A 72,089-nucleotide genomic window follows, 5' to 3' on the forward strand; every position below is an offset into this window, starting at 1 on the left:
GTGCGGTGCCCTCCTCCACAGTTACACACCTCGATTATACCATCTTAGTGCTTAGGCGAACCCCTGCGCCGGTAGCATCATCATCACCATCGCCACGCTGTCGTGCTGACGGAAAGCACCCTCGTCCTCAACTGGATCAAGAGCACGAGGGACGGCATCGATATGAATGCGTGCTGAACGTGGAGGTGTCGTGCGTTTGGTACTTGATCGGTTGGATCGCGAAGAAGTTCGACTACATCAACCGCGTTATGGAAACGCTTCCGCTTTCGGTCTATGAGGGTACGTGGACACACTCTCCCCTCTCGTTGCTATGCATCACCTAGATAGATCTTGCGTGATCGTACGATATTTTTTGAAACTACCGCGTTCCCCAACACATATTCCTCCAACTAGGAGATTATGCAACTCCTGGACACCGGAGGAATACCTTGTGTGCTATCAAATGTCACAACGTAACTGGGCGATTATAAAGATGCTCTACAGGTATCTCTGAAGGTGTTTGTTGGGTTGGCATAGATCGAGATTAGGATTTGTCACTCTAAGTATCGGAGAGGTATCTCTGGGCCCTCTCGGTAATGCACATCATATGAAGCCTTACAAGCAATGTGACTAATGAGTTAGTTGTGGGATAATGCATTACAGAATGAGTAAAGAGACTTGCCGGTAACGAGATTGAACTAGGTATGAAGTTACCAACGATCGAATCTCGGGCAAGTAACATACCGATGACAAAGGGAATAACATGTGTTGACATTGCGGTTCGACCGATAAAGATCTTCGTAGAATATGTGGGAACCAATATGAGCATCCAGGTTCCGCTGTTGGTTATTGATCTGAGCTGTGTCTCGGTCATGTCTACATAGTTCTCGAACCCGTAGGGTCCGCACGCTTATGTTCGATAACGATATTTATTGTATGAGTTATGTGTTTTGGTGACCGAAGGTTGTTCGGAGTCCCGGATGAGATCACAGACATGACAAGGAGTCTCGAAATGGCCGAGAGGTAAAGATTGATATATTGGAAGGTAGTATTCGGACACCGGATGGGTTCCGGAGTGTATCGGGTACATACAGGAGTACCGGAGGGTTACTAGAACCCCCCGGGGAAAGATATGGGTCATATGGGCCATAGGAGGGAGGCTAATGAGCCCACAAGGGGCTGGTGCACCCCCCACAAGGGAGTAGGTCCAATTGGAGTAGGGAAGGGGGCGCCACCCCCGAATCCAACTAGGAGTCTGTCGGGGATATACCCCGCGTTATGACCCGGCCTGAAGTATGAACCGGCCGGACTTGGCGCTTCACCGATGACCCGCCGGAGGACTGGCGACTCAAGGGTCTAGCGGCTCACTGGTCAGACGACTCACAGATGACCCCGACGGCGGATCACATGGAAGGCTAGGCCCAAGGCCCAGTAGGCCGGCTCATATTACGGTGGGCCGGCTTAAGACAAAAGGCATGAGGAATATTTCCTTTACGAGGAAGCAAAACCCGTACTTGTATCCGACTTGTAATAGAGAATAAGTTAGTTCTAATCCTAATAGGACTCTACATGTAAGCCGCCCCTTCAAGTTATATAAAGAGGGGCAGGGCTCCCCAAAGAGGGACAGGCAATAAGAACAATCTCTAGGGCTAGACACAAAGAGCCGGCTTACCGGCGACTCTCTCATGATCATAATGAGACCTAGCCACAAACAGCATGTAGGGTTGTTACCGGATGATGTTTCCCGGGGCCCGAAGCTGTATAAACCCTCGTCTTGTGTGTTGCGTTTCTTGATTCCGCTCAACCCCTTCAAGCTACCACATATATGCGTTGGCCTCGCGACTAAGTCCTGACGCTAAGGACATCTGACATGACAATTCCACGACAGTTGGCGCCCACCGTGGGGCCCGCGCACGGTGGTGTTGAGTTCTTGGATGGATCTATCTCGGGGATTGAAAAGCTCGCGATTGATCGGAGGAAGAAGAGCCGGCACGGAACGATAGCGTGAGCCGTCGGACAACCACTAGAGAGCCGAGAAATTTGTCGTTTGAGAATAAGAATTATGGTTAACTTTGGCGATGACAGATGCGATATTCATGAGAGACGGACAGATTTTTAGGGTTTCAGTTCGCCACCCCACGTGTTGCTCGGTGACCCGTCGAATCCGAGGGTGGATCGTTTTTTCTGTAGTTGAGACCGGACAGGAGTCTACCACAAGTCATCACACCGCAATCACCGAAGCCGTCATATTCCATTGCAGAGCTGTTGTACGAGGGGGCAGCCGTTATCGCTGCTACAGCTCGTTCAAGTCTCGAGTACACCGCGATTTGGTGCTGGTGCTCTCCACGTCTACATGCAGTATGAAGTCCCGAGTAGACTACACATCGCTGCTGCTACTACTTTTTACAGGAACAGAGCCAAGAACTACGGCTATATCCACAAACAACTGCTACTACTAGTACATCAGTCTTTGTGCACGTTTACTACATCCACGCGGGCGTCCTATCAGACCGAAGAAAGGCCAATATTTACTGCAGCTGGGCAGGGCCCCTGCCTTGCTCATCGAGTCCTTGTCCTAGAAGAAAAAGGAGGAATCATCAAAACCAACAACGACCAGGGGAAGGAGATGGATATGGACTTGTCAACCCGACTAAGATCCGCCTCCGAGTGGTGCAATCATTGAGTCGTTGTACCGCCGTCGCTAGTCGCTCCCAAACCGCCTCTGCACGGCTTCACCATCCGCACCGACCAAGTCGCCCCTGGCCCTGCGCCAGCTTCGCTCCGCCTTCGAGGTTTGCCTCCGCGGTGCTCGACCTGACCGAGCCACCCGCTGCTGTCGCCGCGTCTCACTCCGGCTTTGAGCTGCCCGTTTTCTACTGTGAGCCGCCGTTGCTGCGCTTTGCTCCGGCCTTGAGTCGTCTCGCTGCGGGTTTCCTCAGCCGTGACCGCTCCAAGCCGCCGCAACCTCGAGCCACCACTGCTTGGAGTCCGCAGGCGCCTCTCCTCTGTCGCTGAGGCCTCGTTGGCCCGCTTTCATGGCGTCGCCCCGCTGCCTCGCTTCTGCCGAAGTTTTCAAGCTGCCCGGCCGTTTCTACAAACTTCGCCAAGTCAATGTGTCGCTGGTGAGACCGGCCTCGCTTCACCTGCTGCTGGTGCGCCTCCTACTCCGGGCGGTTGCCGAGCTGCTCCCAGCAGGCCCGACACCGTGAGCCGCTGAAGTGCCCTTCGTTTCTGACATGCGTGGCTGTGGCCTCGAGCCGCCGAGTCCCTGCCGTCCGCCTCTCCCTCTGCGGTGAGAGTCGCCTTCGCTCTGCTTCCGAGCGCCCCGAGCTGCGTCGCCTCCTTGCTCCGACGAGCCGTCCGGTGGCTCCGTCACGCCCCTGCTTTGAGTGTCGCCCGCTCCGTACTGCGCCGAGTTACCGACGTCTATGCGGTGTTGTTCGATGCCATGCTCGGGGGCATGATTCGCATAAAAACTGGATGGATGCGTGGTTATTTGTTTGAACATGAAGGCCATCATTTGATCGAATTGCGGTGCACTCACTTCGCCTGAGCCGCCCAGTCGAGTCCCCTGCGCCGTGAGTCGCCACGGCCTTGTGCTGTTTCCTCAAATTGCCGCGCCGGCTCACTCCGCTGCCACGCCCCGCAACATGTTGCTTTACTTCTGTTTAAAAAAAAATGGTCAGCATGACCCGGAGGATCCGTTTGAAGCTGCCCGGTTCCAACGCTTTAAAGCCTTCACCTTCGCTACGGTCCCGTCAGTGCCGCCTTGCCTCTAATGGAGAGAGTGGCTGAAACACCGTTGAAGTTACCAAAGGATATTCACAGACGCGGATCCTTCATCGTCTAAATAAATCAGGTGATATCCATTCAAGTTTATTCTATTTAACGCATATTGTTTTCATCAAGGAACAATTACTCTGGTCTTGTGGTATTTTTTCGCAGGACTATTGTTTATTACAAAGGTGTCGCACATGGGGCGCGCACGAGTATTATTTTTGCACAAAGTGCTTGTCCATGTTATGTTGCTCGACGACTTACCGTGCCCGCGATTAACTCGCCCGTCGGCGCAGGCTTACAATGCCACGACCGGCTTACAACGCCGTGGCCGACTTATCTGTCTGCTCCTGTGGCTGACTCGACCGTGGTTGATTTCAGCTTCACCATGGTGATCATCAACTCCGCCGTGGATAATTTCTAGCCTGACATATCAGGTGAAACCAATCTAGTAAAAGAGCAATTACTCTGGCTTGCGATATTTCTGATACAGGACAATTGTTCACTACATCAACACGTGATTGACTCGCCAATCCACGTGGTTTATCGTGCCTGCGATTGACTCGCCCGTCCACACCGGTTTACAACGCCATGGCCGTCTCTCGAATCGTGCCGGCTTACAATGCCGTGGCCGTCTCTCGCGACCACGCCGGCTTATAACAAGGAGACAACTTGCCCGTCCGCACCGACTTACAACGCCACGGCCGGTTTATCTGTTTGTGCCGTCTCAGATGTTGCGGTCGTCTACCGTCCGTCTCTCGTGGAGTGGTCTACATCAACACACTGGGCCGGACCTGTCTACATGAGCTGTTTATTGAGTATGAGCAAGTCACTGCTTGGGAAGCCCGGTTTTCTTCCAACAAATTGGAGGCAAATTATCATATATTATCAACCGCCGTCTGCACTGGATGGTTCAATGGGCAGGCGCACAAGTCGCCGCCACTACGGTTTGGTTAATTTCAAACAGACAGTTGGAAGGAACTATTGGCCGAGTTGCTGACACGGGTCATACGGGATCATTTATAACCCGCCACAGTCACGTCAACCTTCTATGGATTCACATCGTGCTATCAACGCCAATGATATACACCTTCTGCTATGGTCAAATATGGAGAATCTCAAGCCAACTCCTTCAAGTCGTCTTGAGACTCGGGGGCTACAATGGTATAACTCGGCAAAAGTTAGCCGGTTTCAATAAATTTAAGAACTCTGGGTTATTTAAGGGAAAAGTAACCCGGCCCCGGAGATTACTGCTAGATCGATGAAAATTTAAAGGTTGTCAGAAGATTTCCGGCACAAAATAAGGATTCCGGTTTAAAAGCCGGTTCAAGGGAAATTTATTTATCGCAAGGCTTTGAAGCTCTCAAATCCGGATCAAATCCGGCTCAAGGTAAATTTATCTCTCTCAAAGTTTTGAAGGTTTCAAATCCGGTTTAAACTTCCGGTTCAAAAAGAATTAATCTCCCGCAAGTTCGAGTTCTCAGAAAGATTAAAGGGTGCCAAAAAGAACTTGTTGCCGTGATGCGCGGTTCAAACATAGGTATCATGCCTTATGGCTTATCTTATTATGGTCACTTGGGGGCTTCCTGCTCATCGGGCATAGCTATCAGTACCCTCTTGATCGGTGCAATGCCAAAATTTATATGGTCACTTGGGGGCTTCCTATTCAAACATAGGTCGTATTCGAACCAAAAAGAACATAGCTATCGATACCCTTTTGATTAGCAAACTGCTGAACCCACTTGGGGGCTTCTTGATCGTATCCGAATCATAGCTCAACCCCTTTGGGAATCGACGTGGATCGTATTCGAATCAGCGTCGCTAAACAACTCTTAAGGTCATTTGGGGGCTTCCTGTTCAAACATATGTCGTATTCGAACCAAAGAGAACATAACTGTCGATACCCACTTTGATCGGCAACGCCAACACCATTGGGGGCTATATGATCGTATTCGAATCTTAGCTTAACCCCTTTGGAACGGTTTACTGATCGTATTCAAATCAGAAGCCTAATAAATTTTATCTGTTTTTTATACAAATCGTAAGTATTTGAGTTGTCACAAATATCATATGTGCAGGCTCTTACAGAGTTGAGTTTTCAACTTCACTGTCCGGGTCACATGAACCGGCGGTATCATTGAAAGGATCATACGGATCTTGTAATCTACTTGTGTGCAAGATAAGACTACATTTGGGTGGTTACCCGCCCTGGCTCTTGATGTTAAGTCACCAGGACGTATGTTGTTTAAACTCTGTGCAGGATTTGCAGCACTACGACTTATATAAATGCTTCAGTCCAAGCTCATCACTAAAATTGATGTCTCAAAAGGGTTATCAATTATTGATTTTCTCAAGGGCTATAAACCACTAGGGTACAAAAATTCCGGCTTACAATGAATGCGCATTAAGTCGTCATCGGCCAAGAGCCGCCAGGTATGTAAACTCCGGGTTTATTTGTCAATCGATGAGGTATTCAAATCTTTAATAGCCAAAACTGACTGGATTTTTCATGATGATATTGAATGATTGAGGTTTTTATACCGGATTATATTATTCAAATCTTAAATAGCCAACATGGCTGGATTTCTATTATGATTAGCAATAACCAGTATTATGATTGAGGTTTTCAAAGTCGCTTTAGCGCAACGGCTATTATCTTTATCAATGGGCATGATTTATTTTACAATGGAGGAAATAGTCCCGAGTTGCTGCAGGCTTACTACCCGGCACTTGGGGGCTACATTGTTCAAAATGAGGTTACATCAAATATGCAAGTCTCATGTCGCTGCAAGCATGCACCATGACACTTGGGGGCTAATGCAAAGTCATTTTTGCTCTCCTTATTGAAGAACCGACTCATCACATCGTAATGAGCCGGCCCTCGAGGACTACCAATTGCTCCTGTCAAAAATTCAAGGTACACAAGCATTAATCCATTATATTGAACGGTCCACTATTCAGTTGGTGGAATACAAAGCTCTTAACCTTGTGGACGTGGGTTCAAGCCCCATGGTGGAGACTATATGATATGATGTTATTATCAATTATATACAAAGTCCCAGCTCAGTATTATCTTACTAAGCCGGCCCTTGGGGGCTACACATTGCTGTTCAAATTTACACGGTTATATCTACAAAGTCCCTGCTCATTATTGCATAATGACCCGGCCCTTGGGGGCTACACTTGTTGAAATTTTCATGAGCATAAAGCAATTACAAGTCCCAGGTTGCTGCAAGCATGACAACCCGTCACTTGGGGGCTACATGTGTGGAATTCAGTTATATGATTGAGATGAATAAACCGCATTTCTTCAAGGTTGCAACATTTATTGGAGCAAGTCTTAAACCATCACTTTGTTCTGCTCAAGACTTGGGGGCTATAGGTAATATGGATATAAGGGAGAAAAATCTTCTAATTATCAGTTTTGAGCAAATCAGGAGGATCAATTACTTAAACCGGTCTCAACAACAATTATGACCCGGCATCCTTTGTTTTATAATCCGGCAGTTTTTGGCAATGATAAACCGGCAAGTTTTACATCTTCAAGCCGGCTGAATATCAGATGAATATTTGAAGACCAAAATTATTTAACCCAACGCCTTGAAAGCCGACTCAAGTGGATTATTCTTCTCAATACTTTTCTGTGAGAAACCAACATCAGTAAATTGAGTATGAAGCTAGCTTATTTAACTCGGATTTTCTAGATGAAGGAAATGACAATTGGACTGAAGGATATTCAGGTCCCGTCTCAGGAGAATATTTAACCCAGAGCACAAGGAATTAAGGATGATCAGGTGCCGGCATACAAGAATTTTTAACCGGGAACACAATCTGTCAAAGTTGTTCTTGTGTTTGTTGTACAGGATCAGTTTAACATGGATAATTCCTTGTGCTCTTTGGAACGGTATGGCGGGAATATACCTCGCGGTATGACCCGGCCGGAAGTATGACCCGGCCGGACTTGGCGCTTCACCGATGACCCGCCGGAGGACTGGCGACTCAAGGGTCTGGCGGCTCACTGGTCAGACGACTCACAGATGACCCCGACGGCGGATCACATGGAAGGCTAGGCCCAAGGCCCAGTAGGCCGGCTCATATTACGGTGGGCTGGCTTAAGACAGAAGGCATGAGGAATATTTCCTTTACGAGGAAGCAAGACCCGTACTTGTATCCGACTTGTAATAGAGAATAAGTTAGTTTTAATCCTAATAGGACTCTACATGTAAGCCGCCCCTTCAACTTATATAAAGAGGGGCAGGGCTCCCCAAATATGGACAGGCAACAAGAACAATCTCTAGGGCTAGACACAAAGAGCCGGCTTACCGGCGACTCTCTCATGATCATAATGAGACCTAGCCACAAACAGCATGTAGGGTTGTTACCGGATAATGTTTCCCGGGGCCCGAAGCTGTATAAACCCTCGTCTTGTGTGTTGCGTTTCTCGATTCCACTCAACCCCTTCAAGCTACCACATAGATGCGTTGGCCTCGCGACTAAGTCCTGACGCTAAGGACATCTGACGTGACAATTCCACGACAGAGTCCAAGTGGGACTCCTTCCCACGTGGGGCACGCCTAGGCCGGCCTCCTCTCCCTCCCTCCTTTATATGGGGGGCGCCCCTAGAGACACACCAATTACTCCAAGCCGTGTGCAGCACCCTCCCTCCACAGTTTACGCCTCCGGTCATATTCTCGCAGTCCTTCCCTGCATGGATCACATCACCATCACCTTCGCCACGCCGTCGTGCTGACGGAACTCATCTACTCCTTCAACCCTCTGTTGGATCAAGAGCTCAAGGGACTTCATTGCGCTGAACGTGTGCAGAAGTCAGAGGTGCCGTATGTTCTGTACTCGATTGGTCCGAACGAGAAGATGTTCGACTACATCAACCGCGTTAAGTAAACGCTTCCGCTTTTGGTCTAGGAGGGTACGTGGACACACTCTTCCCCTCTCGTGGCTATGCTTCCCCTAGATAGATCTTGTGTGAGCACAGGAATTTTTTTGAAATTGCCTGCTACGTTTCCCAACTGTGACATCCGAGCCAGGTCTATGCGTAGATGATATGCACGAGTAGAACACAAAGAGTTGTGGGCGGTGATCGTCATAAACCTTACCACCAATGTATTATTTTGATTCGGCGGTATTGTTGGATGAAGCGGCCCGGACCAACCTTACATGAGCGCGTTCATGAGACCGGTTCCACCGATAGACATGCAACTAGTTTTGCATAAAGGTGGCTGGCGGGTGTCTGTTTCTCCAAATTTGGTTGAATCGAATTTGACCGCGGCCGGTCTTTGTGAAGGTGAAAACAACAAACTTGATAAATCACCGTTGTGGTTTTGTGTCGTAGGTAAGAACGGTTTTTGCTAGAAGCCTGTAGCAGCCACGTAAAACTTGAAACAACAAAGTAGAGGACGTCTAACTTGTTTTTGTAGGGCATGTTGTGATGTGATATGGTCAAGACATGATTTGATATACATTGTTGTATGAGATGATCATGTTTTGTAGAAGTTATCGGCAACTGGCGGGAGCCTTATGGTTGTGGCTTTATTGTTTGAAATACAAACGCCATGTAATTGCTTTACTGTATCACTAAGCAGTAGCGATAGTTGTAGAAGCAATAGTTGGCGAGACGACCACGGCACTACGATGGAGATCAAGGTGTCGATCCGGTGACTATGGAGATCATGACGATGCTTTGGAGATGGAGATCAAAAACATAAGATGATGATGGCCATATCATGTCACATATTTTGATTGCATGTGATGTTTATCTTTTATGCATCTTATTTTGCTTAGTACGGCGGTAGCATTATAAGATGCCCGTAACTAAATTTCAAGGTATAAGTGTTCTCCCCGAGTATGCACCGTTGCGAAAGTTCTTCGTACTGAGACACCACTGGTGTGATAAGCTATATGTTCAAATACAATGGGTGCAAGCCAGTTTTGCACATGCGGAATACTCGGGTTAAACTTGACAAGCCTAGCATGTACAGACATAGCCTCGGAACACTTGAGACCGAAAGGTCAAACGTGAATCATATAGTGGATATGATCAAAATAGAGATGTTCACCATTGATGACTACTCCAAATCACGTGATGATCGGACATGGTTTAGTTGATTTGGATCACGTATCATTTAGATAACTTGAGGGATGTCAATCTAAGTGGGAGTTCTTAAGTAATATGGTTAATTGAACTTTAATTTATCATGAACTTAGTCCTGATAGTATTCGCAAATTATGTTGTAGATCAATAGCTCTCGTTGTTGCTCCCCTATGTTTTTTGATATGTTCCTAGAGAAAACTAAGTTGAAAGATGATAGTAGCTATGATGCGGACTGGGTCCGTGATCTGAGGTTTATCCTCATTGTTGCACATAAGAATTATGTCCTTGATGCACCACTAGGTGATAGACCTATTACAGGAGCAGATGCAAACGTTATGAATGTTTGGCTAGCTCAATATGATGACTACTTGATAGTTTAGTGCACTATGCTTTACGGCTTAGAACCAGGAATTCAAAAATGTTTTGAATGCCACAGAGCATATGAGATGTTCCAAGAGCTAAAATTGGTATTTCAGACTGATGCCCGCATCGAGAGGTATGATACCTCTGACAACTACTTAGCCTAAAAGATGGAGGAGAATAGCTCAGCTAGTCAGCATGTGCTCAGAATGTCTGGGTACTACAATCGCTTGAATCAAGTGGGAGTTAATCTTCCAAATAAGATAGTGATTGACAGAGTTCTCTAGTCACCATCACCAAGTTACTGGAACTTCGTGATGAACTATAATATGCAAGAGATGACAAAAATGATTCCCGAGCTCTTCGTGATGGTGAAATCGACGAAGGTAGAGATCTAGAAAAAACATTAAGTTTTGATGATTAAACAAGACCACTAGTTTCAAGAAAAGGGCAAAGGGAAAGAAATGGAACTTCAAGAAGAATATCAAGCAAGTTGTCACTCCCGTGAAGAAGCCCAAAGCTGGACCTAAGCCTGAAACTAAGTGCTTCTACTGCAAAGGAAATGGTCACTGGAAGCGGAACTACACCAAATATTTGGCGGATAAGAAGGATGGCAAAGTGAACAAAGGTATATATGATATACATGTTACTGATGTGTACCTTACTAGTGCTCGTAGTAGCCCCTGGGTATTTGATACATGTTCGGTTGCTAAGATTAGTGACTCGAAACAGGAGTTGTAGAATAAATGGAGACTAGTTGAGGGTGAAGTGATGATGTGTGTTGGAAGTGTTTCCAAGATTAATATGATCATCATCACACACTCCCTATACTTTCGGGATTAGTGTTGAACCTAAATAAATGTTATTTGGTGTTTGCGTTGATTATGAACAAGATAGGATCATGTTTATTGCAATACGATTATTCATTTAAGACAGAGAATAATTGTTATTTTGTTTACATGAATAAAACCTTCTATGGTCATACACCCAATGTTAATGGTTTATTGAATCTTGGTCGTGGTGATACACATATTCATAATATTGATGCCAAAAGATGCAGAGTTGATAATGATAGTGCAACTTATTTATGGCACTGCCATTTGGGTCATATTGATGTAAAGTGCATGAAGAAACTCCATGCAGATGGACTTTTGGAATCACTTGATTATGAATCATTTGATACTTGCAAACAGTGCCTTATGGGCAAGATGACAAAACTCCGTTCTCCGGAACAATGGAACGAGCTAATGACTTACTAAAAATAATACATACCAACGTATGAGGTCCGATGAGTGTTGAGGCTCGTGGTGGGTATCGTTATTTCCTGACCTTCACAAATGATTTGAGTAGATATGGGTATATTTACATAATGACACACAAGTTTGAAACATTTGAAAAGTTCAAAGAATTTCAGAGTGAAGTGGAGAATCATCGTAACAAGAAAATAAAATTTCTACGATCTGATCATGGAGGTGAATATTTGAGTTACGAGTTTGGCCTTCATTTAAAACAATGTGGAATAGTTTCACAACTCATGCCACCTGGAACACCATAGTGTAATGGTGTGTCCGAACGTCGTAATCACACTTTATTAAATATGATGCGATCTATGATGTCTCTTACTAATTTACCACTATCATTTTGGGGTTATGCATTAGAGACAGTTGCATTCACGTTAAATAGGGCACCGTCCAAATACGCTGAGACGACACCGTATGAATTGTGGTTTGGCAATAAACTTAATTTGTCGTTTCTTAAAGTTTGGGGATGCGATGCTTATGTCAAGAGGCTTCAGCGTGAACCTAAGTCGGAGCAGTGTGTCTTCATAAGATACCCTAAGGAAACAATTGGGTACACCTTCTACCACAGATCTTAAGGCAAGATCTTTATTGCCAAGAACGGAATCCTTCTAGAGAAGGAGTTTCTTTCGAAAGAAGTGAGTGGGAGGAAAGTAGAACTTGATGAGGTAATTGTTCCTTCTCTCAATTTGGAAAGTAGCTCATCCGAGAAATCTGTTCCCGTGATGCTTACACGAACTGGAGAGGAAGCTAATGATAATGATCATGAAATTTCAGATCAAGTTGCTACAGAACCTCGTAGGTAAACCAGAGCACGATTCGCACCAGAGGGGTACGGTAATCCTATTCTGGAAGTCATGTTACTTGACTATGACGAACCTATGAACTATGAAGAAGCCATGATGATCCCAGATTCCGATAAATGGCTTGAGGCCATGAAATCTGAGATAGGATCCATGTATAAGAACAACGCGTGGACTTTGGTGGATTTTCCTGATGATCGGCGACCCATAGAGAATAAAGGGATCTTCAATAAGAGGACTGATGCTGATGGTAATGTTACTGTCTATAAAGCTCGACTTGTCGCAAAAGGTTTTCGACAAGTTCAAGGGGTTGACTACTATGAGGCTTTCTCAACTGTAGCGATGCTTAAGTCCGTCTGAATCATATTAGCAATTGCCACATTTTGTGAAATCTGGCAAATGGATGTCAAAACTGCATTCCTTAAATGGATATCTCTAAGAAGAGTTGTATATGATGCAACCAGATGGTTTGGTCAATCTTAAAGGTGCTAACAAAGTGTGCAAGCTCCAGCGATCCATTTATGGACTGGTGCAAGCATCTCGGAGTTGGAATATACGCTTTGATGAGTTGATCAAAGCATATAGTCTTATACAGACTTGCGGTGAAGCCTCACTATAAAAAAATGACACATCCATGACATTTTGGGCTGAACAATTTTTTTTCTATGACACTTCTATGACAATAATTGTGACAAAACAAGGTATCATCATAGATGTGGTAGGCTCCTACTTCGATGACAAAAAATCATGACAGAAAATGGGCTTTTCGTCCTGGGCGGGCTGGAGACGCAGATGCATGACATTGTTTGGGCTGTCCATGACAGGAAAAACCGTGGTAGAAGCGAGGGCGAGGAAAATATCGGGGTGTTCCCGGTTATGGTGGGTGGTCGGGGGCCGAGCGATGCGCATTTATCTCGTACCGTACGCGTGTGGGTGCGAGGCGTTGGGTTCTAACTGATCCCGAGCAAGGCATTCGCCTACTGAACTCGAGCGATTGCACTGCAGGCTACACGTTACTAAACCCAAGCGATCGATCGATGGCTGTTAATTGAACCCGATCGAGCAATTCCTTTGCTACTGCTGCTAAATGAAGCCGATCGATGCTGCCTCGGGATGAACAGTGAGCATTGTTGGGGGGTGGATGAATAGTTCCTGGTGGGGGGTTGGATGAACAGGACCCCGTGGTAGTAGAGGCCGTTGCCGCTGGATGAACAGGACCCCGATCGATCGAGACGGTTGGGGCTGGATGAACAGGACCCCGTGGAAGGCTGGATGAACGGGACCCCATGGAGGGAAGGTTGAACAGCAGCCGGTGGAGGGCTGGTTGAACAGTAGCCGGTGGAGGGCTAGATGAACAGTAACCCGTGGAGGGGTGGTTGAACAGGAGCCCGTGGAGAGGGCTGGTTGAACAGTGGCCGGTGGAGTAGCTCGCGCTGGAGGCTGGATGAACAGTAGCCCGTGGAGGATGGAGGAGGTCGACGGTGGAGATGAACAGTATCCCGTGGAGTCCCGTTTTGCGGTACGCCACACCCCTCCCGATGAAAAGGACCCCCGTTTCGACTGTAGCGCTCAAACAGAAGTCATTTTCCTCCGTTTTGCGGTATGCCACACCCCTCCCGATCAACAGGACCCTGTTTCGACCATAGGAGGTCCAACAGAAGTCTATTTCCTCTGTTTTGCGGTACGCCAGAACCCTCCCAATAAACATGACCATTTTCGACCATGACCGGTCGAACACAAGGCCGTTCCCTCTGTTCTGTGGTACACCAGGCCTCGTTTCCATCGGTTGTTCCGTCCAAGCCGGTTGGCTCCCACTCGTTCCGTTGCCTCGCGATGAACACGATGCATTCCGTTGCCTCCCCATGAACACGACGACAACGCAGTTTCTCCGTTCCGACCCAGCCATGTACACGAGCCCTGGCCGTACGTATGCGCGAGTAGGCGTTTGAGACCCCGCCCGTATGTACCTACGTGGCCATATTTTCTTTCTTAAACCCTAGCCGCTGTACGTACGTGTACACGCTATGTGCGCACTAAGGGAGTCCTGGATTAGGGGGTCCTCGGATAGCCGAACTATATGCTTATGCCGGACTGTTGGACTATGAAGATACAAGATTGAAGACTTCGTCCCGTGTCCGGGTGGGACTCTCCTTTGCATGGAAGGAAAGCTTGGCCATTCGGATATGTAGATTTCCTTCTCTGTAACCGACTCTGTGTAACCCTAGCCTCCTCTGGTGTCTATATAAACCGGAGGGTTTAGTCCGCAGGACAACAACAATCATAATCATAGGCTAGCTTCTAGGGTTAGCCTCTACGATCTCTTGGTAGATCAACTCTTGTAATACTCATATCATCAAGATCAATCAAGCAGGAAGTAGGGTATTACCTCCGTAGAGAGGGCACGAACCTGGGTAAACATCGTGTCCCCCGCCTCCTGTTACCGTTAGCCTTAGACGCACAGTTCGGGACCCCCTACCCGAGATCCACCGGTTTTGACACCTACATTAGTGCTTTCATTGAGAGTTCCACTGTGACGTCGAAAAAAAGGTTTGATGGCTCGCCTTGTTATCAAGGACAACATCGCCTCAGGGGGAGCCCTGGCTTTAGGCCAAACCCTCCGACTAGGCGGCTTCGTCATGACCGCCCGTTCGGCCGCCGTGCCGATGATGACTTCTCGGGTCATCGAAAACAGCCTCCACGTCAGCTCGGAATACACCAAACAGATGAATCCGATGGAACTTTCGTCCTTGAACAAGCTCTTAGATTGCATCACCGCCTTGGGAGTCGCTATCGACTATGATCGGATTGGGCTTAAACCCGACCAAAGAGAGATTAACTCTCTGCCAGTCACCCATCAAATAGCGGTGGTGGAGGAGCAATGCAGCGACTCTTCCTCTATTTTGAGGACGAACCGTGTCCGGATTTCCGAGCTCTCTGAGCCGGATACCCGCTTGCGGGAGGACTTGACTCAAGTTCTGAATTTAGAATCAGACAGCGGGCCAAAAAAATTGGGTAACACCCCGGAACCCGAACTCCCAAGTTCGGAAGCTCCCCAGCCTCTGGGTCCCGAATTAGGTTAGGGTTCGGACATAAATCCAACCACCCACCCAGATACAAGTGATCTTTCCCACATCAGACAACAACCCCAAGAGACAGTACATCACTTTTGGGCCAGATTCCTCCTTGTAATGAGCAAGCTTAAGGACTGTCGCGAGGAAGACGCAATCTTATTCTTTTGCAAAAATTGCACGGACAAGGGAATCCTTAACGCCGTACGTCGCCATGACATATCACACTTCACTGACTTGGCGGCCATAGTACAGAAGTACTGTGTGATGGAAAGCACCTGGAAAACCTAGGCAGCATTCTGGGACCCTCCGGCTCTCACTAAACCCTTCTTACGAAACAAAAGAGTGCACTCTCGTAAGTCACCCGATCCAATCACAAAGAAACCAATGCCCACTATAGGGTGTGGAACCGTATTGGAGGGATGGCTCAATAGGCCATGCAAAATTCACACCACACCGGATACCGTACCAACACACAACCTTAGAGTATGTTGGATACTTCGGCAGGTGGCCAAGAGCGGCGAGGATCTCCTCATTAACAATACCGCAGAGTATCATCCCGCAAAAAACAACAATACAGTGTTGACAGTCTTCGAGACTTTCACCTCGAATAACAGGTGAAAGAGAGCACTCCGCGGCCTCGCCGAAGTCTGCCACGTTGCAACAATAAATCCCTGGAACGACACGGCTATAACATTTAATGCCAGTGACGGACCTCAATTCCGAACAGCCCGAGCACCATCCGCTTTGGTCCTTAGTCTTATTGTGGACAGCTTCTGGCTTACTAAAGTGCTCATGGACGGTGGCAGCAGATTAAACCTCATCTACGAGGAAACTCTCAACAAAATGGAAATAGACAAGAGCCGCATTGAGCAAAGCAGCACGACCTTCCAAGGAATTATCCCTAGTCGGGACGCATGATGTGCGGGAAAAATCACACTCGATGTGGTATTTGGCACACCGGAAAATTACAGGTCCGATGAGATAACATTCCAAGTGGCCCCGTTCAGTAGTGGATACCATGCCCTTTTAGGGCGGGACGCATTCGCGAGCTTCCAAGCTATACCCCATTATGGGTACATGAAGCTCAAGATGCCCGGGCCCTACGGAATCATCACTCTAGCCAGTGATCCGGACATAGCACTCTGCGCTAAAAATAAAACCGCCGCCCTGGCCCTTGAGGCATTATCCGAAGCCCTCACGTCCGAAGAATTAAGTATGCTAGGCTCCACAGTGGAAAGGGATGACGTGATACTCGACAAACGATCCAAGTCCACCTCTTTCAAACCAGCGAACGAAATAGTAAAATTCCAAGTCCACCCAACGGACTCTACAAAAACAGCATCCATCGGGGCACAGCTGAACCCCACAATCGACGCTGCACTGCGGGTGTTCTTACGCGAGAATTGGGACATCTTCGCCTGGCACCCTTCAGATATGCCAGGGATCCCATGCAGGCTGGCCGAGCATAGCCTAAACAAATTGAAGGGATACAAGCCGGTCAAGCAAACTCTATGGCGCTTTTCAGAGCCTAAACGACAAGTTATGGGAGAGGAGATAGCCAAGCTACTCGAGGCCGGATTCATTAGAGAAATAAAACACCCGGACTGGCTAGCAAACCTGGTGATGGTACCAAAGAAGGACAAATCCTCGCGCCTATGTGTCGATTTCTAGGACTGAGGGAGTCTTGGACTAAGGGGTCCTTAGACAGCCGGACTATATACTTTGTCCTGACTGTTGGACTATGAAGATACAAGATTGAAGACTTCATCCCGTGTCCGGATAGGACTCTCCTTTGCGTGGAAGGCAAGCTTGGCAATTTGAATATGTAGATCTCCTTCTCTGTAACCGACTCTGTGTAACCCTAGCCCCCTCCGGTGTCTATATAAACCGGAGGGTTTTGTCCGTAGGACAACAACAATCCTAATCATAGGCTAGCTTCTAGGGTTTAGCCTCTATGATCTCGTGGTAGATCAACTCTTGTAATACTCATATCATCAAGATCAATCAAGCAGGAAGGAGGGTATTACCTCCATCGAGAGGGCCCGAACCTGGGTAAAACATCGTGTCCCCTGCCTCCTGTTACCATTAGCCTTAGACGCACAGTTCGGGACCCCTTAACTGAGATCCGCCGGTTTTGACACCAACATTAGTGCTTTCATTGAGAGTTCCGCTGTGTCGTCGCGGTAAGGCTTGATGGCTCCTTCAATCATCTTCAATGACGCGGTCCAGGGGGAGCTTTTCCTTCCCGGACAGATCTTCGTATTCGGTGGCTTCGTACTGTGGGCCAACTCACTTGGCCACCTAGAGCAGATCGATAGCTACGCCCCTGACCATCAGGTAAGGTTTGGAAGCTTTAACTATACTGCCGACACCCACGGAGACTTGATCTTCGATGGATTCGATCCCATCTCAGGTACGCCGAATAGTCGTAACGAGCATGACTTAGATCTGCCGTCAGACCGTGTTCGGGAGATCGCACCTGCGACGGCCCCGGGAATCAACCCAGAGCAGATCGCGCCTTCTGAGGACGGGTGGATGGACCCCGCCATGATGGCCGCACACTTATCGGCGTTGGAGCCGAACACTGATCACACCTCTTGTGAGGATGGTGTCATCGGACCCCCGGACTCGTCTCCGACTATAGGATCCCAACCGCGTACGTCCATGCCTATCGAATCTGATTGGGCACTGGTCATGGAGTTCACCTCCGCGGATATTTTTCAGCACTCGCCCTTGGGTGATGTGCTAAACTCATTAAGGTCTCTTTCCTTGTTGGGAGATTCTTGGCCGAACTATGTCCAGCTCGAGTGGGAAGAGGACGACAAAGAAATTCGTTCCCCACCCACCACCCACTTAATAGCCACTATCGATGACTTAACCGATGTGCTTGACTTCAACTCCGAAGACATCGACGGTATGGACGACGATACAGGAGAAGAATAGGAACCACCGCCTATAGGGCGCTGGATAGCCACCTCATCATATGATATATATATATATATATATATATATATATATATATATATATATATATATATATATATAAATGGTGGACACCCCCAAAGAAAGCAATGGTGATGAGGCAGTGGAAGATAACCCCTTGGAGAAGCGATCTAGGCACCAGCGTCATAGGTGCCGCTCCAAGCCCCGCCATAGCAAAAATAGTGATACCAGCACAAGAGATAACAATCTGGATGGTGCCGAAGACGAAAACAATCCTGCCCAGTGAGGCGTCAAGCAAGCCGAGCAAGAGGATGGGCAAGCTAGCCCTAAGGAACAGGCAACAGATGGAGAATTGGGGGATTATAATTACATGCCCCTCTCCGAGGACGAAGTGAGCGTTGGCGACGAAGAATTCATCATGCCTGAGGATCCCGTCGAGCAGGAGCGCTTCAAGCGCCGGCTTATAGCCACTGCAAAAAGGCTGAAGAAAAACAGCAACAGCTTCAAGCTGATCAAGATCTGCTAACTGATAGATGGACCGAGGTCCTAGCTGCCGAGGAATACGGACTCGAGTGCCCTACCAAAAGTTACCCAAAGCGCAGGTTGCCACCTCAACTCGAGGAGGAGGCGCTAAAGCCCACACTACCAGCGCATGATGCGGCTGACCGGCCACCCCGTTGGCGAGACAAAGCGGCGCACCAGCCCGAAGTCTAGACCGGACCCCGTCGCCAATCAAACAATAATACTAAGGCCTGGGACCACACGAAGGACCTGTGAGACGTATTGGAAAGCAAAGCAGGACAGTCAAGATCGATTTACGGATCACGGGGACACGCCACAATGCGTGACGATGACCGTCATGCCAGATACAATAAGCAAAAGTCCAGCCGGGCCGACTACAACAAACCAAACTCATTTAAACTACGTCAGGATGTAGCCCGACATAGAGGCACCGCACACCCCCTATGCTTCACTATTGAAGTAATGGATCATGAATTCCCAGAAGGGTTTAAACCCGTGAACATCGAATTATAGGATGGCACAACAGACCCCGCGGTATGGATTGAAGATTTTCTCCTACACATTCACATGGCCCGCGGCGATGACTTACATGTCATAAAGTAACTACCACTTAAGCGCAAAGGACCGACTCGGCATTGGCTGAATAGCCTACCAGCAAGCTCTATTGGCAGTTGGGAGGACCTGGAAGACGCATTCCTTGAAAACTTTAAGGGCACTTACGTGCGACCACCGGATGCTGATGACTTAAGTCACATAACCCAACAGCCCGGAGAGTCAGCCAGGAAATTCTGGACTTGGTTCCTAACTAAAAAGAACCAAATTGTCGACTGTTCGGATGCTGAAGATTTAGCAGCCTTCAAGCATAACATTCGTGACGAATGGCTCGCCCGACACCTCAGCCAAGAGAAGCCAAAATCCATGGCAGCCCTCACGACACTCATGACCCGCTTTTGCACGGGCGAGGACAGCTGGCTGGCTTGTAGCAACATCACACCCAAAAACTCCGGCGTATCAGACGCCAGAGGTAGCGACGACAAGCCACGACGCAATAGACACAAGTGTCACGACAAAGGTGACAACACCGAAGACATGGTAGTCAATGCCGGATTCAGAGGCTCTAAATCTAGACAGCGGAAAAAGCCATTCAAAAGAAACAATCCGGGCTCGTCCAGTTTGGACCGCATACTTGACCGCTCATGTCAAATTCACGGCACCCCCAATAAACCAGCCAATCAAACCAACAGAGAATGCTGGGTGTTTAAACAGGCCGGCAAGTTGAATGCCGATAACAAGGAAAAGGGGCTGCATAGCAATGACAACGAGCAGCCCCGGCCGCCGAACACAGGATGACAGAAGAAATTCCCTCCCCAGGTGAAAACAGTGAATATGATATACGCAACCCATATTCCCGAGCGGGAACGGAAGCATGCACTAAGGGACGTCTATGTGATGGAGCCAGTCGCCCCAAAGTTCAACCCATGGTACTTTTGTCCGACCACTTTCGATCGCAGGGACCATCCTACCACTATCCGTCATGGCGGTTCAGCCGCATTGGTCCTTGACCCCATCATCAACGGATTCCATCTCACACGAGTCCTCATGGACGGTGGCAGCAGCCTGAACCTGCTCTATCAGGATATAGTGCGCAAAATGGGCATCGACCCCTCAAGGACCAAGCTCACAAAAACCACCTTCAAGGGTGTCATACCAAGTGTGAAGGCCTGTTGCACGGGCTCAATCACACTAGAAGTGGTCTTCGGATCTCCGGACAATTTCCGAAGCGAGGAGTTAATCTTCGATATCATCCCCTTCCGTAGTGGTTATCATGCCCTACTAGGACAAAACACATTTGCTCGATTCAATGTGGTACCACACTATGCATACTTCAAGCTCAAGATGCCAGGACCTCGTGGGGTTATAACAGTCAATGGAAGCACAGAACGCTCGCTCCGTATGGAGGAGCACACTGCGGCCCTTGCAGCAGAAGTACAAAGCAGCCTTCTTAGGCAGACTGCCAATCTGGCGATAAAACCCCCGGACACCGTCAAGCAAGTCCGGAGTACCCTACAACAGGATCATCTGGCATGCCTAGAGCTCGACTAGCAATTCGGCCTCCGTTCTAGTCCCAACCAAGCAGCAAAATTTGTGCCGCGTGTACATAATTACGCACACAAAATACCATGGGCATGGGCGGATGCACGGCTACGACGCAGTCCACAATGTGGCTCAACCGACTTAGTGGGAAGAGAGGAAGGGCTAGGAGGGGCTGGCCACTCCCCCCCTTGGGTCCGAATTGAACTAGGAGAAGGGGGCCGCTCCCCCCTTTCCTTCCCTTCCCCTCTTCCATCCTTCTTTCCCCTCTTCCTTAGGTGGAAACCTACTAGGACATGGAGTCCTAGTAGGATTCCCTCTCCTGGCGCGCCCTAGGAGGGCCGGCCGGCCTCCCCCTTGCTCCTTTATATACGGGGGCACCCTAGAATAAACAAGTATCTCTCCCAACATCGTGTGTGGTGCCCTCCTCCACAGTTACACACCTCGATCATACCATCGTAGTGCTTAGGCGAAGCCCTGCGCCGGTAGCATCGTCATCACCGTCGCTATGCCCATGCTGACGGAACGCACCCTCGTCCTCAACTGGATCAAGGGCACGAGGGACGTCATCGATTTGAACGTGGAGGTGTCGTGCGTTTGGTACTTGATCGGTTGGATCGCGAAGAAGTTTGACTACATCAACCACGTTATGGAAACGCTTCCGCTTTCGTTCTATGAGCGTACGTGGACACACTCTCCCCTCTCGTTGCTATGCATCACCTAGATAGATCTTGCGTGATCGTAGTATATTTTTTGAAATTACCGCGTTCCCCAACACATATTCCTCCAACTATGAGATTATGCAACTCCTGGACACCGGAGGAATACCTTGTGTGCTATCAAACGTCACAAGATAACTGGGCGATTATAAAGATGCTCTACAGGTATCTCCGAAGGTGTTTGTTGGGTTTAGATCGAGATTAGGATTTGTTACTCTAAGTATCGGAGAGTTATCTCTGGGCCCTCTCGGTAATGCACATCATATGAAGCCTTACAAGCAATGTGACTAATGAGTTAATTTTGGGATGATGCATTACACAACGAGTAAAGAGACTTGCCGGTAACGAGATTGAACTAGGTATGAAGATACCAACAATCGAATCTCGGGCAAGTAACATACTGATGACAAAGGGAATAACGTGTGTTGACATTGTGGTTCGACCGATAAAGATCTTCGTAGAATATGTGGGAACCAATATGAGCATCCAGGTTCCTCTGTTGGTTATTGACCGGAGCTGTGGCTCGGTCATGTCTACATAGTTCTCGAACCCGTAGGGTCCGCACGCTTAATGTTCAATGAAGATATGTATTGTATGAGTTATGTGTTTTGGTGACCGAAGGTTGTTCGGAGTCCCGGATGAGATCACGGACATGACAAGGAGTCTCGAAATGGTCGAGAGGTAATGATTGATATATTGGAAGGTAGTATTCGGACATCGGATGGGTTCCGGAGTGTATCGGGTACATGTCGGAGTACCGGAGGGTTACTGGACCCCCCCGGGGAAAGATATGGGTCATATGGGCCATAGGAGGGAGGCTAATGAGACCACAAGGGAGGAGGCCCAATTGGAGTATGGAAGGGGGCGCCACCTGCGAATCCAACTAGGAGTCCAAGTGGGACTCCTTCCCACTTGGGGCGCACCTAGGCCGGCCTCCTCTCCCTCCCTCCTTTATATATGGGGGGCGCCCCTAGAGACACACCAATTACTCCAAGCCATGTGCGGCACCCCCCTCCACAGTTTTGCACATGTGGAATACTCAGGTTAAACTTGACGAGCCTAGCACGTACAGACATGGCCTCGGAACACTTGAGACCGAAAGGTCAAACGTGAATCATATAGTGGATATGATCAAAAATAGAGATGTTCACCATTGATGACTACTCCATCTCACGTGATGATCTGACATGGTTTAGTTGATTTGGATCACGTATCATTTAGATAACTTGAGGGATGTCAATCTAAGTGGGAGTTCTTAAGTAATATGATTAATTGAACTTTAATTTATCATGACCTTAGTCCTGATAGTATTTGTAAATTATGTTGTAGATCAATAGCTCTCGTTGTTGCTCCCCTATGTTTTTTGATATGTTCCTAGAGAAAACTAAGTTGAAAGATGATAGTAGCTATGATGCGGACTGGGTCCGTGATCTGAGATTTATCCTCATTGTTGCACAAAAGAATTATGTCCTTGATGCACCGCTAGGTGATAGACCTATTACAGGAGCAGATGCAGATGTTATGAACGTTTGGCTAGCTCAATATGATGACTACTTGATAGTTTAGTGCACCATGCTTTACGGCTTAGAACCGGGAATTCAAAAATGTTTTGAACGCCACAGAGCATATGAGATGTTCCAAGAGCTAAAATTGGTATTTCAGACTCATGCCCGTGTCGAGGGGTATGAGACCTCTGACAAGTACTTCGCCTAAAAGATGGAGGAGAATAGCTCAGCTAGTCAGCATGTTCTCAGAATGTCGGGGTACTACAATCGCTTGAATCAAGTGGGAGTTAATCTTCCAAATAAGATAGTGATTGACAGAGTTCTCTAGTCACCATCACAAAGTTACTGGAACTTCGTGATGAACTATAATATGCAAGAGATGACAAAAACGATTCCCGAGCTCTTCGTAATGCTAAAATCGACGAAGGTAGAGATCAAGAAAAAACATCAAGTTTTGATGATTAAACAAGACCACTAGTTTCAAGAAAAGTGCAAAGGGAAAGAAATGGAACTTCAAGAAGAATGGAAAGCAAGTTGTCACTCCCGTGAAGAAGCCCAAAGCTGGACCTAAGCCTGAAACTGAGTGCTTCTACTGCAAAGGAAATGGTCACTGGAAGCGGAACTACCCCAAATATTTGGCGGAGAAGAAGGATGGCAAAGTGAAAATAATACATACCGATGTATGAGGTCCTATGAGTGTTGAGGCTCATGGTGGGTATCGTTATTTCCTGACTTTCACAGATGATTTAAGTAGATATGGGTATATTTACTTAATGACACAGAAGTTTGAAACATTTGAAAAGCTCAAAGGATTTCAGATGAAGTGGAGAATCATCGTAACAAGAAAATAAAATTTCTACGATCTGATCGTGGAGGTGAATATTTGAGTTACGAGTTTGGCCTTCATTTAAAACAATGTGGAATAGTTTCACAACTCATGCCACCTGGAACACCATAGCGTAATGGTGTGTCCGAACGTCGTAATCGCACTTTATTAAATATGATGGGATCTATGATGTCTCTTACTGATTTACCACTATCGTTTTGGGGTCATGCATTAGAGACAGTTGCATTCACGTTAAACAGGGCACCGTCAAAATACGTTGAGACGACACCGTATGAATTGTGGTTTGGCAATAAACTTAAGTTGTCGTTTCTTAAAGTTTGGGGATGTGATGCTTATGTCCAGAGGCTTCAGTCTGATAAGCTTGAACCTAAATCGGAGCTGTGCGTCTTCATAAGATACCCTAAGGAAACAATTGGGTACACCTTCTACCATAGATCTGAAGGCAAGATCTTTGTTGCCAAGAATGGAACCCTTCTAGAGAAGGAGTTTCTTTCGAAAGAAGTGAGTGGGAGGAAAGTAGAACTTGATGAGGTAATTGTACCTTATCTCAATTTGGAAAGTAGCTCATCCGAGAAATCTGTTCCCGTGATGCCTACACCAACTAGAGAGGAAGCTAATGATAATGATCATGAAACTTCAGATCAAGTTGCTACAGAACCTTGTAGGTCAACCAGAGCATGATTGGCACCAGAGTGGTACGGTAATCCTATTATGGAAATCATGTTACTTGACCATGAAGAACGTATGAACTTTGAAGAAGCCATGATGATCCCAGATTCCGATAAATGGCTTGAGGCCATGAAATCTGAGATAGGATCCATGTATGAGAACAACGTGTGGACTGTGGTGGATTTGCCTGATGATCGGCGACCCATAGAGAATAAAGGGATCTTCAATAAGAGGACTGACGCTGATGGTAATGTTACTGTCTATAAAGCTCGACTTGTCACAAAAGGTTTTCGACAAGTTCAAGGGGTTGACTACTATGAGGCTTTCTCAACTGTAGTGATGCTTAAGTCCGTCCGAATAATATTAGCAATTGCCACGTGTTGTGAAATCTAGCAAATGGATGTCAAAATTTCGTTCCTTAAATGGATATCTCTAAGAAGATTTGTATATGATGCAACCAGATGGTTTTGTCGATCCTAAACGTGCTAACAAAGTGTGCAAGCTCTAGCGATCCATTTATGGATTGGTGCAAGCATCTCGGAGTTGGAATATACGCTTTGATGAGTTGATCAAAGCATATAATTTTATATAGACTTGCGGTGAAGCCTCACTACAAAAAAAGACACATCTATGACATTTTGGGCTGAACAATTTTTTTCTGTGACACTTCTATGATGATAATTGTGACAAAACCCGGTATCATCATAGATGTGGTGGGCTCCTACTTCTATGAAAAAAATTATGACAGAAAATGGGCTTTTCGTCCTGGGCGGGCCGGAGACGCAGCTGCATGACATTCTTTGGGCCGTCCATGACGGGAAAAACCATGGTAGAAGCGAGGGCAAGGAATATATCAGGGTGTTCCCGGTTATGGTGGGTGGTCGGGGGCCGAGCGATGTATGTTTCTCTCGTACCGTACGCGCGTGGGTGAGAGGCGTTGTGTTCTAACTGATCCCGAGCAAGGCGTTCACCTACTGAACCCGAGCGATTGCACTGCAGGCTACGCGTTACTAAACCCGAGCGATCGATCGATGGCTGTTAATTGAACCAGATCGAGCGATTCCTTTGCTACTGCTGCTAAATGAAGCCGATCGATGCTGCCTCCGGATGAACAGTGAGCGTTGTTGGGGGGTGGATGAATAGTTCCCGGTGGGGGGTTGGATGAATAGGACCCCGTGGTAGTAGAGGCCGTTGCCACTGGATGAACAGGACCCCGATCGATCGAGCCAGTTGGGGCTGGATGAACAGGACCCCGTGGAGGGCTGGATGAACGGGACCCCATGGAGGGAAGGTTGAACAGTAGCCGGTGGAGGGCTGGTTGAACAGTAGCCGGTGGAGGGCTGGATGAACAGTAGCCCGTGGAGGGGTGGTTGAACAGGAGCCCGTGGAGGGGGATGGTTGAATAGTGGCCGGTCGAGTAGCTCGCGCAGGAGGCTGGATGAACATTAGCCCATGGAGGATGGACGAGGTCGATAGTGGAGATGAACAGTATCCTGTGGAGTCCCGTTTTGCGGTACGCCACACCCCTCCCGATGAAAAGGACCCCCATTTCAATCATAGCGCTCAAACACAAGTCATTTTCCTCCGTTTTGCGGTATACCACACCCCTCCCGATCAACAGGACCCCGTTTCGACCGTAGGAGGTCCAATAGAAATCTGTTTCCTCCATTTTGCGGTACGCCAGACCCCTCCCGATGAAGAGGATCCTGTTTCGACCATGGCCGGTCGAACACAAGGTCGTTTCCTCTGTTCTGTGGTACGCCAGACCTCGTTTCCATTGGTTGTTCCGTCCAAGCCGGTTGGCTCCCACTCATTCCATTGCCTCCCAACAAACACGACGCATTCCGTTGCCTCCCCATGAACACGACGACAACGCAGTTTCTCCGTTCTGACATAGCCATGTACATGGGCCCTGGCCGTACGTATGCGCGAGTAGGCGTTCGAGACCCCGCCCATATGTACATACGTGGCCGTATTTTATTTCTAACACCCTAGCCGTTGTACGTACATGTACATGCTATGTGCGCGCTGAGGGAGTCCTGGATTAGGGGGTCCTCGGACAGCCGAACTATAAGCTTATGCCGGACTGTTGGACTATGAAGATACAATGTTGAAGACTTCGTCCCGTGTCTGGGTGGGACTCTACTTTGCGTGGAAGGCAAGCTTGGCCATTCAGATATGTAGATTTCCTTCTCTGTAACCGACTCTATGTGACGCTAGCCCCCTCTGGTGTCTATATAAACCGGAGGGTTTAGTCCGTAGGACAACAACAATCATAATCATAGGCTAGCTTCTAGGGTTAGCCTCTATGATCTCGTGGTAGATCAACTCTTGTAATACTAATATCATCAAGATCAGTCAAGCAGGAAGTAGGGTATTACCTCCATAGAGAGGGCCCGAACCTAGGTAAACATCGTGTCCCCCACTTCCTGTTACCATTAGCTTTAGACGCACAGTTCGGGACCCCGTACCCGAGATCCGCCGGTTTTGACACCGACATTGGTGCTTTCATTGAGAGTTCCACTGTGACGTCAAAAAAAAGGTTTGATGGGTCACCTTGTTATCAAGGACAACATCGCCTCGGGGGGAGCCCTGGCTTTAGGCCAAACCCTTCGACTAGGCAGGTTCATCATGACCGCCCGTTCGGCCGCCGTGCCGACGATGACTTCTCGGGTCATCGAAAACAGCCTCCACGCCAGCTCGGAATTCGCCGAGCAAATGGATTTGATGGACCTTTCGTCCTTGAATGAGCTCTTGGATCGCATCGCCGCCTTGGGATCGCTATCGACTATGACCAGATTGGGCTTAAACCCGATCAAAGAGAGATTAACTCTCCGCCGGTCACCCATCAAATAGCAGTGGTGGAGGAGCAATGCAGCGACTCTTCCTCTATTTTGAGGACGAACCGTGTTCGGATTTCCGAGCTCTCTGAGCCGGATACCCGCTTGCGGGAGGACTTGACTCAAGCTCTGAATTTAGAATCAGACAGCGGGCCAAAAAGATTGGGTAACACCCAGGAACCCGAACTCCCAAGTTTGGAAGCTCCCCAGCCTCTGGGTCCCGAATTAGGTTAGGGTTCGGACTTAAATCCAACCACCCACCCAGATACAAGCGATCTTTCCCACATCAGACAACAACCCCAAGAGACAGTACATCACTTTTGGGCCAGATTCCTCCTTGTAATGAGCAAGGTTAAGGACTGTCGCGAGGAAGACGCAATCTTATTCTTTTGCAAAAATTGGACGGACAAGGGAATCCTTATCGCCATAAGTCGCCGTGACATATCACACTTCGCTAACTTGGCGGCCATAGTATAGAAGTACTCTGCGATGGAAAGCACCTGGAAAACCCAGGCAGCATTCTGGGACCCTCCGGCTCTCACTAAACCCTTCTTCCGAACCAAAAGGGTGCACTCTCATAAGTCACCCGATCCAATCACAAAGAAACCAATGCCCACTACAGGGCATGGAACCGTATTGGAGGGGTGGCTCAATAGGCCATGCAAAATTCACACCACACCGGATACCGTACCAACACACAGCCTTAGAGTATGTTGGATACTTCGGCTGGTGGCCAACAGCGGCGAGGATCTCCTCATTAACAATACCCTAGAGCATTGTCCCGCAGAAAACAACAATACAGTGTTGACAATCTTCAAGACTTTCGCCTCGAAGAACAGGTGCAAGAGAGCACTCCGCGGCCTCGCCGAAGTCTGCCACGTTGCAGTAATAAATCCCTGGAATGACACGGCTATAACCTTTATTGCCAGTGACGAACCTCAATTCCGAACAGCCTGAGCACCATCCACTTTGGTCCTTAGTCCAATTGTGGACGGCTTCTAGCTTACTAAAGTGCTCATGGACGGTGGCAGAGGATTAAACCTCATCTACGAGGAAACTCTCAACAAAATGGAAATAGACAAGAGCCGCATTGAGCAAAGCAGCACGACCTTCCAAGGAATTATCCCTAGTCAGGAGGCACGATGTGCGGGAAAAATCACACTCGATGTGGTATCTGGCACACCGGAAAATTACAGGTCCGAAGAGATAACATTCCAAGTGGCCCCGTTCAGTAGTGGATACCACGCCCTTTTAGGGCGGGACGCATTCGCGAGCTTCCAAGCTATACCCCATTATGGGTACATGAAGCTCAAGATGCCCGGGCCCAACGGAATAATCACTCTAGCCAGTGATCCGGACATAGCACTCTGCACTGAAAATAAAACCGATGCCTTGGCCCTTGAGGCATTATCCGAAGCCCTCGCGGACGAAGAATTAAATATGCTACGCCCCACAGTAGACGGAGACGATGTGATACTCGACAAATGATCCAAGTCCACCTCTTTCAAACCAGCGAACAAAATAGTCAAATTCCAAGTCCACCCAACAGACTCTACAAAAACAGCATCCATCGGGGCACAGCTGAACCCCACAATCGACGCTGCACTGCGGACATTCTTACGCGAGAATTGGGACATCTTCGCCTGGCACCCTTCAGATATGCCAGGGATCCCATGCAGGCTGGCCGAGCATAGCCTAAACATATTGAAGGGATACAAGTCGGCCAAGCAGACTCTATGGCGCTTTTCAGAGCCTAAACGATAAGCTATGGGAGAGGAGCTAGCCAAGCTACTCGAGGCCGGATTCATTAGAGAAATAAAACACCCGGACTGGCTAGCAAACCTAGTGATGGTACCAAAGAAGGACAAATCCTGGCGCCTATGTGTCGATTTCAAGAACTGAGGGAGTCTTGGACTAAGGGGTCCTTGGACAGCCGGACTATATACTTTGGCCGGACTGTTGGACTATGAAGATACAAGATTGAAGACTTCCTCCCGTGTCCGGATAGGACCCTCCTTTCCGTGGAAGGCAATCTTGGCAATTCGGATATGTAGATCTCCTTCTTTGTAACCGACTCTGTGTAACCCTAGCCCCCTCCGGTGTCTATATAAACCGGAAGGTTTAGTCCGTAGGACAACAACAATCCTAATCATAGGCTAGCTTCTAGGGTTTAGCCTCTATGATCTCGTGGTAGATCAACTCTTGTAATACTCATATCATCAAGATCAATCAAGCAGGAAGTAGGGTATTATCTCCATTGAGAGGGCCCGAACCTGGGTAAAACATCGTGTCCCCTGTCTCCTGTTACCATTAGCCTTAGACACACAGTTCTGGACCCCCTACCCGAGATCCGCCGATTTTGACACCGACATTGGTGCTTTCATTGAGAGTTCCACTGTGTCGTCGCGGTAAGGCTTGATGGCTCCTTCAATCATCTTCAATGACGCGGTCCAGGGGGAGGTTTTCCTTCCCGGACAGATCTTCGTATTCGGTGGCTTCGTACTGTGGGACAACTCACTTGGCCACCTGGAGCAGATCGATAGCTACGCCCCTGGCCATCAGGTCAGGTTTGGAAGCTTGAACTATACTGCCGACACCCACAGAGACTTGATCTTCGATGGATTCGAGCCCATGTCAGGTACGCCGAACAGTCGTAACGAGCATGACTTAGATCTGCCGTCAGACCGTGTTCAGGAGATCGCACCTGCGGCAGCCCCGGGAATCAACCCGGAGCAGATCGCGCCTTCCGAGGACGGGTGGATGGACCCCGCCACGAAGGCCGCACACTTATCACCGTTGGAGCCAAACACTTATCCCACCTCTTGTGAGGATGGTGTCATCGGACCCCCGGACTCGTCTCTGGCTACAAGATCCCAACCGCGTATGTCCATGCCTATCGAATCTGATTGGGCGCTGGTCATGGAGTTCACCTTCACGGATATTTTTCAGCACTCACCCTTGGGTGATGTGCTAAACTCATTATGGTCTCTTTCCTTGTCGGGAGATTCTTGGCCGAACTATGTCCGGCTCGAGTGGGAAGCGGACGACAAAGAAATTCGTTCCCCACCCACCACCCAGTTAATAGCCACTATCGATGATTAACCGACGTGCTTGACTTCAACTCCGAAGACATCGACGGTATGGACGACGATACAGGAGAAGAACAGGAATAACCGTCTATAGGGCGCTGGACAACCACCTCATCATATGATATATATATATATATATATATATATATATATATATATATATATATATATATGGTGGACACCCCAAACAAAGTAATGGCAATGAGGCAACGGAAGATAACCCCTTGGAGAAGCAATCTAGGAACCGACATCATAGGCGTTGCTCCAAGCCCCGCCTTAGCAAAAATAGTGATACCGGCACAAGAGACAACAATCTGGATGGTGCCGAAGACGCAAAACAATACTGCCCAGCCAGGCTTCAAGCAGGCCGAGCAAGAGGATGGGCAAGCTAGCCCTAAGGAACATGCAGTAGATGGAGAATCAGAGGATGATAATTACATGCCCCTCTCCGAAGACGAAGTGAGCCTTGGCGACGAAGAATTCATCGTGCCTGAGGATCCCGTCGAGCAGGAGCACTTCAAGCGCTGGCTTATAACCACTGCAAAAAGCCTAAAGAAAAAGCAGCAACAGCTTCAAGTTGATCAAGATCTGCTAACTGATAGATGGACCGAGGTCCTGGCTGCCGAGGAATACAGACTCGAGCGCCCTACCAAAAGTTACCCAAAGCGCAGGTTGCCATCTCAACTCGAGGAGGAGGCGCTAAAGCCCACACTACCAGCGCATGATGCGGCTGACCGTCCACCCCGTGGCCGAGACAAAGCGGCGGACCAGCCTGAAGTCCAGACCGCACCCCGTCGCGAATCAAACAATAATACTAAGGCCGGGACCACATGAAGGTCCTGCGAGACGTATTGGAAAACAAAGCAGGACAGTAAAGATTGATTTACGGATCACGGGGGCGCGCCACAATGCGTTACGATGACCGTCACGCCGGATACAATAAGCAGAAGTCCGGCCGGGCCGACTACAACAAACCAAACTCATTTAAACTACGTCGGGATGTAGCCCGGCATAGAGGCGCCACACACCCCCTATGCTTCACTGATGAAGTAATGGATCATGAATTCGCAGAAGGGTTTAAACCCGTGAACATCGAATCATATGATGGCACAACAGACCCCGCGGTATGGATTAAAGATTTTCTCCTACACATTCACATGGCCCGCGACGATGACTTACATGCCATAAAGTACCTACCACTTAAGCTCAAAGGACCAGCTCGGTATTGGCTGAATAGCTTGCCAGCAAGCTCTATTGCAGTTGGGAGGACCTGGAAGACGCATTCCTTGATAACTTCCAGGGCACTTACGTGCGACCACCGGATGCTGATGACTTAAGTCACATAACCCAACAGCCCAGAGAGTCAGCCAGGAAATTCTGGACTCGGTTCCTAACTAAAAAGAACCAAATTGTCGACTGTCCGGATGCCGAAGCCTTAGCAGCCTTCAAGCATAACATCCGTGACAAAAGGCTCGCCCAGCACCTCGGCCAAGAGAAGCCAAAATCCATGGCAGCCCTCACGACACTCATGACCCGCTTTTGCACAGGCGAGGACAGCTGGCTGGCTCGTAGCAACATCACACCCAAAAACTCCGGCGATTCAGACACCAGAGATAGCGACGACAAGCCACGACGCAATAGACACAAGCGTCGCAACCTATGTTGGAAAAGGCAGTGCCTAGGAGGCGCTTAGGCATGCCTAGGCGCTACGCAATGGCCAAACGCCTCGCCTAGGGCATAAATGGAGGTCTAGGCAGGGCAATCAAGGAATTGCCTACCCAAGCAAGATATCATGCCACGTACTGCACTGATATGCCAAACGGGTTATATTCCAATGGCAGTACACGATTGTTCATTTATTTATATGCCCTAAACGAATATCAACACCCATATAATAATCGCAAATACACTGTGAGCAAAACTATATTACCGCCTAGGCTGTGCCTAGGGCGCTTAGGCACCGCCTAGGCACTAGGCGAAGGCCAACCATCTCACTTACACCTACTGCTTTTTCTCGCAACAATGGCGACAGCGTCGAAGACACGGCAGTCAATGCCGGATTAAGAGGCTCTAAATCCGGACAGCGGAAAAAGCCATTCAAAAGAAACAATCCGAGCTCGTCCCAGTTTGGACCGCATACTTGATCGCTCATGTCAAATTCACGGCACCCCCGATAAACCAGCCAATCACACCAATAGAGAATGTTGGGTGTTTAAACAGGCCGGCAAGTTGAACGCCCAAAACAAGGAAAAGGGGCTGCATAGCAATGACAACGAGGAGCCCCGGCCGCTGAACACAGGAGGACAGAAGAAATTCCCTCCCCAGGTGAAAACAGTGAATATGATATACGCAACCCATATTCCCAAGCGGGAACGGAAGCGTGCACTAAGGGACGTCTATGCGATGGAGCCAGTCGCCCCAAAGTTCAATCCATGGTCCTCTTGTCCGATCACTTTCGATCGCAGGGACCATCCTACCAGTATCTGTCATGGCGGTTCGGCCGCATTTGTCCTTGACCCCATCATCAACGGATTCCATCTCACACGAGTCCTCATGGACGGTGACAGCAGCCTGAACCTGTTCTATCAGGATACAGTGCGCAAAATGGGCATCGACCCCTCAAGGATCAAGCCCACAAAAACCACCTTCAAGGGTGTCATACCAGGTGTGGAGGCCTGTTGCACGGGCTCAATCACACTAGAAGTGCTCTTCGGATCTCCGGACAATTTTTGAAGCGAGGAGTTAATCTTCGATATCGTCCCCTTCCGTAGTGGTTAGCATGCCCTACTATGACGAACCACATTTGCTCGATTCAATGTGGTACCGCACTATTTATACCTCAAGCTCAAGATGCCAGGATCTCGTGGGGTTATAACAGTCAATGGAAACACAGAACACTTGCTCTGTACGGAGGAGCACACTGCGTCCCTTGCAACAGAAGTACAAAGCAGCCTTCTTAGGCAGACCGCCAATCCGGCGATAAAACCCCCGGACACCGTCAAGCGAGTCCGGAATACCCCGCAACAGGATCATCCCGCACGCCCAGAGCTCGACTAGCAATTCGGCCTCCGTCCTAGTCCCAACCAAGCAGTGAAATTTGTGCCGCGCGTACATAATTACGCACTCAAAATACCATGGGCATAGGCGGAGGCACGGCTACGACGCGGTCCATAATGCGGCTCAACCGCCCCAAGACCCGTATTCCTTCATCATTTTCTTTCTTTCAGGACCCTACTTTCTGGAAGCCCTTTCAGGTATCCGGATTATCGGACTCATCACCGGAAGGAAAACCCAAGAAGACAAGAAGCTGGGGCGTATAAGGGAATACTCAGGTGGTCTTTGATAACGATCGTTATACCTGTTTTACATACCCACGTGCAGCTTACCCTTGGCTAGGACATGTCAAATAGTCCCATTTATCTTATCGCACTACTTGTATACATACGCTTTGACGTATTATTTAAATAACAATGGGAAAATATACAACGTCAGCCTATTATTACACTTTCTTTATGTTTTTCCTTGGCGGCTTATTTACTACAAACCGCACCCATACACTTGGGTACGTTTAGTTCGCCAGGGGCCTCAGTGTACCTCATAACATGGCAAGAAAAGTCCAAACACTTTCGACAGTGTGGCACCCCGAACTTATAACATTATATGCATCAGCTCCGAATCATGTCTTTGGTCAATAGTTGGGTTTGCCCGGCTCCTATGTTTTGGTACCTTACGTTCCGCTGTATTGGCTAAGGTAGCGCAGGGAGAACTACTGCGATTGTGTCCCGGTTCTTCCGGACGAACACCTCAGTAGAGAAAGCCGGAAACTGACTGTCATGATAAGGCGGGAGCTGGTCGCTGTTCGAGAGGTCTCAAATCCTTAAAGAATTTTTCTGCTTCAGACGAGGAATCGACCTCGTCCGATTTAGTCGTGTATAGCGCCCCGAGTTTGGCCTTCCGGATACTAGGGGCTTCACCAAAATTTAAAATTGTAGACTTCTATGGCAAAGTGAGAGCGATAAAGCTGTATAGTCCGATTGCCTTGTTCGCTGCGCTAAACACCTTCTTAAAAGGACCAAAACTTTGGATAAAGAGTGTTTACCCCAGTACTAGTTACATGGGGGCAGAAGCCGACGAATAGCCAAATCTCAAGATTTTATAAACGGCCGCACAGAAGGTAATATTCTAAATTAACAAGCGCCATATAGAGCACATGAACTCGTTTTCATATTACAGGATGACATGAGTACATTCATTTAAATATTACATCTTTAGCACATTCATCCGCCACAACGCGGGCACCCTTAATGACATTGTCATACTATTGTTCGGGGTGGCGATGCTCCTTGCCCTTCGGCGATCCCTCTGTCACCAGCTTCTCGGCATCCATCTTCGCCCAATGCACTTTTGCACGGGCCAAGGCCCTGCGTGCACCTTCAATGCAGATGGACCGCTTAATGACTTCAAGCTGTGGACATGCATTTACCATCCGCTTGACAAGGTCGAAGTAGCTGCCGGGCAGGGGCTCGCCAGGCCACAGCCGGACTATGAGGTTCTTCATGGCCAGTTCGGCCGCCTTGTGAAGTTTGACCAGTTGCTTCAGCTGGTCGCTCAAGGGCATCAGATGTTTGGTCCCAATATACTGGGACCAAAACAGCTTATCCGTCGAGCTCCCTTCCTCAGCTCAGTAGAACTCGGCGGCATCAGAGATGTTGTGCGGCAGATCTGCGAATGATCGTGGTGAGCTCCGAATTCGGGTAAGTAAAAGGAAAGTCTCCTTCACATGCTTGCTTTGCATAATGAAAGCCTTACCCGCAGCTATCTTCTTGGCTGCCTCAATCTCCTGGAGGGCCTTCTGGGCTTCTACCTTGGCGTCTTGCGTGCTCTGACGGGCCTTCGCAAGCTCCGACTCTTGCTTCTTGGAGTCACGCTCCAAGGACTCGAATTTTTTGACAAAATCTTGGAGCTCTTGTTGGACCTCATCAAGACGAGCCTCTTGTTTTTCGCGCTCGGTACGCTCCCGGACCGCTTTGTCTTCGGCCTCGGACAACGCCTTCTTAAGGGCCACCACCTCGGTCGTGGCCCCTATTAAAATTCATCATGCTTCTATTAGCATCAACAATTTTTTCCTTTATATAACATTCAGACGGGGTATCACTTACCTTTCACTCCTTGAGCTGCGTCTTCACGAGGCCCAGCTCTTCTTCAGGCCACCCAAGGTTCTGCCTCAGTCCGGAGACCTCCGTAGTGGCAGCGGCGGCGGCCAGCAGCGACGCGTGCTTATTGACATAGACATGATATGATTAGACTCTTGGGAATAATATTTGATCCTCTGTTCAGCCTTTCTTTCGAACACCAAACAAAGCATCAGGGGCTACTGTCTATACCGTGATACTTTCTCATAATTTAATTACTTACCTCAAAGCCTGTCAGGAGGCTGGCACAGGCTTCGGTCAATCCGCTTTTGTCGGACTGAACCTTCGCAATCACCGTACTCATAAGAGTACGATGTTCTTCATCAAGGGAAACGCTCTGAAGCACTTCCACCAAGTTATCCGATGCCTCTGGATGGATAGAGGTCATCGGCACAGGCGGCTCGCCCCCCTTAGCAAGGGGCTGCCTGCCTGAATCCAGAACCACTGGAGGTTTCGGTGTAGTATCCGGCTGGGGGCCAAGCTTACTGCGACCCCCCTCATCAGAATCCATGGGGATCTCCCCCCCCCCCATGAGCCCGACATCGGGGGTTTCGCCTTGAGGCTCCTCCAGAACTATCTCTCCCTGGCCCGGAATCCTCTGAGAGAACACTTCGGTGTCGTCTGCGGGCCGGGGAGTGGAGGCCGTCGGGAGCGAATAGCTGTTCATCGCCGACGAGCTCAAGGACCCATCCGAGGAGGATAAGTCGATTCGGGCTTTGGACGGACTGCACAAATATATTTTGACATGATAAGAAGCCATAAAGCTAAACATGCCAGAAGTATTATGGTATTCGGATACTTACGACTTCGCCAGGGGCTTGTCCCTGGGTAGCCACACCTCGTCGTTGTAGGCGGCTGTTGTGGAGTGGTCCGGAGGGAGGGTCCTTCCCTTCTTGGACCCTTCGGCCTCCCTGGATAGAGCGGCCTTCCTTTTCTTCTCCCCCTCGGTTTGGGGGAGGGGTTTTCCTCTTCCTCCTCCTCGTTGTCGTTGGAGGAGTGCGCCTCGATGTCTTCGGACGATGAGTCCGACACAACCTTGCGCCGGAGACCTTTCCTGGTCCCCGTGGCCTTCTTCTTGGCCTTCTTCTCCGACACCTCATAGGGTGCCGGAAATAGCATCTCCGTCAGGAGAGTGGTTGCTGGATCTTCAGGCAACGGAGCTGGACAGTCGATCCACTCCGTTGTCGCCACATAGTCCTGTTAAATCAATATGATGGCTTAGATTCCTCCCATGAACATACTGAGGAAAGGCGCATCTTGTGAAATATAGAGAGCTTACCGGATTGGCGGGGCGCTTTGTGATGAGTCCATGGTCCTCGGTGGTGGGAGGAGGTACTTCGGCGGCCTTGAACAACACCTTCCAGACGTCTTTGTGCGTCGTGTCGAAGAGCTCTCGCAGCGTCTGGTGTTTCGCCGAATCGAACTCCCACATGCTGAATGCCCGTCTTTGGCACGGGAGGATCCGGCGGAAGAGCATGACTTGGACCACGTTGACAAGCTTGATCTTCTTGCTTATCATATTTTTGACGCAGTTCTGGAGTCCGGTGAGCTCTGTGGGTGAACCCCAGGCTAAGCCCTTCTTCTTCCAGGGGGTGAGCCACATGGGGAAGCCAGATCGGAATTCGGGGGCCGCCGCCCAGTTGGCGTCGCGCGGCTCGGTGATGTAGAACCACCCCGACTGCCACTCCTTCACGGTCTCCACATAGGAGCCTTTGAGCCAGGTGATGTTGGGCATCTTGCCCACCATAGCGCCTCCGCAATCTGCTTGCTGTCCAATCACTATCTTCCTTTGGCTTCATGTTGAAGATCTTCAGCCACAGGCCGAAGTGAGGCTTGATGCGGAGGAAGGCCTCGCACACGACGATAAACGCCGAGATGTTGAGGATGAAATTAGGGTCCAGATCATGAAAATCTAGCCCGTAGTAAAACATGAGCCCGCGAACAAATGGGTGGAGGGGGAATCCCACTCCACGGACGAAGTGGGCGAGGAACACAACCCTCTCGTGGGGTTTCGGAGTCGGAACGATCTGCCCTGCATCCGAGAGCCGGTGCAAGATGTCTGCGGCCAAGTATTTGGCCTCCCGTAGCTTCGTAATGATCTCCTCTGTGACGGAGCAGGCTGAGGGATTCCTGGATTAGGGGGTATCTGGACAACCGGACTATATACTTTTTCCGGACTATTGGAGCATGAAGATACAAGACTCAAGACTCCGTCCTGTGTCCGGATGGGACTCTCCTTTGCGTGGAAGACAAGTGATACGTCTCCAACGTATCTACTTTTCCAAACACTTTTGCCCTTGTTTTGGACTCTAACTTGCATGATTTGAATGAAACTACCCCGGACTGACGCTGTTTTCAGCAGAACTGCCATGATGTTGTTTTATGTGTAGAAAAGAAAAGTTCTCAGAATGTCCTGGAAATCCACGGAGGCACTTTTTGGAATTAATAAGAATTTTTGGCGAAAGAATCAAGACCATATGGCCCACAGGCTGTCCACGAGACAGGGGGGCGCGCCCCCCTAGGGCGCGGCCTCCTATCTCGTGGCCCCCCTGGACCTCCACCGACCTCAACTCCAACTCCATATATTCACGTTCAGGGAGAAAAAAATCAAAGAGAAAGTTTCATCGCGTTTTACGACACGGAGCCGCCGCCAATCCCTAATCTCTCTCGGGAGGGCTGATCTGGAGTCCATTCGAGGCTCCGGAGAGGGGGATTCGTCGCCGTCGTCACCATCAACCATCCTCCATCACCAATTTCATGATGCTCACCGCCGTGCGTGAGTAATTCCATCGTAGGCTTGCTGGACGGTGATGGGTTGGATGAGATTTACCATGTAATTAAGTTAGTTTTGTTAGGGTTTGATCCCTAGTATCCACTATGTTCTAAGATTGATGTTGCTATGACTTTGCTATGCTTAATGCTTGTCACTAGGGCCTGAGTGCCATGATTTCAGATCTGAACCTATGATGTTTTCATGAATATATGTGTGTTCTTGATCCTATCTTGCAAGTCTATAGTCACCTATTATGTGTTATGATCCGACAACCCCGAAGTGACAATAATCGGGATACTTCTCGGTGATGACCGTAGTTTGAGGAGTTCATGTATTCACTATGTGCTAATGCTTTGTTTCGGTTCTCTATTAAAAGGAGGCCTTAATATCCCTTAGTTTCCGCAAGGACCCCGCTGCAATGGGAGGGTAGGACAAAAGATGTCATGCAAAGTATTTTCCATAAGCACGTATGACTATTTACGGAATACATGCCTACATTACATTGATGAATTGGAGCTAGTTCTATATCACCCTATGTTATAACTATTGCATGAGGAATCGCATCCGGCATAATTATCCATCACTGATCCATTGCCTACGAGCTTTTCATATATTGTTCTTCGCTTATTTACTTTTCTGTTCCTACTGTTACAACTACTACAAAAACCCAAAAACATTTATCTTTACTTCTACTACAGTTACCTTTATTATCATACCACTTTTGCTACTAAACACTTTGCTGCAGATACTAAGTTATCCAGGTGTGGTTGAATTGAAAACTCAACTGCTAATACTCAAGAATATTCTTTGGCTCCCCTTGTGTCGAATCAATAAATTTGGGTTGAATACCTTACCCTCGAAAGCTGTTGCGATCCCCTACACTTGTGGGTTATCAAGACTAATTTCTGGCGCCGTTGCCAGGGAGCATAGCTCTATTCTCTGAGTCACTTGGGATTTACATCTGTTGATCACTATGAAGAACTTGAAAGATGCTAAAACCAAGATTTTGCCCTCAACTACGAGGGGAGGTAAGGAACTGCCATCTAGCTCTGCACTAGATTCTCCTTCTGTTGTTAGTAACCTTGCGACACCTAAACCTGCTACTGCTATGAATTCTGATATGTCGCATGTTATTGATGATGCCACTTCCGCTATGCATGATGAAACTACTTCTGTGCGTGATACTACTTTGCCATTAGGTGAATTTCTTGATGAACAACTTGCTAGAGTTAGGGGGAATTAAATTACTGAAGATCCTATTACTGATGATAGTGATGATGAAGGTTCTCCCAATGATTATGTATTACCTGTTGTTCCTAAGGGTTATGTTATGAATGAAGAAGCTGCAAGGGAAATCCTTGCTTGCAATGATAGATATGATATTAAGAAATTATTAGCTAAATGGAAGCAGCAGTCTCTTAATGCTAGAATGAAACCCGACCCTGCTTTTGCTACTTCAGCTATTTGTGTTACTGATAAGGATTATGAATTCTCTATTGATCCTGAGATTATTACTTTAGTTGAATCTGACCCTTTCTATGGACTTGAATATGAAACTGTTGTGGCACATCTTACCAAGTTAAATGATATAGCTACCCTATTTACTAATGATGAGAATTCTCGCTATTTTTATATCCTTAAGATATTTCCGTTCTCATTAAAGGGTGATGCTAAGACTTGGTATAATTCTCTTGCTCCTAGTTGTGTGCATAGTCCCCAGGATATGATTTATTACTTCTATGCTAAATATTTCCCTGCTCATAAGAAACAAGCTGCCTTGCGGGAAATATATAATTTTGTGCAAATCAAAGAAGAGAGTCTCCCACAAGCTTGGGGGAGGCTTCTCCAGTTACTTAATGCTTTTCCTGATCATCCTCTTAAGAAAAATGAAATACTTGATATCTTTTATAATGGACTAACCGATGCTTCCAAGGACTACTTGGATAGTTGTGCTGAGTTTTCAGGGAAAGAATAGTCGACAAATCTGAAATACTATTGAATAATATGTTGACTAATGAAAATAATTGGACTCTTCCTGAGCCAGTTCCCGAAGTAATTCCTAAACCAATTGAGCCAACTCCTGAGCCTATTCCAAAACCCACTCCGAAGAAGAGAGGTGTTTTGTTTCTCAGTCCTGAAGATATGCAAGAGGCAAAGAAATCAATGAAAGAAAAAGGTATTAAAGCTGAAGATGTTAAGAATTTACCTCCTATTGAAGAAATACATGGTCTTAATATACCACCTGAAGAACCACATTGTCTTGATAACCCGACACAGGTAGTAAAGGTAAATTCTCTCTATAGATATGATACAGTTGAAATCCCCTCTACTAAATTTCATAGCCCATGCTTAGATGAATTTGATGACTTTATGGCTAGACAAGAAAATTTTAATGCTTATGTTGATAGAGAGTTAAAGAATAATGCTTTCGAGATAGGACGTGTAAGTGATAATCTGGCTAGAGTTAAAGGTGAACTTCACCTCGTTAGCAAATATGCTTCTATGGTTGCTACTCAAGCTGAGCAAGTACTTAAAGCCCAAAATGATTTGCTTGATGAATTAAATAATAAAAATGACTTTGCTGTTAGAGTGGCTACTAGAATTGGTAGAATGACTCAGGAACCTTTGTATCCTGAACGCCACCCTAAGAGAATCGAGCAAGATTCTCAAAGAAATAATTTAGAGGCACCTCGTTCTTCTAAAAAGAACAAAAAAAAGATGATAGAACTTTTCATGCTTCTAGTAAACCTACTGTGGGCACACCTGAGAATCCCAATGATATTTCTATTTCTGATGCTGAAACTCAATCAGGTGATGAACATGAACCTAGTGATAATGTTAATGATAATGTTCATGTTGATGCTCAACCTAGCAAAAACAATGATGTAGAGATTGAACCTGCTGTTGATCTTGATAACCCACAATCAAAGAATCAACGTTATGATAAGAGAGATTTTGTTGCTAGGAAGCACGGTAAAGAAAGAGAACCATGGGTTCAGAAACCCATGCCCTTTCCTCCTAAACCATCTAAGTCAAAGGATGATGAGGATTTTGAGCGCTTTCTTGAAATGATTAGACCTATTTTCTTACGTATGCACTTAACTGATATGCTGAAAGTAAATCCTTATGCTAAGTATATGAAGGATATCATTACAAATAAAAGAAAGATACCGGAAGCTGAAATTTCCACCATGCTTGCTAATTACACTTTTAAGGGTGGAATACCAAAGAAACTTGGAGATCCGGGTGTGCGAACTATACCATGCTCTATTAAAAGAAATTATGTTAGAACTACTTTATGTGATCTTGGAGCCGGTGTTAGTGTTATGCCTCTCTCTTTATATCGTAGACTTGAATTGAATAAGTTGACACCTACTGAAATATCTTTGCAAATGGCTGATAAATCAACTGCTATACCTGTCGGTATTTGTGAGGATGTGCCTGTTGTGGTTGCAAATGTCACTATCTTAACGGACTTTGTTATTCTTGATATTCCCGAGGACGATAGTATGTCTATTATCCTTGGTAGACCTTTTCTTAATACTGCAGGGGCTGTTATTGATTGCAACAAAGGCAATGTCACTTTTCATGTTAATGGTTATGAGCATATGATACACTTTCCGAGGAAACAATCTCAAGTTCATAGCATCAATTCTATTGAAAAAGTTCCAACTATCATTTTTTGAGGTTTTGAATTTCCTCTTCCTACTGTCAAGAAAAAGTATGATATTCTTATTGTTGGGGATTTTCATATCCCTGTTGAGGTAACTTAGTGTTATTCGAAATTTCTCCGGTTCCGTGTTATTCGGAATGAGTTTGTTAACAAGACTTGATCAACCTTGTTAGTGGATTCATTTTGATGATCACGAGATGGATGAAACTAGAAGGCACAACCTTCTGTACCCTCTTTTTACTTTCTGTTATTTAGTATAAATAAAGCAAAAATAGTATTATCTATCTGTTTTCTGAATTATCCGTGCATTAAAAAATAGTCTGATAATAAAAGTTCTTCAAATGCCCTGCAAATTTAGTATGATTTTTTCTGTAATATTGGAGGATTTTAGGCACTGAAAACACTGCAGGAGGGGCAAGCACCAGGCCACGATAGAGGAGGGTGATCCCCTCTATAGGGCGCGCCCCCTGTCTTGTGGGCCCCTGGTGACTCCCCTCCACTTATGCCAACACCCACACACTTCACCTTCTACCCAAAAAAATCCCCATCCAGCTCAAGCACGAGTTCTAGCTCGTTTTGCTGTGATTTTCGATTTCTTAGCTCAAAGCTCCTTTCGCAAAACTGCTTTGGGAGATTGTTGCTTGGTATGTGACTCCTCCATTGGTCCAATTAGTTTTTGTTCTAGTGCTTTATTCATTGCAAATTTTTGCTACATAGGTGACCATGTTCTTGAGCTTGCATGTTAAATTTTTCAGGTCCCAAGCAATTCCAATGCATGATATAGGCTCTAGGCACTTGTAGGAGTAGTTGCTATCAATCTTGTTTTCTTTTATTCACTTTTATTTTGAAGTTACTAAAATTTCAGAAATTTTCAGAAAATGTTGAGGAGACTTTTTAGGGGCTCTTCTAGCCAAAGCTCTAAGGAAAAACAAGCCAAAGAGAAGGAAAAAGCCAAGTATAATCTTCCTCGCTTAGCGGAAGTACGGTCATGTGAATGGCCATGCGAGGATTTCTTGAAAGAAGCTGGAATTCATGAAGACTTTTATGCTTTAATCGAGACTGCAGGCCTCACCGGTTTCATCAACGACCGAATCGACTAGTATCTCTTACTTACAATACTTTCATGCAAAACTTTTATTATTATCCTAAGAAGTCACCGCCTGCAGTATCATTTCATTTATATGATGAATTCAAAGAAATATCTTTACGTCATTTTTGCATGGTATGTAGGATACCTTATGAGGGAGAATTAGATGAACCCCATCATGAAGATGTGGGTGGCTTTGTTAATACTATTGCTGTAGAGGAGCCAAAGAAGGGCTCTGAGGCGAAGGTCTCTAGCATACACTTTCCTGTGTTATGCTATTTTGCTATATTTGCTAGTAGATGCTTGATTGGACGAGGAATTAGTGGAAACTTGAGCGTTCCTGATATTATCATTCTTCAACATGCTTTGCTTGGGGACAATACTTTTAGTATGGGTGCTGTTGTTGCTAAACGACTAGCCCTGAATCGTACAAAAGGTCCCATATTTGGAGGTATCTATGCTGCACGTCTTGCTAAACATGTTCAGATACCCATTAGGCACCATGAGGAGGAGGAGATGAAATTGCCTCCTCACATCTTAGATTACAAGAGCATGGTAGCCACAAGTTTATTGTTGACAATGAAGAGAAGATGCTCTTGTATAAACTTAGATTTAATAAGAAACACATTGAGATTATTATTTTGCCTACGCCTCTGTTGTTTGATTTGCTTGCAGAAAATCGTCTTGTCACGCCGGAAGCGGTGAACAACCATCGAACTCAAGCTTTTACTCCAGAACCTGAACCTGAGCCGATACCTGAACTGGACCCTTATCGTGCATCATCTGTCCAGTGGGATCCGGAGATGACCAGCCAGTGGTATCCTGATTACACCTCCCACTACACCGGGGAGAGTAGTGGCGGTCCTTGGTACTAGACCAACTTAGGCCAAAAGCCTAAGCTTGGGGAGTACGTATTTCTCACCGACTTTACATTCATGTTCACACACTAGTCGTCGGTGCTCACACTCTTTCATTGTATTATCCATGTTAGTTTAAATTTCTTTTTCTAGTTTTCTTCTTGTGTGTTTGATAAACCTTAAGAAAAAACCAAAAAATTAGTTAGTTTAATTTCTATGCTTGTAGTAGAATTAAAATGAAAACCCAAAAAGATTTCTGTTTCTTCTTCTTACTTGTTGGGAGCTTGCCCGTGTAAATAGTTTTCTTTTCTTTTCTTTCCTTGGGGGTCGAGAAGACCTTATTGAAAATGCTTAGTGGCTCTTATATGCATGATTGTTTATTTAACTTAGAGCCCATATTACCTTGTCTTCTCTCTTGAGTTGAATGCTTGCAGATTCCAGCTTAGTCCAATGCACGTGCACTCTTATTATTATACACATCGTTCGGTCGTGCAAGTGAAAGGCAATAATGATGATATATGATGAACTTATGGGGATGAGAAAAGCTGGTATGAACTTGACCTCTCTTGTTTTTGTAAATATGATGATTCATCGTTCCTGAGTCAGCTATTATGAAGTAAACATATTTGCAATGACATTTAGAGATTATAGTTGCTTGTGCCATGCTTGATTAGCTATGAGTTATAATGGTTTACCTTGCGTGCCAACATGCTATTGGAATGATTATGATGTGGTATAATGGGATGGTATCCTCCTTTGAATGAATTGAGTGACTCGACTTGGCACATGTTCACGCATGTAGTTGAAACAAATCAACATAGCCTTCACGATATTTATGCTCATGGTGGATTATATCCTACTCATGCTTGTATTTGGTGTAAATTAATTTTAATGCATGTTTACGACTGTCGTCGCTCTCTTAGTTGGTCGCTTCCCAGTCTTTTGCTAGCCTTCACCTGTACTAAGCGGGAATACTGCTTGTGCATCCAAACTCCTTAAACCCCAAAGTTGTTCCATATGAGTCTACTATACCTTCCTATATGCGGTATTTACCTGCCGTTCCAACTAAATTTGTATGTGCCAAACTCCAAACCTTCAAATGAAATTCTGTTTTGTATGCTCGAGCAGCTCATGTTACAACTAGGGCTGCCTATATCTTCCATGCTAGGTGGGTTATTCTCACGAAGAGTGGACTCCGCTCCTCATTCACGAGAAAGGGCCGGTAACCGGGATGCCCAGTCCCATGATCAAAAAAGATCAAAGCAAATCAAAATAATTAAACAAAACTCCCACAGGGCTGTTGTATGTTGGAGGCACTCGTTGTTTCGAGCAAGCCATGGATTGATGCTTGTTGGTGGTTGGGGGAGTATAAACCTTTACCATTCTGTTTGGGAACTGCCTATAATGCATGTAGTATGGAAGATATAGCCATCTCATAGTTGTTGCGTTGATAGTGAAAGTATGCCGCTCAAAATGTTATTCAATCTCTATTTTAAAATCGAGCTCTGGCACCTCTAAAAATCCCTGCTTCCCTCTGTGAAGGGCCTATCTATTTACTTTTATGTTGGGTCATCACCCTTCTTATTAAAAGCAACCGCTGGAGAGCACACTGTCATTTGCATTCATTACTATTGGTTTATATTAGGTATGACTTGACTGGATCTCTTTTACCATGAATTACAATGTTTAGTCAGTCCTTGATCTTTAAAGGTGCTCTGCATTTATGTTTTGCTATCTCAGAAAGGGCTAGCGAGATACCATTTTGTTATATAATGTTATAATTATTTTGAGAAAGTGTTGTCACCCGAGTTTTATTATTATGGCTCGCTAGCTGATTATGCTATTGATATGAGTAATTGTGAGAGCTAAGTGTTATTGTGAGTACTGTTAGTTCATAATATTTGCTGAAACTTGAATGCAGGCTTTTCATGTTCACAACAACAAGAGCAAATAGAGTTTGTAAAAGTTTTTCTTTATCAGTTTTAGTTTATCAACTGAATTGCTTGAGGACAAGCAAAGGTTTAATCTTGGGGGAGTTGATACGTCTCCAACGTATCTACTTTTCCAAACACTTTTGCCCTTGTTTTGGACTCTAACTTGCATGATTTGAGTGAAACTAACCTGGACTCACGCTGTTTTCAGCAGAAGTGCCATGATGTTGTTTTATGTGTAGAAAAGAAAAGTTCTCGGAATGTCCTGGAAATCCACGGAGCCACTTTTTGGAATTAATAAGAATTTTTCGCAAAAGAATCAAGACTAGGGGGCCCACAGGCTGTCCACGAGACAGGGGGCGCCCCCCCCCCCCTAGGGCGCGGCCTCCTATCTCATGGGCCCCCTGGACCTCCACCGACCTCAACTCCAACTCCATATATTCACGTTCAGGGAGAAAAAAATCAGAGAGAAAGTTTCATCGTGTTTTACGACACGGAGCCGCCGCCAAGCCCTAATCTCTGTCGGGAGGGCTGATCTGGAGTCCATTCGGGGCTCCAGAGAGGGGGATTCGTCGCCGTCGTCATCATCAACCATCCTCCATCACCAATTTCATGATGCTCACCGCCGTGCGTGAGTAATTCCATCGTAGGCTTGCTGGACGGTGATGGGTTGGATGAGATTTACCATGTATTTAAGTTAGTTTTGTTAGGGTTTGATCCCTAGTATCCACTATGTTCTGAGATTGATGTTGCTATGACTTTGCTATGCTTAATGCTTGTCACTAGGGCCCGAGTGCCATGATTTCAGATCTGAACCTATTATGTTTTCATGAATATATGTGTGTTCTTGATCCTATCTTGCAAGTCTATAGTCACCTATTATGTGTTATGATCCGACAACCCCGAAGTGACAATAATCGGGATACTTCTCGGTGATGACCGTAGTTTGAGAAGTTCATGTATTCACTATGTGCTAATGCTTTGTTCTAGTTCTCTATTAAAAGGAGGCCTTAATATCCCTTAGTTTCCACAAGGACCCTGCTGCAACGGGAGGGTAGGACAAAAGATGTCTTGCAAATTCTTTTCCATAAGCACGTATGACTATTTACGGAATACATACCTACATTACATTGATGAATTGGAGCTAGTTTTATATCACCCTATGTTATAACTATTGCATGAGGAATCGCATCCGGGATAATTATCCATTACTGATCCATTGCCTACGAGCTTTTCATATATTGTTCTTCGCTTATTTACTTTTCTGTTGCTACTGTTACAACTACTACAAAAACCCAAAAACATTTATCTTTGCTTTTGCTACCGTTACCTTTATTATCATACCACTTTTGCTACTAAACACTTTCCTGCAGATACTAAGTTATCCAGGTGTGGTTGAATTGACAACTCAACTCCTAATACTCAAGAATATTCTTTGGCTCCCCTTGTGTCGAATTAATAAACTTGGGTTGAATACTTTACCCTCGAAAGCTGTTGTGATCCCCTACACTTGTGTGTTATCAACAAGCTTGGCGATCCAGATATTGTATTTCCTTCTTTGTAACCGAATCCGTGTAAACCCTAGCCCTCTCCGGTGTCTATATAAACCGGAGAGTTTAGTCCTTAGAGGGACGATCAGAATCATAATCATCATAGGCTAGCTTCTAGGGTTTAGCCTCTACGATCTCGTGGTAGATCAACTCTTGTACTACTCATATCATCAATATCAATCAAGCAGGAAGTAGGGTTTTACCTCCATCGAGAGGGCCCGAACCTGGGTAAACATTGTGTCCCTTGCCTCCTGTTACCATTAGCCTAAGACGCACAGATCGGGACCCCCTACCCGAGATCCACCGGTTTTGACATCGACATTGGTGCTTTCATTGAGAGTTCCTCTGTGTCGTCGCTGTAAGGCTCGATGGCTCCTTCAATCATCAACAACAACACGGTCCAGGGTGAGACTTTTCTCCCCGGACAGATCTTCATGTTCGGCGGCTTCGCACTGCGGGCCAATTCGCCTGGCCAACTAGAGCAGATCGACAGCTACGCCCCTGGCCACTAGATCAGGTTCGGAAACCTGAACTACATGGCCGATATCCGCGGAGACATGATCTTCAATGGGTTCGGGCCTGCGCGAGGAGCGTCGGACAATCACGATGAGTACGGCTTAGACCTGTTGTCGGACAATGCTCGGGATATCGCCCGTGCAGGAGCCCCGGACCTAAATCCGGAGCAGATTGCGTCGTCCGAGGACGGATGGATAGACCCCTCCCCAGAGGCCGCACACTCATCGGCGGTAGAGCCGAACACATACTTCACCCTCAGGGAAGCCTGTGACACCGGACCACCGGTCTCGTATCCAGTTGTAGGTTGCAGTCTGTGCGCCTCCAAGCCCTCCAAATCTGGTTGGGCTCCGGTAATGGAGTTCACCGCTGCGGATATCTTCCAACACTCGCCCTTTGGCGACATGCTGAACTCTTTAAAGTCCCTCTCTTTGTCAGGAGACTCTTGGCCAAACTATGTCCGGCTCGAATGGGAAGCAGGCGACGAAGGAATTCATTGCCCACCCACCACCCACTTCATAGCCACTGTCGACAATGTATCAGACATGCTTGACTTCGACTCTGATGATACCGACGGTATGGACGTCGGCATAGGAGACGATTCAGAATCAACAGGGCACGGGACTACCACCTCGTCATACGATATATACATGATGGATATGCCTAAGGAGGACGACGGCGTCAATCCGGAAGATAAAACCCCGGGGCAAAAATAGCGATAAGAGCGCCAGAAAGATCGACACCCCAGTCAACTCCGAAGGAAACAACGACCATCTGGACCCAGCAATGGAGCAGGATCAGCCAAGTCACGCCGAACACAGCTCGGAGCAGACGCCCGATCATAATGATCTCGAGGGACGAATTCATCAAACCGCCCCGGGACAAGAACACAGTCCGGATGACGATGCATTCACCATCCTGGAAACACGCTTGGACCGAGATAACCTCCACAGAACGCTTATGGACACTGCGAGAATTCGAAAGAACTAGAAGCAACGGCTAAAGGCCGCACAAGAAACGCTCAATCGCAGATGGAATAAAGTGCTAGACACTGAAGGAAAGTACGGCGACGATCACCATACAAAGAGCTATCCAAAACACAAGCTGCTGCCAGAATTCGACGACGAGGCTGTTCCACCAAAGAACAACACGGCCAGGAGGTCCTGGACAAACCACTTCATAACCATAATAGAGCAGCTATCGACGCTGCACACGATCTACGCGAGCTCCTGGATAAAAAAGCCGGCGCGGCTAGGTCCATCTATGGATCTAAAGGACACACCCCGGCGCAGGACTATGGTCACCAAAACGATCATATCGATCGGATACCAGTTCAGAATAATCACCAAACACAACAACAGCCGACGGCATGCCACAGCACGTCCAGATACAGAGGGGCTGCTCACCCCCTGTGCTTCACCGAAGAGGTACTGGACCATGAATTTCCATAGGGTTTTAAACCTATGAACATAGAGGCATACGACGGAACGACAGACCCAGGGGTTTGGATCGAGGATTTTATCCTGCACATACACATGGCTCGTGGGGATGACCTCCACGCCATCAAATATCTTCCCCTCAAATTGAAGGGACCAGCTCGACACTGGTTGAAAAGCCTCCCCAAAAATTCAATTGGAAGTTGGGAGGAACTCGAGAACGCTTTCAGGGCCAATTTTCAAGGGACCTATGTCCGGCCTCCGGATGCGGACGATTTAAGTCACATAATTCAACAGCCCGGAGAGTCCGCCCGCAAGCTTTGGAATAGATTCCTCACTAAGAACAATCAAATTGTCGATTCTCCGGATGCCGAAGCCTTAGCAGCCTTCAAACACAGCATCCGGGATGAGTGGCTCGCCAGACACCTCGGCCAAGAAAAGCCGAGAACAATGGCAGCCTTAACAAGCCTTATGACCCGCTTTTGCACATGTGAAGATAGCTGGTTGGCCCGTAAAGGCACCAGCGACCCAAGTACATCCAAAATCAGGGATGGCAACGGGAAGCCACAGCGCAATAAAAACAAACGGCAAAACAAGGAAGAAAGTCCGGACAACACAACGGTCACCGCCGAATTCAGGGGCTCTCGACCCGGTCAACAAAAGAAGCCATTTAAAGGCAGCAAAGAAGGACCATCCAGCCTGAACAAAGTCCTGGACAGACTGTGCCAAATCCATGACACCCCCGACAAACCTGCGAACCACACTCACAGAGAGTGCTGGGTCTTCAAGCAGGCGGGAAAATTAAATGCCGAACACAAGGGAAGGGAAACACCAAGTGAAGACGAGGATGAGCCTCGCCAGCCGAACACTGGGGGACAGAAAAAATTCCCACCAGAGGTAAAAATAGTAAACATGATCCACACGACTCACACACCCACGAGAAGGCGCGAACGTGCACTCAGAGACGCATACGCTGTAAGGCCCGTCACCCCCAAACTTAACCACTGGTCGGCCTGCTCGATCACCTTCGATCACAGGGACCCCCCGACTAGTATGCGGCACGGAGGATCAGCTACCTTGGTGCTCGACCCAATAATCGAGGGATACCATCTCACTTACGTCCTCATGGACGGAGGCAGTAGTCTTAATTTAATATACCAGGACATTGTCCGCAGGATGGGGATAGACCCATCCAGAATCAGCGAAAGTAACACCACCTTCAAAGGGGTGATACCTGGCGTTGAAGCCTATGGCAGAGGCTCCGTTGTACTGGAGGTAACATTCGGTTCCCCAGGCAACTCCAGAAGCGAAGAACTACTCTTCACCATCGCCCCCTTCCAAGGCTCCTATCACACATTGCTTGGGAGAACGTCCTTCGCCCACTTCAACGTAGTACCGCATTACGCCTACCTTACACTCAAGATGCCCGATCCATGTGGCGTCATCACCGTTAACGGAGACACAAAGCGCTCCTCACGCGCGGTGGAATACGTGACGGCTCTAGCAGCCGGACTCTAAGCGGCCTCTAATACCATAAAGCATGACTAGTCGTTAAGACCACGGACACGGTTAGACGAGTCTGGCAGCCCGGATAAACCCGAGCTAGGGCACCATGTACGTAATCCCATAGAGGACACCAGGGGCTATAGATATTTAATACAGCCCCACTATTGGCTTGACCTTATTAACAGGCCAATATCTTACATTTTTACTATCCATCGCACGCTTACGTTATACTCTTCTACATGAGTTTTTCTTTTTTACATACACAATTCGTGCGATACCCTTCCAGGAAACGGCACAACGGAGACAAAGGCACAGACGTGCAGTAGGGCCCCGCTCAAAGGTTTCTCTTTAGATTAAGCCCCTGTATAAACCTTCTTTATTATCTCTTGTTGTTTCCACTCCCATGGGTACTATACCCATAGAGGGTACTACCGTTATTGGCATTTCGCCATGACAGACTAATGCACGTACCTGGAACTACAGGGTTCATAATGAAAGGGCATTCTTCAGCCCATTTTATGTTGCAAAGTCCGAATACCTTCGGGAGTGTTTGGCATCACGAGTTTGGCCTTATATGCATCAGCTCCGAATCATGTCTTTGGTGAAATGTTGGGTTTGCTCGGCTCCTGGGTTTGCCACCTTACGTTCCATTCTTATCAGCTAAGGCGGCCAAAGGAGAACTACTGCGATTGTGCCCTGGTTATTCCAGATGAGCACCTCAGTAGAGAAAGCCGAAAACTGACTGTCACGATACAGCGAGAGACTGTTCAACCACTCGAAGACTTACCAGAATCTTTAGGATTCCTCCGCATTAACGAAGGACCCTTTCCCGGTCATGTACACACGCGCTCGTATTCGGATGCACGCGAAGGTACCAGGGGCTACATAGTAGCCCCACCGTCAAACTCCTATGGCTAAGTGAAAGTGTTACAGCTATATGGTCCGGTTGCCTAGTTCGACGTGTGATCACCTCCTTAATGGACCAAGACATTGGATCAAGTGTGGTTACGAACACCCCCGCATTGTATGCGTGGGGGCTGAAGCCAACGACTGCTAACTTTCAGATTACACATATACATAAAAACGGCCACACAGGAGGCACAATAATACTTTCGGGCACAAAGTATAAATATAGCCTCATAATCAAAATAACATTGTTTTTACAATGAAATGATTTGTCACTCGAACATGACATTCTTTGAGCACTGAGCCTCTACTAAGCGAGCACCTTCTGTTACCTGCTCCAAGTAGTGCTCGGCCGGATCCTGGCCTCCCACCGGATTCTGGGTCGCAATGATGGTGGCCTCCATATCCATCCAAAATGCTTTAACACGGGCAAGTGCCATCCGTGCACCCTCTATACACGCCGACCTCCTCATGGCATCGATCTGAGATACAGCACCGAGGAATTGTTGCACCAAACCAAAATAACTACCCGGCTTAGGCCCCTTCAGCCAAAGATGGTCTATTATAGACCGCATTGCAAGCCCGGACAGCCTATGAAGCTCAGCCACAGCAACCATCTTCTCACTCAACGGCAATGGGCACGCGGGAGCATTGAATTGCAACTAGAACAACTTCTCCACTTGTTTATCACCTTGATCCTCGAAAAACTTGGCCGCATCAGCCGTACTCTTCGCCAAGTCCACATACGCGTCTGCAGGGCTCCAGCGTCGATCCAGGGGAGCATACTTCGGATCTAAAAACTTCATCCGCAATAAGTAGGGGTTTCCAGCCACAATTTCTTCGGCCAGACGAAGCTCCTCCCGCACATCCCTGCTTTCAGACCGTGTATCCTTGGCCATATCAAGTGCCTTCTTCAGGTCAGCCAAGTTCACCTGATTCTCCTTCTCAAGGAGCTCATACCGCCTGGCAGCATTTTTCAGCTCCACAACCATTTCGGCTATTTTGCCTTCGCTTCGGCGATGAGCAGCCTGTTCGGCTCGCAATTCTTCGGCCTCCTTTAGGGCAGCCGCATTGCTAGCCCGAGCTTGTTCCTTGGCCTGGGCAAGTCCCGCCCTCAGTGCTTCCACGGCAGCAGCACCATCCGTAGCCCACACATATCACATCAATATTATAAACATTTCAATTTTTCCTATAAAGCAGAGCACATACCTTGTGACTCGTTAAGCCGCTCGTTCACAAGCGTCATATCGGCAGCTATAACTCCAATCCGCCTCCTCAGTTCGGCAACTTCAATGGACCTGTCGGCTGCCAGATCCTTAGACACCTGTGCATATATACAGCGCAATCATTACTTACACAATATGATCCTCCATTTGCCACCCAGGGCGGGCAACTAGAGTCTCAGGGGCTACTATCCATATGGAGCACACCTAGCATGTGCGTCACAACCGAAAAATTATGTATTTTTCATTACATACCTCAAAGCCTCTGAGCAGGCTCATAAATGCTTCATTCAAACCGCTAGTGGCGGATGAAATCTTCTTGAGCACCGTGCTCATTAATGAGCGGTGCTCCTCCGAGAGTGCAGCTTGTCCCAGAAGGACCGTCAGTATGTCCGGCCGGACACCAAACTGTGCCGGACCCTTCTCATCGCCCCCCGTGGGAGCCGAACACTCCGGGCTCAAGGCGGCTGAAGGATTAGCTTCTGGCTTCAGCAGATCCGGACTCCTCCGTGATGACACCTCGTGGTCGCCCGCTTCATGAGGCGGAGAGGTTGGTGGGGTCTCACTCTCCATCATCTCCGGAGGGAGATCCCCCGAAGACGAACTCTGTCGAGAAGAGCTGCTAGCCGGACTGCAAAAAATGGATCCTGGTTATTGTTCTCGGAGAAAAGCAGTACCTTCAAATTTATGATTAACTCACAGCTCGGTTGAAGGCTGGCCCGTTGGCGGGCATGACGCGGTAAGGGCGCCCTTTGGGGCAGGGCCCCCTGGTGACGCTTTCTTCCCCTGCTTGGGCACCTCCGTCTCCAAGTCTTCAGAGGCGGCCCTCTTCTTCCCGCGCGGGGAGGAGGCTTTAGACTCCCCTCCCCAACTATCCTCCTTAGGGGAGGTAGCAATTCCCCCGGTTTGAATGCGCAGTGTGTGAAGTTCGGCTTCTCTGTTCTTCCCTTCGTCTTTCACTGAGGGCATTTTGCTAAGCACCCGGCCAAGCATCTTGGCTATGGTAGGACTAGGTGACCCTTCGGGAAGTGGCGCCGGACACCTGATTCTCTCTGCCTTGCTGAGCCATTCCTGGCCATGGAGGATTTTCAGAATAATGATTATGATAAATATAAATGAAGTGTTCGGTTTCGGGGTTACTTACTTGGGTATCTGGGCGATTGCAGCTTAGGCCCGCATCCTCGGTGGTGTCTGGACACTTTACTTGTGGTCCGAAGAATAATTTACACATCCCTTCGAGCGTCAGGCCGAAGAAGTGCAGAATAGTCCGCGGACCCTCTGGGTTGAACTCCCACATCTGGAGAGGCCGGCGTTTGCACGACAACGTCCGTCGGATTAGCATTACCTGAATTATGCTGACAAGGTTAATGTCCCTCTCAAGAAGCTCCCGGATACGGCTCTGCAGTGTTGGTACATCACTAGCAGACCCCCAATCCCGTCCTACATTGGTCCATGACGCCAGTTGTGACGGAGGGCCCGAACGGAAGTCGGGGGCAGCCACCCACGTTGTGCCTCTGGGAGCCGTGACGTAAAACCACCTCCGCTGTCATAGATCGGATACCTCTAGGAAAGAACCCTCTGGCCATGGGGCATCGGCGTTCCTGCTTATTACGACACCTCCGCACTCCGTGTGTCGCCCCTCAATCATCTCCAGCTTCACATTGAAGGTCATGAGCCATAAGCCGAAGTGTGGAGTGACATGGAGAAAAGCCTCGCACACAATGATGAACGACGAGATATGGAGGATAGCGTCCGGAGCTAGATCGTGAAAATCTAACCCGTAATAGAACATGAGCCCCCACACAAAGGGATCGAGGGTGAGGCCCAAGCCGCGGAGGAAGTGAGAAAAAAATACGACGCTCTCATTAGGCTCGGGAGTAGGGTTGACCCGCCCTGGAGCAGGAAGCCTGTGCTGGATGTCGGCGGTCAAATATCCGACCTCTCTAAGCCTCGCAATGTCCTCCTCTTTGACCGATGAGGCCACCCACCGGCCTTGAGGGTTGGATCCGGACATATTGGAAGATCTGGGGTGTTTGAGTTTGGGTCTCAGGTGTTAGAACTCGAGATGCGAAAAGGCGCAAGGGTGGTGGAAAAGAGGTATAGGCCTCGACCCCTTTATAAAGGGGGTGAATATCAAGAGTCCTCAGCGTGACCGCTTGAGACTTATCTAAAAACACGGAGTCATACCAACAGGCGTCGTGGGGTTGTGCACACCCATATTGATGGAAGATCCCGCAATAAGGGGAACACGATCTCTGCTTTGGCAGGGCGTGCCAAAAAACCCGCCTCGCAACGAGTATCGAAGTGGGCTAACAAAACCGGTTCGTGTTGGGCCGAGCCACGATGCAGGAGCACGACGTACAAAAATTGCCAGCAGATCAGGTTTATGCTATGCTCTCTACAGCGGTATGTGAAGATCATCTTGCAGATCCAGACACAGTTCAGGTGTTCGATGATTACTATTCGGAGATGGAACCCGCCTTGCAATGACGAAGACAAAACTGCGTGCCGGACTCATTGTCATTGAAGCCTGGTTCAGGGGCTACTGAGGGAGTCCTGGATTAGGGGGTATCCGGACAGCCGGACTATATACTTTGTCCAAACTATTGGAGCATGAAGATCCAAGACTCAAGACTCCTTCCCGTGTCCGGATGGGACTCTCCTTTGCGTGGAAGACAAGCTTGGTGATCCGGATATTGTATTTCCTTCTTTGTAACCGACTCCGTGTAAACCCTAGCCCTCTCCGGTGTCTATATAAACCGGAGAGTTTATTCCTTAGAGGGACGATCAGAATCAGAATCATCATAGGCTAGCTTCTAGGGTTTAGCCTCTATGATCTCGTGGTAGATCAACTCTTGTACTACTCATATCATCAATATCAATCAAGCAGGAAGTTGGGTTTTACCTCCATCGAGAGGGCCCGAACCTGGGTAAACATTGTGTCCCTTGCCTCCTGTTACGATTAGCCTAAGACGCACAGATCGGGACCCCCTACCCGAGATCCGCCGGTTTTGACACCGACACAGGCCATCCACTTGCCTCCCGCTCCGGACATGTTTGGAATGGCTGTACGGAGAAGGTGAGAACTGGGGCGCTGGAGCTCGAGCATGCGAGAATGAATGAGCGAAGGAAGAAGAAGGCATGGGTGAAAAAGGGGAATCCCTATCTCTTTATAAAGGAGGTGGAAACTGTGCACCTCCCCACTTTCCCGTTAAAATCGCCTATTCCCCAAGCGCCACGATTGATGGCACGGTTGGGTTACCATGCCCGTATTGATGAGAATCCCGCGGTAAGGGGACATGATCTCTGCTTCGATAAGACGTGTCAAGGAAACCGCCTCGCATTGTGTGCAGTAGCTGGTTGTGAAAAATGGTTTGAATAAAGACCGGGCCGTGGCGTGACGTCACGCTATGAAAAGTTGTCAGTAGATTAGATTTGTGGAATATTGTGCTGTCTACGGTGGTATGTGGAATTTGTTTTGCAGAGCCAGACACGATTCAAAGCATCAAAATCTTCTATGGAGTATTCAGAGAAGGAACCCGCCTTGCAATGCCGAAGACAATGCTGGACTCATCGTCATTGAAGCCTGGTTCAGGAGCTACTGAGGGAGTCCTGGATTAAGGGGTCCTAGGACAGCCGGACTATATACTTTGGCCGGACTGTTGGACTATGAAGATACAAGATTGAAGACTTCGTCCCGTATCAGGATAGGACTCACCTTTGCGTGGAAGGCAAGCTTGGCAATTCAGATATGTAGATCTCCTTCTCTGTAACCGACTCTGTGTAACCCTAGCCCCCTCCGATGTCTATATAAACTGGAGGGTTTAGTCCGTAGGACAACAACAATCATAATCATAGGCTAGCTTCTAGGGTTTAGCCTCTATGATCTCGTGGTAGATCAACTCTTGTAATACTCATATAATCAAGATCAATCACGCAGGAAGTAGGGTATTACCTCCATCGAGAGGGCCCAAACCTGGGTAAAACATCGTGTCCCCTACCTCCTGTTACCATTAGCCTTAGACGCATAGTTCGGGACCCCCTACCCGAGATCCACCGGTTTTGACACCGACCAGGACCTCAATAAGGCTTGCCCCAAGGATCCCTTCCCCCTCCCCCACATCGATCAAATCATCGACGCTACCGCAGGACACGACTCATTGTGCTTCCTCGACGCATACTCCAGATACCATGAAATCAAAATGGTGGAGTCCGATGAAGCTGCAACGGCATTTATCACCCCATACGTCCCTTTCTCTTTCAACACCATGCCTTTCGGGCTCAAAAATGCCGGTGCAACCTATCAATGCATGATTCAGACATGCCTGGAAAAACAAATCAGCAAAACAGTTGAGGCATACGTGGACGACGTGGTCATCAAGACCTGATATGTCGAATCTTTAATAGACGACCTGAGGCTCATGTTTGACAACCTCCAAACATATGACATCAAGCTCAATCCGGAAAAATGTGTTTTCAGCGTTCCCGCCGGAAAGCTGCTGGGCTTCATTGTTTCCAACAGAGGAATTGAAGCAAACTCGGCTAAAATTCGAGCTTTTTCACAGTTGGCTACCCCAACAGACCTCAAGCAAATCCATAAATTAACTGGATGCATGGCTGACTTAAGCCGCTTCATCTCCCGATTGGGAGAAAAGGCATTACCTCTTTATCGCCTTCTTCTACGCACTGAACACTTCGAGTGGACGGATGCGGCTACGGCCGGACTGGAAGAAATAAAGGCCCTCTTGGCCAGCAACCCAATCCTGGCCGCACCGAACATTGGCGAACCCATGCTGTTATATATAGCTGTAGCACAACAAGTTGTAAGCGCAGTGCTCGTCGTCGAACGAGAGGAGGAAGGACATAAGTTCCTGCTCCAAAAGCCGGTATACTACGTATCCACTGTCCTCATAGCATGCAAGTCACGGTACCCACATTATCAAAAGATAGCATACGCAGTCTTCATGGCATCTCGGAAACTACAGCACTACTTTCAAGAGTGTTCAATCACGATGGCCTCCAAAGTACCAGTCAACGATATAATAAATAACCGCGATGCCACGGGCCGGATTGCTAAGTTGGCCATCGAGCTCCTCCCGTTCGACATTATATATAAACCACGGCGAGCCATTAAATCGCAAGTACTGGTTGACTTCGTCGCCGAATGGGCAGAAGCCGAACTCCCTAAAGAGTACGGCGCATACTCCAATTGGATCATGCACTTTGACGGCTTTAAGATGCTGGCTGTTCTGGGAGCGGGCGTCGTCCTGACATCCCCCACTGGAGATACAGTCCAATACGTACTCCAAATACTATACACAGACTCCAACAATGCTGCCGAATACAAGGCTCTGTTGCACGGTCTTTGGATGGCGGTCTCCATGGGCATCCAACGCCTAGAAGTGTGTGGGGATTCGAACCTTGCAATATTCCAACTAAATGGAGGATTCGACACCAAGGACCGAAAATGGCGGCTTACCGTAATGCCATCCTCAAAATGTCAGCTCGGTTCGAGGGGCTTGAGTTTCATCATGTGGTTCGAGAAAACAATCAAGCGGCGGACATCCTTGCCCGCATCGGCGCTAAGTGTGACCCCGTCCCACCCAAAATCTTCTTGGAAAGGTTGTTCAAGCCATCCGTGGTGTGGCAAGGGGAGACTGGCAATACTAGTCCGGATCCGACCACAACCCCAGATCCCGAAGACACTGACATCACCGGAGGCTCCGCCACCAAAATAACGCCTTCGGCCCATCTAATCATGGCTGTCATCGCCCCATGGACCGAACCCTTCTTAGCCTACCTAAATAGGCAAGAACTCCCTGAGGACCAAATGAGGCACGTTGCATTATGCGGCACTCTAAAGCCTACAAGGTCCGCGAGGGAGAGCTTTATAAGAAAAGCACTACCGGGGTACTTCAAAGATGTATCTCTGATGAGGAAGGGAGGCGGCTCTTGGCTGACATTCATGCTGGACTCGGCGGCCACCACGCCGCAGCTCGGGCCCTTGGAAGCAAGGCCTTCTGTACATGTTTCTACTAGCCGATAGCCCGAGCAGACGCACAAGACCTCGTCCAACATTGAGTCGGTTGCCAGCTCTTCGCCAACCAAAGCCATATGCCGCCCACTGCTCTCCAAACAATCCCCATAACTTGGCCCTTTGCGGTCTGGGGGCTCAATATGGTCGGACCCCTTAAAGGAGGAAGCCATAAGAAAAAAAATACCTGTTGGTCATGGTGGATAAATTCACCAAATGGATAGAGGCCAAACCAGTTAAAACGACCGAAAGCGGACCAGTGATAGACTTCATATCAGGGGTCATGCACCATTATGGTGCCCCCCACAGCATCATCACCGATAATGGCTCCAACTTCACAGCCGACAAGGTGAAAACTTGGTGCGTCAACATGGGCATTAAGCTCGATTACGCCTCCGTCTATCACCCCCAAACAAACGGTCAAGTCGAACAAGCAAATGGTCTTATTATGAGCGGCATCAAACCCAGACTAGTGTGATCCCTGAAGGAATCAGACACGCACTGGGTCGAGGAGCTTGACTCCATACTATGGGGGCTGCGGACCACACCAAATCGCACTACCGGATACACACCATTCTTCATGGTATACGGTGCAGAGGCGGTATTGCCCTGCGATATCATTCACGACTCACCTCAAGTGCGCATGTACGAAGAGAGAGAAGCCGAGCTTGATTGGCAGGACAGTTTATATTCCCTTGAGGTGGAGCGCGACGTCGCAAAAGCCTGTTCCACATTCTATCAGCAATAGGCTCGCAGGTATCAAAGTAGAGAAGTACGGGCCAAAACTTATAACGTTGGCAAACTCGTTCTACACCTACCGGAGATGAAAAAGGACAAGCTCAAGCCCAAGTGGGAGGGTCCCTTCATCATTGATAAATTTCTCACCGGAGGAGCGTACCGCCTGCATGATGCATCAGATAATCGACTTGAGCCAAACCCATGGAACGCGACCAGACTCCAAAGGTTCTACGCCTAGCACCGAACTCTGTGTTCATCCCCATCCCTCCGCCTTTTTTTAGATTATATCCTCTCTCTTTCTTTTTATGCCTCTAAGGCTTTAAGTGTGAATCGACTACACACTCTTGACGCGCTGAAACATCAAGTATGCGTGCTCACTATACCTGGGGGCTTCGTATACAGAAGCATAATATAATTATCTTCCGGGCATCTGCTATGTCTTGAGCTTGTGTTGGTTTTCCTTGAAGAGGAAAGGGTTATGCAACAATAGTAGCGTAAGTATTTCCCTTAGTTTTTGAGAACCAAGGTATGAATCCAGTAGGAGGCTCCTCAAAAGTCCCACGCACCTACACAAACAAACAAAGAACTCGCAACCAACGCAATAAAGGGGTTGTCAACCCCTTCACGGCCACTTGCGAAAGTGAGATCTGATAGAGATAATATGATAAGATAAATATATTTTTTGGTATTTTATAATATAGATTGGAAAAGTAAAGATGCAAATAAAAGTAGATTGAAAGCTTATATGATAAAAGATAGACCCGGGGGCCATAGGTTTCACTAGTGGCTTCTCTCAAGATAGCATAAGTATTACGGTGGGTGAACAAATTACTGTCGAGCAATTGATAGAAAAGCGAATAATTATGAGATTATCTAGGCATGATCATGTATATAGGCATCACGTCCGTGACAAGTAGACCGACTCCTGCCTGCATCTACTACTACTACTCCACATCGACTGCTATCCAGCATGCATCTAGAGTATTAAGTTCATAAATAACAGACTAACGCGTTAAGAAAGATGACATGATGTAGAGGGATAAACTCATGCAATATGATATAAACCCCATCTTTTTATCCTCGATGGCAACAATACAATACGTGCCTTGCTACCCCTGCTGTCACTGGGAAAGGACACCGCAAGATTGAACCCAAAGCTAAGCACTTCTCCCATTGCAAGAAAGATCAATCTAGTAGGCCAAACCAAACTGATAATTCGAAGAGACTTGCAAAGATAACTTAATCACACATAAAAGAATTCAGAGGAGATTCAAATATTTCTCATAGATAAACTTGATCATAAATCCACAATTCATTGGATCTTGACAAACACACCGCAAAAAGAGTTACATCGAATAGATCTCCAAGAAGATCGAGGAGAACATGGTATTGAGATCCAAAAAGAGAGAAGAAGCCATCTAGCTAATAACTATGCACCCGAAGGTCTGTGGTAAACTACTCACAACACATCGGAGAGGCCTTGGAGATGATGTAGAGGCCCTCCATGGTCGATTCCCACTCCGGCAGAGCGCCGGCGAAGGCTCCAAGATGGGATCTCGCGGATACAGAAGGTTGCGGCGGTGGAATTAGGTTTTCGTGGCTTGTTCTGATGTTCTCAGGGTACATGGGTATATATAGGAGGAAGGAGTAGATCGGTGGACGCCCGAGGGGCCCACGAGATAGGGGGGCGCGCCTAGTAGGGGGGGCGCCCTCCACCCTCGTGGCCGCCTTGGCTGCTTCTTGACTTGCACTCCAAGTCCTCTGGGTCAAGTTCGTTCCAGAAATCATGCTCCCGAAGGTTTCATCTCGTTTGGACTCCGTTTGATATTCCTTTTCTTCAAAATACTGAAATAGGCAAAAAAACAGCAACACGGGCTAGGCCTCCGGTTAGTAGTTTAGTCCCAAAAATGATATAAATGTGTAAAGTAAAGCCCATAAACATCCAAAACAGGTAATATAATAGCACGAAACAATAAAAAATTATAGATACGTTGGAGACGTATCAGCATCATGCCCACTACATATGTGTCGCTTTTCCATATGTGCCTTTTCTTCACCATTATATGCATCGATATGACTTAAGTTTTGGCCAAGCTGGGTTGCTTGGCTCCTGTGTTTATGTGCTATGTTCCCATTAGTTCGGGTAGGGCATAAGGCGAGCACCTCTACGATTGTTACTGTCGGGTACTCCGGACGTGTACCTCACACTGGGTGAAGCCGAAAGCCAGCGTTCTTAAGGGAATATTCGGTCGGTGAACTAAAGATGTTTCTTACCTATTACAATATAAACCCCCAGATGTTGCATATACTGCGTCTCTGCCCACAGTTCGGACATGCACATTAATGCATGCACACCCAGGGAAAGGAACCCTTAACGGAACTATTCTCCCTGGAAGATGTTTCTTACTATCCATGTAATATAACATAGCTAGTTGGGTACTTGTCTGTTCAAGCAATTATGACCCCTATGCCTGGTTTCCACGCGTACCCTGGTTTACATAACTGGGCAGGTATTCGGAAACACTCTGGACTGTCGGGTCCGGAGGCTGAAGCGAAAAGGTCCACCATGACAAATGATTTACAATCCGTCTAGGGACAAAATATGTCAATTGAAGTACACAGTCACTTAGACCCACATACTTCTTCTTCTATGCCATACAACAGGCTGTCTAGCCTACAATCCTGTTGGGAATACTTTGCGGCTAATCCTACCTGGTCATATACCATACTAACAGGAATCTCTTTCCCATCTGACCCTACAGGTCCGACCAGGGCCATATGATTCAGATCGAGCTTGGTGTACCGTGTTTTTACCATGGCCCAAGCTGCCCTCGCACCTTGTCGACATGCAGATATCTTCTATAATCGGAAGCGCCACCACGCTCTCTTGAGTAGCTGTACAAGCTCCCCCATGCTTCCTGGCAGGGAGGCGGATGGCCACAAGGCATTGGCAATACCCTGCATCACCTGTCGAACTTGTTCGTGCTGTTGTGAAAGCTCTTGCAGAAGATCGCCTGAAGATCTGGGCATCTCCTCTTCGGGACGACCAGTCAGTATACCTACAGACATAACTCTCTTAGCCTATTTCTTCGCCGAACTATATAAAGGTTTGTTTGAGCACATACTAAAAATACCGCGTTGAAGCCTCCTATTCTCCTTCACGGAGTCCGCAAGCTGGGCCCGAAGATCTTTCAATTCCACGCCCAACCGGGTATTGGCATCCTGGAGATCGTTTCTCTCTCGCCTGACCCGTGTAAGTACATGCTCGCCAGCCTCTAGTTGTCGTTCAGCTCGTTGTTCATCCTCTTGTAGGATCTCCGGATTCACTCTGGGATTGCCTGCGGAATCTATTGTTAGATCTACAAACATGCCGAATACCAAATGGTACACGTAATTACATTTTTTATCGATCGAGAAAAGTATTACCACATGAGGCCTTCTTGGATTCCTCCATTCCGGTAGCTGCGGCCCTTAGCTGGGCTTTACACTCCTCTAGCTCTTGAGACAAATGGGTATTCTTCTCTGTAAGAACCTAATCATACAATGATCCTTAAATCAGTTGTACAAACTATTTCAAGTCTCAGGGGCTACTGATATACATAATTATCAGATTTTGCTTACCCGTATATCTTTTATATACTGGTATGTGGCTCTTGCAAGCCCATCTTGAGCAGCTCAGATGTACGCGTCTCTCGAGTTGAAGGCATTGAAAGCCTCTTTGGAAAAATTAGGGTCGCGGAGTGCGGCCCGCCGACGCCGATGATTCATAGCGCTCTCCACCTTGGAATTTGTAGCGGAGATTCTATCTGCATCCTCTATAGGAGTACTGTCCGGTGTTGTCCCCACGTTAGTCTCCACCCTCGAGGCTGGTTCTGGAGTCCGGCTGGTAAAGGCGCGACGGGCAGGATCCCTGGATACATTCCGGGGAATACTCTTTCTTCCAAGACACAGTGGACATTGTTATATTTTCAAGATGGCAATCACGGAGCATAATTTAAATCATACCTCTTCAATGGCGGCTCGGCCTTGTTCGCTTTCCTTTTAGGGTTAATTATCCTTTTGCCCTCAGTGGTGTCTCTGTGCTCAATTTTGCCCTCAGATGCAAATTGTGCTCAGTTTTGCCCCTAGTCCACGCACAACTACTATGAAGAGGCCAAACGACCATATTTGAGTCCATTCCGTCTGCCAGTGTTAGTGGTTGTGGGTCCGAGCTTACACGTGGGACCACGTGGACGTGGGTTCGGAGCTGACATGTAGGCCCGTGCAACTAAATCCCCAAATCATTTGTAGCTCACTTTGCCCATGCGCTTCTCCGCCGGCCAGCTGCCCTGCGCCGCCGCCGCTGCCACTTGTGCTGCGGCCAGCACCTGCCCCTCCACCGGCTGCATGCCTACTCCACCGCTACCGTCCCACCCTACGCTCCATGGCTACCTGCGACGCCCGCCACCTTCGTGCGACGCCACAGGTGGGGTGCCTGCCACCTGCTCGACCTGCGGCGTGGCCTCCTTCCATGCGCCCGGCCAGAGCGCTCAAAGGTGGGGGGCTGCTGGAGCCATTTGAACTAGGAGGAAGAACCCTAGGGCGAAATGGAGAGCAGTCGCGACCCCGGAGTATTTGGCGAGGCAGGCATCGGGCCGGAGATCCACAGCGTCCACTACTGGGTTCCCGAGGGCTAAGTCCCGCTCCCTGTTTAGATTGAGCTTAGTTGTGCATTTGAATACTCGATTCGAGTAGGTGTGCCCAATTAGTGTGCTGATTGCGTCTCTGTTTTTCGCCGGTTAGGATGGAGTTGCGGTTTGCTTTCTTGATGCACATTAGAAGGGATCGGTACACGTTCGATGCAAAGGATAAGAAGAAATACCAAGGAGGTTTTGATTATCGGTTGCCAATGGCTGGTAATTGGAGTTTCAGACAATTTGGGGAGGTAATTTGTAGCCAATATCCTTGGGGTTTGCTTGATGAAGTGGTATACAAATACTATGATGGGGAAAAGAAATGGGTGACAGTTAGTAATGATGAAGAGCTAGCTACCATGTTTGTTAGGCATAAAGAGAAAGATAATTTTCATGAGGCTGCAAGTTGATGTGCTTGAGCAGGCATTTGGACCTAGGATGACGGGTGCAACATCTCGGGGAGAACCAAGTCGTCGCAATGGCATCCCTAGCCAGAACAGTTCAGTTGGTGCACGGTGACGTGGTGGCTCGACAAGTGTGGGCAATAGCAGTAGGGTCCCCCTTGAAGTGGAGCCTGATGACTACAATTCTAGGGTTGATGACGAGAAGCTATATTCTGATGTTATTTGGAATTTACGACGGGCACCTCGGGCTGATAACCAAGATGAGGCTCACAATGCAGTCCATGTGGATGATGACGCGGTGGGTGAAGACGAAGACCTTGCACCTGTTGAATGGGACCCTTTGAACCCTCATATGGAAGAAGGTACAGTTTTTGCATCCATGAATGAGTGTAGAAATGCACTTGTGAGATACTGCATCAAGGTAGAACGCACTTTCAAAGTTGACAAGAGCGATCAAGTACATTACAGAGTGCACTGTTCGACTGAGGGTTGTCCATGGAGGCTTCTTGCATCTAAAATGCGAAATAGCACTAATGTTTAGGTCAAAGTGAACCCCTTTAAGCACACATGCCAGGAATCAACCCTTAGGAAGGATACAATCAGTAGAGACAAGTCAAGATGGGTGGTAGAAGAAGTAAAGAAGTGGGTGAAAGAAAACCAGCAAGTGGGTCCAAAGGAATTGCAGAAGAACATCAAAGATAAGTTCAAGATAGACTTACCATACATGAGGTTGTTCAATGATAAACAAGATGCTATGGATTCTGTTTATGGTAACTGGCAGGAAAGTTTTCAATTGTTGTATTCACTCAAAGGTGAAGTGGAGAGGACAAGCCCAGGTAGTATTGTAGATATTGATCACCACACCGTGGAGTACACATTCAGAGGAGTGACAAAGACCAAGGAATGCTTTAGGAGGGTTTTTGTCTGCTTTGAGGCTTGTCGCCGGGGTATTTTGGCAGGTTGCAGGCCTTATTTGGCTATTGATGCCACTTTTCTCACAGGGAGGTTTAAAGGACAGTTAGTAGCAGCTTGTGCAGTTGATGCACACATTTTTGTATTTCCAGTTGCCTACGGTGTGCTGGAGACAGAGTCTGAGGAGAGCTGGACTTGGTTTCTGCATAATCTGCGCCGGGCTATTGCACATCCCAATGGGTTGGTCATTCATACAGATGACTGCAAAGGTTTAGAAGTGGCCGTGGACAATGTGTTCCCTGGAGTAGAGCATAGGGAATGCATGCGTCACCTTGCTGCAAATTTCATGAAGAAATTCAAAGGAAAGGTGTATACCGACAATTTATGGCCAGCGTCTTTGACTTGCAGTGTGAAGAAGCACAACTACCACTTGAGGCAGTTATACATGAATCCCAAAGTGAAAGAATACTTGGAAACACACCACTCCAAGTTATGGGCCAGAAGCCAATTTAGTGAACTAAGCAAAGTTGACTATGTGCACAATAATCTAGCAGAGTCTTTCAACTCAATGATCCGGAAACTAAAGGGTAATTATGTGGTGGATTTGCTGGACAGGATAAGGATAGAATACATGCAAAAGTTTCATTATCGTGCAGGAATAGCCGAGGCAAAATTCATGGGCCACATTATCATCCCTGCCGTGATGAATGAACTGAAGCAGAAAACAACAGGATTGGAAATGAACATGACTCTTTGCTCGGGTACCACAACAGAGATATCATATTTGGATAAAGAGAAGAGGGAATGGAGATATCCAGTGGATTTAGAAGCTAGAACTTGCAGTTGTAGGCAGTGGCAGATAACTAGGTTGCCATGCATTCATGCCTTGTTTTTCATCACTTCTCTCCCAGGTCCACCAGGGAACATAAAACAGTATGTGCATGATTACTACTCTGTTGCAAGGTTCAAAGCCACATGTGCTTATGCCTTGCCTGCTATGTAGGGAAAACAACAATGGGACATGGTGGACCCTGGATTGAAGCTTTGCGCTCCAGTTCTAAAGAGAGTAGCAGGTAGACCAAGGAAGAGTCGAATCAGACCTCGCAGTGAAGGAGCTGGACTTGGAGCGAGGAAGCATAAGTGCACAAGGTGTGGTGGGTCTGGTCATTTCAGTTAGTATTGTGATAACACAGTAGATCCAGCATTCGGACAGAGTTTCGATGAAGGCTTCGATGAAAATGTTGGTCAGCAGCCGGTTGCCTCAATAGATGATGAAAATGATGGTCAACAGTCGGTTGCATCAGATGAGGATTTTGACGAGGTTCGAAATGATGATGGTCAACAGTCGCATGATTTTGACGATGATCCAAAATATGCTCCAAAGAATGATTCAAGTGAGTCTCCAAAGATGATCATGGTGATCCAAGTGAGGCTCCAAATGATGATCCAAGTGAGGCTCCAAATGGTGACCAACCTTCTGTTGTTGTGAGTTCTGCTAGGTATGTAAATCTTGCAAGGGTTAAAGACTACTGTACATTTATCACTTGACATGATATCATTACCCTTTATGCTTTGCACAGCTCTATGATAGGTTTGAAGAAGACGCACAAGGTACCGACAACCAAGAGGAGAAGAGAAGAAGCAATGAGCACAATGTGCACGAGGAGCAAAGTGATGGCAAGAAGCTCAAGGAACAGACAGAAGCCCGAACGCTATATATGAATAATTATGAAACATTATGAATAATGTCGTATTTCTGTTGGATGATGTTGGACCTATGTTAGAACTATGTTTTACATGATGTAATCTGTTGGATGATGTTTGAATGAGCACATGGTTTTTCCTTTTTTTGATTTTTTTGAATTTTGTTTTGCTCATTTGAATTCTGGTCAAACCTAACTTTGACCAAGATTTAAACAAGTCTAAAACATCAAAATGAAGAACTAAGCCTGGATCCTTCTTAGTCAATCCAAAATGAAGTTGTGGTGAGGTTTTTGAAATTTTCATGAAAAATGTGCTAAAATGAGGGGTCCAAAGGTAAGGTAGACGGCCTCATTTCTAAGCAAGGTTTTTTTCGACCTTGTCTAAATCAGCCAAATAACTTTCCTAAACATATATTCTATATATACAGACTATGTGCGCTGGTTTTTCGATTTTTTGATTTTTTTAATTTGTTTTGCTCATTTGAATTATGGTCAAACTTAACTTTGACCAAGATTTAAACAAGTGTAAAACATCAAAATGAAAAACTAAGCCTGGATCCTTCTTAGTCACTCTAAAATGAAGATGTGGTGAGTTTTTTGAAATTTTCATGTTTATTTCCCCAAAACACTTCTCTTCACTTCATACAAGAGAGTTTGAGATACTCGAGATATCACACAATACACATGAACTTATCGTTTAAATGTATGTAAACCTTGTTTATCAACTTAAATCGTTAGTATATGACATAAGAAGACTATGTGCGCAGGTTTTTTATTTTTCTGATTTTTATTTAATTTATTATGCTCATTTGAAATCTGGTCAAACATAGCATTGACTGCTCCAAACCCCTCCCAAACCCCGCTAACCCTAGCGCTGAACCAGGACCGTTTATCTAACCCTAGCGATGAATAAGGGCCATCGATCTAACCCTTCTAGAAGGAATCTGCGAGGAGGAGGGGCGCGATCTGCGAGATGCAATATGATTGGCTGGGAGATTCTTGTTTTTAAAACAAATACCGGGCGCGTTGGATGGACCGTTGGGCCGTCTCGTTGTCTGGGCCTGACCGCAATAAATAGCCCGTCTCAGCCTTTCCAGGCCTTGCATGCATGGGAGGCGGCGATGTGGGTTTGCATGCGCCGGAGGCTGCGACGTGCATGCATGCGAGTGAGGCGAGCGAGGCGCGCTAGGCGTGCTAGGCTAGCGAGGGCAGCTAGGTGGTTCAGGGCAGCGAGTCAGATGCACCGTCCGGTCAAAGAGCTATGCAGTGATTCAAATGCACGCACGCGCCCCATGCATTGTTTTTGTGCAAGAATTTAAGGGTGCAAAATGTAACGGATACACACACACGTTCGGATTCACACACGCACCATTCTCATCCTTTCTCTCTTCCTCTCCCACACACAGGCCTATAAATGGGGTGCCTATCTTCCTCTCCCACCCATAAGCCAGATCCGATCCATTCTCTCCAACTTCAGACACCCAATCGACCGAGCCCTCCCCAAGCGAGACCATGCAGTTCAACGGGCCGACCTTCAGCCGTCCGCCTGTCGTGCCGGAGCTGCACTACCCACCGGGCGTGCTCGTGGAGAGGGAGCTCCGAGTGTGGGCTATTTCAAGGTGGAGGGGTTCCGTCGAACTCACCCGTGCCTTCCTCAGAGCCGGCTATACCCACCTCCCACGGGGCTCGCCGAGGATGTTCACCCTCAACGAGGTTCGTGATTGCGGGGGCATCCTCCTACTGCTCACGGTCACCTTCACCAACCCGTTTGACGCGCGAGCTCCTCGTCCAAGTCTTTTGGTGCGGCTGCGAGGCCATCTTATTCACCATATACAACATCTACACCAACTACGAGAGCATCTTCCCCACTCCATCCGGGATGCACTCCCTTCCCTACGACGACGAGGAGGAGGTGTGAAGATGAAGATAGTGTTGAAGGGGCGCGCGTGGCCAAAGTGGAAGGAGGAGGTCAAGATGAAGACTGTTTCATTTTTTATTTGTTGCTTTTCTATGTTGTGTCGTGTTGTGTCATGTTTCATCATGTGTCCATGAACTATCCGTGAACTTATTATTGTAATGGTACTTGTGTTGCATCTTATCTAAGTTATTTATTAGGGTTTATTATGTGTGTTAAAAAATGTTCGTGCCCAAACATATAATTTCTTCCCTAAACCAAGTCATGAAGTTCGAGAACTTGTGGTTTTCATTAATGAAAATCGGAGGGGGTGAGAAGCCCTCCGTTTCATTAAAAAATGAAGTCATGAACTAACACGCAAATTTATTCCCTTTAAATCCTAAACCAAGTGCCACTCTAACCCTAAACCTAGTGCCACTCTAACCAAAACCACATGGAAGTGCAAACATACGTTTTCAACCTTCCAACCCTCCAAAATTTCAGTGCAAAACAAAGGAAAACAACTCTCACGCGTGTGCAAACATTCACGGTCTCACTATTTATTTTTGACAAATTTCACGGTCTCACTATGTATACCTTCCTTCCCTACCTATGTCAAACTCTTGCCATCTGTCCTAGCGGTTACCAGCGCAGCCCTAAACACCACAAACCCACGCGGTCCTGGGTTCGAGTCCCCAGCCGCACCAATTTTTTGTGCATTTTCCACCCTTCATTTTTAGACAAATTAGTTTTTACTCAATGTAATGCCCTTAAAAAATGTTCATTTATTTTGGCACTAGGTGTAAACCTCTACCAGAGCTGAGGCACATTTTCCATGACATTTTGGTCTTTGATTTAAATCACGTGTATTTGAATTGGATTACTTAAATTGCTATTAAATATTTAACAGCTCCAAAAAATTTCTAACCTTAATTTTTTGGCTCTGGAATAATTCATTAGCTGCACTTCATTGATCAAAAGTTTCTGAATTCCTCATTTCTTCTCCTTTTTTTCAACATATTTAAATGTTGGTCACTTCTTATCTTTTTTTCAACATTTAAATAACTTTGACCAACATTTAAACTAGGTGAATTTCTCATACAATTTCCAGATTACAAATTCCTCCATAATTCATGCCTTTCCATACATTTTCAACATTACAACCAGTGCGATTACCATACCTACAAATGCCCAAAAGTATTTGCAAATGGGCATTCGTAGTGCTTGATCTTCAAGCTTCCTAACCTTCTTCTTCAACATTCTAAGCTCAACAGCTAGCTCTCTGTCAGTGCGTGCTTCGCCCTCCATCTCTTCTTCCGGAGCTCGTGCTGCAGCCACTGCGGTTCGGGGCAGCATGCACCACCATCCTTCATGCTCTTCTTGCAGTTCATTTATCAGTCTTGGCCAGAGCATCGACCCAAAGAAAGAAGCATGTCACCTGCATGAACACGGAATAGATCAACCCATTGCTCAAAGATCCCGACCACGAAAATGGTGCAATTACCCCGATTCTTACCCCATTCCCGCTGCACACTTAGAACGGACGATTTTGGTTCCTCGGTGTGTGAGAAACCCTCTGATCAACGCTCGCCCGGCACCACAGACAGACGAAGACAGGCATCTCCACACGCGCCCGACTCTGCATCCGTGAGGTGGCGCGGGAGCTTGCGGAAGACATGGAGCTCGGAGCCGAACGGGATCTCAACACCGCCGTGCCCTCCACAGCTAGCTTCCCACCGCCGAGCCCTCCACAAGTTCCCACCGCCGTGCTCTCGCTATCTCGCCGTGGTCAGCGTCGTGCTCTCTGTCACCGTGGTCTCCGCCGCTGTCGCCCGCTTATATAGCACACCTGCAACGGCTCTATGCTCAACGGCTCTCTGTTGGGTCCCACAAGCCACGCGTCTGCCACCTGGTCCCACCTGTAAGGGCCGGGTCAAAACGTTGACCTGACGGAGATGTTAGAGTTCACAGAACGAGTCGGTGCGCATGGACTAGGGGCAAAATTGAGCACAATTTGCATCTGAGGGCAAAACTGAGCAGATGGACACCACTGAGGGCAAAAGGATAATTAACCCTTCCTTTTAAGCCTACCCGGCTTGGGCGCCCCTTGTTTGGTGAGTCGCCGCGGGTTCGGCATGGCACACCGATGGCTTTCCCTTTATAGCATAATATATGTGCGGTGGGTAAGGTGGAAAGATGGAATCCTTTTCTAAAGATAAGTCTCCTGTTTACTTACACGTGGTGTCGGGAGGAGGCCAGGATAATCGGTGATGATGGCCACTAAGGTGCCATCATAGCTCGCCTAGTAAAACACCCTGCCGTCAAACTCCACAAATATGTCCGGATCCTCTTCGAGTCCGGGGTCGTGGGCCCAGTTGTGGTCCTCTGGTTGTGGAGGCGGGTTGTGGATCTCCGTCATGGCTTTCTGCATTTCCTGTTATGGACTAGCAAGGTGAAAATTG

The sequence above is a fragment of the Triticum aestivum genome, chromosome 6B (assembly GCF_018294505.1).
Source record: "Triticum aestivum cultivar Chinese Spring chromosome 6B, IWGSC CS RefSeq v2.1, whole genome shotgun sequence".
NCBI lineage: Eukaryota > Viridiplantae > Streptophyta > Magnoliopsida > Poales > Poaceae > Triticum > Triticum aestivum.